General features: G+C 41.2%; 4 protein-coding genes across 4 annotated transcripts; all 4 read left to right on the plus strand.

The window, feature by feature from the left end:
* Positions 1 to 14,445: 14,445 nt before the first annotated feature.
* LOC138895885 (uncharacterized) lies at positions 14,446 to 15,006 on the plus strand. The gene is made up of 2 exons (XM_070180633.1): positions 14,446 to 14,633; positions 14,703 to 15,006. The coding sequence occupies exons 1-2, from the start codon at positions 14,446 to 14,448 to the stop codon at positions 15,004 to 15,006; spliced, it is 492 nt and encodes a 163-aa protein (XP_070036734.1).
* Positions 15,007 to 15,099: 93 nt separating this feature from the next.
* On the plus strand, positions 15,100 to 19,024 carry LOC138895886 (uncharacterized). The gene is made up of 5 exons (XM_070180634.1): positions 15,100 to 15,679; positions 16,776 to 16,898; positions 17,589 to 17,658; positions 18,592 to 18,783; positions 18,961 to 19,024. Exons 1-5 carry the CDS (start codon positions 15,100 to 15,102, stop codon positions 19,022 to 19,024), a joined length of 1,029 nt encoding a protein of 342 aa, XP_070036735.1.
* A 21,051-nt stretch (positions 19,025 to 40,075) lies between these two features.
* On the plus strand, positions 40,076 to 41,012 carry LOC138895887 (uncharacterized). The gene is made up of 2 exons (XM_070180637.1): positions 40,076 to 40,429; positions 40,854 to 41,012. Exons 1-2 carry the CDS (start codon positions 40,076 to 40,078, stop codon positions 41,010 to 41,012), a joined length of 513 nt encoding a protein of 170 aa, XP_070036738.1.
* A 15-nt stretch (positions 41,013 to 41,027) lies between these two features.
* Positions 41,028 to 49,086, plus strand: LOC138895888 (uncharacterized). Its single transcript, XM_070180638.1, has 2 exons — positions 41,028 to 41,288; positions 48,079 to 49,086. The coding sequence occupies exons 1-2, from the start codon at positions 41,028 to 41,030 to the stop codon at positions 49,084 to 49,086; spliced, it is 1,269 nt and encodes a 422-aa protein (XP_070036739.1).
* Positions 49,087 to 72,089: the final 23,003 nt, after the last annotated feature.

The following is a 72,089-nucleotide window of genomic DNA, read 5'->3' on the forward strand; positions in this document are numbered from 1 at the left end:
CTTACTACCTTGAACTATGAAGTAGTAAAGGTTGAAAGATAAATCTCAAAGCACAAGTAACAAAGGTTCAAAAGAACTCTCAAAGTATGATATACTTAATCAATAATGAAGTTTCTCAATGAATGAGAAGAACTCCTTATTTATAGGAGTACTAAGGCATAAAAAGTCATTACAATTAGGTAGGGGGCTGCTAAGGGGTAACAAAGTCATCAAAATTAGGTAGGGTGGTTGCTAAGAAATAAGAAAAATCACAAAATTAGGTAGGGGGCGGCCAAATCCCTTTGGGGCATATTTCGGCCTTAAAACTACTAGTTTGGGCCATTGGTTTGGACTCCAATTGGGCTCCATTTCAAACACCCCCATTTGGACCTCTTTTAAGCTCATTTTGGGCTCTTCTGGGTGCCCTTTTCCTTGATTTTAAGGGCCGAGTTCGGGACTCAATCTTCCTCCTCTTGGACTTCAATTTGGGCCACCAAATAATTGTAAAACTTGTATAATTTATCTCCTTTGGTCTTGAGCTCGTCCTCCACAATTAAAAGCTTCTTTATTTGCACTTGAAGTCTAATGGCCTTATTTTGCAACTCTTTAGCTTGACATATTGTTAAAGGCCATCTTTGAGATTCCAAAGCTTCATCCTTGTCCTTGAATAGAGTTGAGCTTCCTAGGATGCTATCAGAGAGTGACATTTTTGAACGTGCATGTGACTTTTTTATGTGTGTCATGCATTTTTATATGGTTTGTTGCATTGTATCTAGCATGCTAATCTATGCCTCTGTTATTATTTGATGATTTGGTTGTCAAGATGGATTTACCCGAGTGAAGTTGATATATCATATTTTTGTTGAGTTGTTGGTAGCGTATCAGATTGACATGATAAGGAAGTTGTCATCATGCATTGATATATTATATTCTTGAAAGGTTCTCTTGATCTGCACAGTTTCTGCAAAGTGAGTATCTTTTGACATAAAAGCCTCGTCACTACTTCACTGAGGTTAGTCAAGATACTTACTGAGTACACGGGGTCGGTTCTACTCATAGTATACTTCTGCACCTTGCGTGCAGATTTCTTGGAGTTGAGTTGTTATGGATGACGAAGGCAGGCATTGAAGTGGTAGCTGCATCCCAGCTTCGAGCTACCATTTGTTCATAGTAGATTAGGACCTCATTTCTATTTATGAGCTTTGTATATCTAAGTCATAGTTGCTCATAACTTGTACTACCAGTTCTTAGGATAGTTGTATTAAATTCTTTTGCAGTTTTATTAATAATATTAATGATTTCTCATTATAGTAGTGACTTATACTGTTGGGCTAACCTCGCGGGTTGCGTCTGGTGCCATCACGAATTAGTGAGATTTTGCATCGTGACGCTTAGTCCAGAAGGTATAACAACACATGACTAGGTAATCCGATAGTAGACTCCCCCACTTGGCTTTAAGCCACCATCCCATAATCCAAGAACCTATAATGACTGCATCTCTTTAACTGATATAGTCCCACATTGTTACTCAGTAGAATTCCTCATAAGCTCATGTCACACTCGACGTCGTGACAGTCGTACCACCTTACTCAAACGATCCAAACCCATGTCATAGCACATGCATTCCAATGGATAGAAGGTAAAACTCTTCATAGGAACCTCAAAAGAAATAATGCAACCCCCAACCTTCTCAAAGGAGATAGCCCACATGCGTGACCTCATATTAATATCTTTCTATGACCTTGTCATGGATACAACCACTAAGTAATCAATCAATCTCTTGAGTCCATACTTGTGCACAGGCTGTAAGAATCTATTTCATTTCTTCAATGGAAGGATACTAGAAGCCGTCTTCCAAAGTAAACCACTCGATCTATGATGCTCATGCCCGATCTGCTAACAATCATACCCCGTGAAATATGCCTAATAATGTATTTCTTCATCCTCCGCCACCCATAATGCTGCCTCGAACCAAGATACATTTATGTATCATCCATTTGAACCAAATACCACAAACTATGAACCTCCTCACGGACCATCTCCATCAAACCATCAACACTAGAAACACAAATCTGACCCTGAAGTCACAACACAACATCCACACTAAGGACCACCTCCTTTGCACAACCTTTCAACACCGTGTCCCTGAGGAGAAGCAAAAGGAAAACATCATACTGACGATCCTTAATGCACTGAAACAAGGACAACTGCACATCCATACATGAAAGAACCCCACTATGCTCAGAGATGTCCGATCTCACCAATCCATAAACCAAGGCCAGGACATTCGTAGCCATAAATGCCTCTCCTCTACTAGAACAAATACCAAACACCAAATCGTGAACCAGATAATTCTCCTCCTAGGGCTTCAACTAGCGCAACACATAGGCAACCCCTCTACTATGTTGTACCAACACCGCGTCGAGACCTACGTGTAAATCATCATAACACAGTGAATAAGGCCTTGACCTATGGGAAACAACAACACTGAGGCTGCTACAAATGGAAAACCTCTCCACAAGGGGATGATAGTAGTATGCCCTCAAACACGGTAAATATCATCCCACACCACTTCCATAACACTACCACTACTGCCCTCAAACATGGTAAATGTCATCCCACACCACTTCCATAACATCACCACTGCTCGCTGGCGTGCAACTGATATCGAGTACTCCACCTCACATACGAGTGAATAGGAAAGAACTTACAATATAGGCTTCACACGGAATAAAGTCAAATGAAAAGGAACAAAGAAAGGGGAGTTTCCTAAGCCCTATAGACTCTTGAAGATAAATACAGATGTCTCTGTACCGATCCACAAGACACTACTAGGCATGCTCGTGACTAGTGAGACCTATATGAACCTGGCTCTGATACCAAGCTATCATGACCCAATTCCCACCATAGGCCGTGATGGCGCCCAATGTTGCCGTTAGGCAAGCTAACAATAAATTAACACGCAGATCGATAGTTCATAACACATTTTAAAATAAGTGATATAATAAATAATCAGAGTCATTCCATTTTCATAGTAAAATACTAACATCATCTACAAGATTTGTGTCACACCCCAAACTTGGGAAGCGCGACCGGGGCTCAACCGAGTGAACCCGGTCAAGCAAGCTTGTTCGATACTTTCTACCCAACTCACCCATGATCAAGAGAAAACATAGTTTTGTTAATTAGACAGTGGGAAGATCATGTATACTATACTAAATCATTTCATTAGTTACATCAATTTTAAGTGTCAAAATACACACATTCTTATGGTTTGAGTTGACCAAGTGATCAAAACACAACATAACTTGTTCGACTTATCTAGCACCTATGTACAACCCATATTGTGTCTACGGAGCCTCTAAAAGATACAAAAGAGTTTTATGATAGTGCCGGCAATAAGGCTCTGGATATACCTCAAAAGGAGATAATAATATGAACAAAAGATACAATACATGACCCCGGGATGAAGTGGGGCACACCAAGTTTGCTGGGAAGAGGATGTACCACTATCGCTGATCAACACTGCCTGCTATGGAACTACGTGCATCTATTTAAAGATGTAGCGCCCCCGGCAAAAGGGATGTTAGTACTGTTGAATAGTACTAATATGTAAAACTAAACACCATCTCAATAGAATGAATAATAATACAAGGGGGAACATTCAAGAATTCAATAAGAGCTTCAAATAATACAAAAACATCAAGTTAAGGATCACATAAGTTTTCAAGTCAATTTCAATGTTATTAGGTTAGGTGATCTTTAGTGCCGATACACCATAATTCACAATACCACCGTATTCATACACGGGGTCCGATCACAACCCGGTCAGCTAGGTCGTCTCATTTGAGACATCAACCATAACCATAATTTCATTATAATTTCCATCACAGTCACCACCATGAGTGCGGCATGGCGTCCGATCATGGCCCGATCGGCTAGGCCGTCTCACCCGAGACATTACCTTTTTCCGTCAATCATCTCACATCATACTTCTTTTATATCCTTTCAATTCATTGGCACTAGTGGCCACAATTATAAAGTCATTCTTGGCACTTGGCCGTATTTCATAATTCCAGTTCCCCTTTCCACATTCAAACATCATTATCATTATCAACAATAATAAGGCTTCCCATTCAAGACATTAAATTTACATATGAGTAATTTGGGAATCTTAGGCACATAGAGGCTTTTCATACAATTTGGCATAACAACCTTTATTTCGATCTTGACTTGAAGTCTTAACATATTTAACACATATTCTATATTTTGAACACATCCTCAATGATAAGGTGATATGATGAAGCACTTACAATACATATTGAGCATATATCCTTCAACACAAGCACATTCGGAATAGCCAATTCTATTATGATCAATTTGGGACTTACACCAATTACATGAACACCGTGGGATTCGATTCTAAGAAGAAGGGGGTTTAGCCAACATACCTCAATGGAGCTTCTTTAAACTCTAAAATATTCCGAAATTCTTAGCAACTTCAATATATTTTACAAATATAATAAATTGAACCAAAATTAGGAAGATGATCATGGTTCTAGCTCATTTGAGCATTTTATCAAACAGTAGGTGTGCATTAAGGTTTCAAAGTCATTTTATGGAGGATTCCATCATCCCACAACCCATTCTTTACCATTTTTAGCTCAACAATCTTCCTACACCCCTTTATAGCACATGCATGCAAAATAAACAACTCTCATACCCAAGAATTGTCTTGCTAATTACCCAATTCTAGGCAAAATTCAAAATGCAGGATTAGGGTGTAGAATCATACCTCTAGGATGAAGACCTTGTGAGTTTTCCTTGTTAATCTTCTAAGATTTGAGTGAAGATTGATAAAAATTGGCCTAGGGATTCCTCTCTCTCTAAAACACTCTCTCATCTCTCTAAAACATCAGAATTTTTGCTCAAAAATAGTCCTTTGCATGTATTTAATGAAGTAGGGTCGGGTTATAAAAACCAAAAACAGTAAGCTCCAGAAAAGGTATGCGATCGCATATGCAACCGCATAATAGATTTGCGGTCCGCCGCACAATTTGGTGCCCAAAACTGGGGGAAAATCTGCCTGGGTCTCCGGTAGTTATGCAGCCCGCAAACCTGTTCTGCGGACGTATTATGCACCGCAGAACTGGTCTGCGGTCGCATAATGAACCACAAACTTTTGCCCAAACTGCCTCGCCCCTACTTCATTCTGCGACTATTATGCGGTCCGCAGAGTGATTCTACGGCCTCATAGTGGGCTGCAGAAATGCATTTTTCTGCCCAAATATTTCCTTCACTTTCCAGTGAATTGTTCAACCCAAAAGGTCCGAGCCGCTGCTATAATCCCTCAAACACGTAAGTACAGTTCGGCACCACGAAACATTATTTTTCCTTTGCGAAATTTTACGGGGCCTTACATTCTCCTCCACTTAGGATCATTCATCCTCGAATGAGGGTCAAAATCTTTTATTAGCATCAAATGTGGCCTAACTATTAATTCACACACACCGGTAGTTTCAAAATTTGGCTAACTCCCTAAATTTCAAAATTTTTTACCAGAGTCTCTCTTGTAACTGGGCCTATCCACCTGTCAGAGAATCCCAGAAACACATCCTAACAACATATACATAATCCAACGACATAACATAACACAAAACAACACCAACTGTGGCCTTACAAGCAATATATTACCAGAAAGGATCACCCTTAACGTCAATTTGTATAAATGATACATAATTCATAGAAGGTAACCCTTAGAATTTTCATAGAACACAACTTTATAAATACATGAATATTCAAACAAACAAGGATACATTTTCTTCATTTCTTCCTCGGCCTCCCAAGTAGCCTCTTCAACCTGCTGGTTTCGCTATAACACTTTCACGGAGGCATTTTCTTTATTTCTAAACTTTCGGACTTGCCGATCAATCATAGAAACTGGAATCTCTTCGTAAGTCAATTTCTCATTAACCTCAATAGTCTCAACTTGATCAATGAGTGTCGGGTCTCCAACTACATTCTGCAACATAGACACGTGAAACACTGGTTGCACTAATGACATCTCAGGTGGTAGCTTAAGCTTGTACACCACCTCACTAATCCTCTGAATGATTTTGTACGGTCCGACATACTTCGGACTCAATTTCCCTTTCTTACCAAATCGTATTACACCTTTCATGGGGGAAACCTTCAAGAATACCCAATCATCTTCTTTGAACTCTAAATCCCTACGACGAACATCCGAATAGGACTTCTGAAGACTCTGAGCAGTCTTCAACCGCTCCTTGATGATTTTAACTTTTTCCATAGCCTGATGTACGAGGTCTGGACCTATCAACTCTGCTTCCCCAATCTCGAATCACCCAATGGGAGATCTACATCTCCTTCCATATAAAGCCTCGAACGGTGCCATCTAAATGCTAGCATGATAACTATTGTTGTAGGCAAACTCTATGAGTGGCAAATGATCATCCCAGCCACCTTTAAATTCTAGGACACAAGCGCGCAATATATCCTCGAGCGTCTGAATAGTATGCTCTGCCTGCCCGCCCGTCTGCGGGTGAAAGGTTGTACTGAGATTCACCTAAGTACCCAAACCTTGCTGAAATTTCTTCCAAACATTAGCCGTGAACTGAGCCCCTCGATCGGAAATGATAGAAATTGGAGTGCCATGCAGCCTGACTATTTCCTTGATATACAACTGAGCATACTGTTCCGTTGTGTCGATAGATTTAACTGGCAAGAAGTGTGCTGATTTCGTGAGCCGATCCACAATCACCCAAATTGAGTCAAACTTGTGGGAGTGCGTGGTAATCCTACCACAAAATCCATATTAATCATTTCCCACTTCCACGTTGGAATTTCTATGTTTTGTGCCAACCCACCAGGCCGTTGGTGTTCGACCTTCACTTGCTGACAATTCGGATATCTTGCCACAAAGTCCACCACATTCCTTTTCATGTCATTCCACCAATAGACATCCTTGAGATCATTATACATCTTTGTTGAACCTGGGTACACGGAATACCTAAAAGTGTGAGCCTCGGTTATGATTCTTTCCCGGAGACCATCTAAATTTGGAACACATAGCCGTCCTTGGTACCTTAGTGTACCATCATCCATGCCAATAGTAAAAGCCATACGTTTATGTTTATGAATCCCCTCCTTCAGTTGTACCAACAATGGATCGTCGTATTGCTTCTCTTTTACTTCCACAGCAAGCAATGATTCAGCCCTATTTTGCACAATTACCACTCCTTCATTAGAGTCCGCAAGATGAACTCCCAAACTAGCTAACTGGTGAACCTCCCTGGCCAACGGCCTTTGACATGCCTCCAAGTGAGCCAAACTACCCATAGATTTCTGGCTAAGAGCATCCTCCACAACATTGGCTTTCCCCGGGTGATATAGAATATCGATGTCGTAATCCTTGAGTAACTCAAGCCATCTTCTCTGCCTCAGATTCAGCTCCTTTTATTTGAAAATATATTGAAGACTCTTGTGGTCCATGAATACATCCACATTGACCACATACAAATAATGACGCCAAATATTCAATGCAAAAACCACCGTCGTAAGTTCTAAGTCATGCGTTAGATAGTTCTTTTCATGATTCTTGAGTTGCCTAGAAGCATAAGCTATAACCTTGCCGTGTTGCATTAACACACACCCAAGTCCGATTCTCGAAGCAACACAATATATTACAAACCCATATGTACCGTCTGGTAGAGTCAACACTGGTGCCGTAGTCAATCATAATTTCAACTCCTGGAAGCTCCTTTCACAAGCATCTGACCATTGGAACTTAATTGCCTTCTGCGTCAATTTAGTCAACGGAGAGGCAAGAGTAGAAAACCCCTACCACAAAATTTCTGTAATACCCAGCTATGCCTAAGAAACTGCGAAACTCTATTGGAGTTGTAGGCCTCGACCAATTTTTCACAGCTGCAATTTTCTGAGGATCAACCTTAATTCCTTCACTAGAGATGACATGACCCAAGAATGTGACAAACTCGAGCCAAAATTCACATTTTGAAAATTTCGCGTATAATTGGTGTTGATGAAGAGTCTGCAAAACTGCCCTGAGGTGATCGGCATGGTCCTCTCGACCTCATGAATACACAAGAATATCGTCAATGAATACTATCACAAAGGAATCGAGAAAAGGCTTGAAAACTCAATTCATAAGATCTATGAAAGACGTCGGGGCATTTGTTAGCCCAAAAGACATTACCGGAAATTCAAAGTGCCCATATTGGGTCCTGAAAGCTGTTTTCGGAATATCCCGCTCCCTGATCTTCAATTGGTGGTACCCGGACCGTAAGTCAATTTTGGAGAAGTACCTAGCGCCATGTAACTGATCAAACAAATCATCTATTCTTGGTAATGGGTATTTGTTTTTGATTGAGACTTTGTTGAGCTGCCGGTAGTCAATACACATCCTCAGTGATCCATTTTTCTTCCTCACAGAGAGAACTGGTGCGCCCCATGGTGACACACTCGGTCGGATGAAACCCTTCTCTAACAAATCCTTCAATTAGTCCTTTAGCTCCTTCAAGTCTGTTGGTGCCATCCCGTAGGGCGGAATAGATATAGGCTGCATGTCTAGTATCACATCAACCCCAAAATCAATCTCCCTGTCTGGCGGAATCCTAGGGATCTCATCAGGAAAGATCTCTGGAAATTCATTCACAACTGGCACAGACTCGAGTGTAGGTGCCTCAGCATCGGTGTCTGTAACCCAGACCAAATGATAGATACACACCTTATTAATCATCTTCGTGACCTTAAGGTAAGAAATAAACCTACCTTTTGGCATCACATTATCCCCCTTCCACGCAACAACTGGCTCATTTTGAAATTCAAACCTCACAGTTCTAGTTCGGTAATCGAGTTTGGCAAAACATGAATAAAGCCAATCCATTCCCATAATTACATCAAAATCGACCATCCCCAATTCAGTGAGATCGGCCACGGTGTCCTAACCACGTACCGTGATAACACAACCCCTATAAACCCGTGCGGCTATAATAGATTCGCCAACCGGAGTATATACAGAGAACGGCTCAGGAAGTTATTCCGGTTCTATCCCAAATTCCATAGCAACATAAGGGGTAATGTGTGACATTGGGTTTTAATTCCAGTAGATTTTAATTCCAGTTGTGGTAGTATTTTAATTCCAGTAGATTCTCATGCACGTGTGACATCAGGTTTTGGAGATTTAGACCATTGTTCATGGTTGTATTTTTGTTATGACATTCGGTTATATGTGTTGATCATGTTCAAACTGTAAGGCCTCGTAAAATTTTGCAAAGAAAAAATAAGGTTTCGTGGTGCCGAACTACGCTTAAGGAAAAATAAGGTTTTGCCGCGAAGATTTTATACAATCCTCAAACACGTAAGCCTACTCCGGCACCACGAAACCTTGAATTCATTTGTGAAATTTTACAGGTGTTACAGTCGACCACATCTATAAGTTGGAGGCTACTTGGACATTTAGGAATAATACCCTTCTTTGATATTCTAGATCATGCGATGAAACTGATTGTGAAACTGTTCCTCCTCTAACTCGTGCATTCCTTTAACTTTCAGTACATGGCACCTAAGAAGAGAGCAAGAACTGGCCAAGGAGTCAATGCCGCCTCAGGAGTGGCAGTTGACCCTTTATTTGATGATGCGGGTGAATACCCGAGGGGCGAGGATAATCCCCCGACTGCTACATTGCCTGATTCCACTACACCTGACCAGGCCACACCAGTTCCTGCACCTACTGAGGGTGCAACGGTTCCTCTAACTGATATTTCGGTTCAACCTCCAACCCCAGATTTCGGTTCTGGTATTTCTGTCGGGAATCTTAGGGGAGCCATTCAGATGCTGACACAAATAGTGGCTTCTCAAGCCTAGAGATCAAATGTTGCACCCACTTCTTTAGAGCCAACAAGGGGATTCTATTGGTTCTAGGGTGAACAGGTTTCTTCAATTGGATCCTCTGGTGTTCACAGGTGCTAATCTCGAAGAGGAGCCACATGACTTCATAATGAGATGCATAAGAAGTTCTCGGTTATGCACGCTACTGAGACAGAGGGAGTGGAGTTGGCCGCCTACCGCCTGAAAGGGTGGCCTATTCTTGGTTTGAGCTATGGGAGGACTCTTGGGAGGAGGGGAGCCCTCCAACGAGGTGGAGTGAGTTTGCTGACACTTTCATGGACCAATCTTGCTTGCCGAGACTAGGGCAGCCCGTGCCGCAGAGTTTGAGAACTTTAAACAAGGTAGTAAGAGTGTGTGGGAGTAAATCATGGAGTTCGCACGCCTGTCAAAATATGCTATTCACATGTTGCCGACTATGGAGGCTAGAATGCACCATTTCGTGCAGGGCTTTAGCCCCTTGGTTATCAATGAGACCGCTACAGCTGCCTTGAATTCTGATATGAACTATGGGAAGATGGTAGCATTTGCTCAAGCTACAGAGAACCGTAAGTTGAATAACTTAATGGAGCGAGAGGGTAGCAGCAAGGCCCGGTTCGCGGGCAACTTTGGGGTGTCATGTAGTGGGGGAAGATCAGCTTTTAAGGGAGGGTTATCAGGGCCATCCCAGTCTTTTGCTCAGTCTTCAGCCAGTGCACCGCCAGTAGGGCCCAGTCAACAGCAGGGGAGTCATTTCAGGCCCAATCAGGGCAGCAGGGGACCCCACCGGCACGGCCGATAAGGAGGGAGATTCCAGCAGCAGCGGAGCCCTACATGCCCCAGGTGTGGGAATATGCACATGGGGAATAACCGGAATTTGGGATAGAATCGATGCAGAACTATGTGATACTCTATGTGATACCAATGATAAATGGGTTCACGAGTTTTATGGAAATCCTAAGCGTAAAAACGTTCATAATCCAGAACTCACCATAAGGGGCAAGGCAATGAGATTTGGACCTGAGCAGATCAATGATGTTTATGAGCTTCCGAACCATCCACTTGAGCCGATGCGATAACAATATACATGGTCCAACGGTGTTTATCTAGTTTCTAAGCGTTATCCCATAGACAAGCGGGTGAAGTGGTCCAACAAGAGGGAGGGCTTAAAATCCATTGATTTCATAGATGTGGCTTTGTATCATCTATAGCAGAGTCTCACCTTGTGGCAACGTCTCAGATATAAGTCAGGGCTCTGATGATCGCATGAATGCTTGATGGCATTCCTATGAATGTGAGTTATTATATCATTCAGAAGCTCAAAGAGTGCTTGCTACAAGACAATCCAGGATTGATGTTCCCTTCATTGATTATAGAGTTGTGCCAGAAAAATACATAGTTGATAAAGTTTATCCAAAAGGCATATTGATTTTATGACATTTCGAGAAATCTTATTAACGCACTTCTTATGCATTTCATGCATTTATACATGTACATTGACCCATGACCAGATGGCGTTATATACGCGTACATATATATATATATATATATATATATATATATATATATATATATATATATATATATATGGGATATGGGAAAAGGTTACGGCGTTATATACGCACCACCACCTCATCAGCTGGTATATGTTGATAATTTGCCCACAGTGGCCGAGATGATATGATGAGATACCCTCATAGGCTTGATGATGTTATGTATGCATACACCTATACATGGTATGACATTTATATGCATATGCATGACATTACAAATATGAAATGATTCACAGAGCTATTCTAACTTACATGTTGAGTCTTTAACTCTATGTTTCTCTCATGACTTTTATTTACTGATTTTCATTCCTTACTTACTCGGTACATTATTTGTACTGATGTCCCATTTTCCTGGGGACACAGTGTTTCATGCCCGTAGGTCCCGATAGATAGATTGAGAGTCCTGCAAGTATGCTATCAGCTCATCGGAAGGTGTTGGTGCGCTCCATTTGCCCCGGAGTTGCTTATTTGGTTAGTATGATTTGGATATGTATTGATTTGTATGGCGGGGCCCTGTCCCGACCTTTATGGTATTTATCTACTCTTAGAGGCTTGTATACATAGGTCATGTACATGAAAGATTGTATGGCCTTGTCGGCCTATGTTCAGTATACGAGTGATCACTTTGGTCTTATAGGCCCGTATGTCACATGTATAAGTTTGTATTACATGCTGAGTTATCCAATGCCGAGTATTTCCTCATGTTTTATTCTACTAATCTCACGACAGCCTCTCAGGCTCATTTTCCTATGATAGTATGATATGAAAGAAACGTTACGTTGGTACTCAGTTGAGTAAGGTACAGGGGTGCCCATCGCGGCCCATCAGTTTAGGTCGTGACAGAAGACATACCTGGAGGCCCAAAAAGGGTGTGGAGAAATGCCACATGTGCTGCTGATTTATGGAGTTTGGAAGGATAAAAGGGTGTGTAGAAATGCCACATGTGGTAGGGTAGTAGGTAGGTCGCTCGTCGTTGCAGTTTCAGGCTAATTGATAACTTGTTGATTGGGTATGTTATGGTATAATTGGGGTTTTTGTTGTAATGAAGGTTCCGACTTGTAATTAGGTTGGTTCTGAGTTGCTGATTATATTGTTTTTGTATCTCGCTTATAGTAGGCTTGAGGGAGCAGTAAAATCAGGGGAAATGCTGCCCGTTTTATTTTAGAATCGAGATATCGTTTGAGATACGTAATATACTAGCACCATCTAAGTCGTACATGTATTTCTTTGTTATAGGGTTGGTGCGCTAGTTATCATAAGCTTGTTGTTGAGTTGCATTGACGACTTGAGGTATGTTAAGGCTATCCCTTCTTTCCTTTTGGCATGATCCATATAATACAACCAAACGAGTAAGGACTCAACTTTCATAAATGATTCTATTCTTAGAAGTATTAGGGTTGTCTAGGTTCTGGATTCCCCATATGTCTTACTATCATATCGTCTGTTCATGAGTCTCATAACATTCCAAGAGATCTTATTGACTTACTTCATTATGCATTGCATCCATTTATACATGTATATTGACCCATGACCATATGGCGTTATACATGCGTATAGTATATGTATATGGCGTATGGGGAAAGGTTATGGCGTTATATACGCACCACCACCTGATCAGCTGGTATACGTTTATGACTTCGCACACAGAGGCTGAGATGATATGATGGGATGCCCTCGGAGGCTTGATGATGTTATGTACGCATATACATATGCATGATATGACATTTTTACGCATATGCATGACATTATAAATGTTTCATGATTCACAGAGCTATTCAGACTTACAGGTTGAGTCCTTTGCTCCATGTTTTTTCATGTTTGTTATATATTAATTTTTATGCCTTACATACTTGGTACATTATTCGTACTGACGCCTCTATTGCCTGGGGGCCTGCGTTTCATGCCCGCAGGTGCAGGTAGACAAGCTGACGATCCCCCATCTTAGGATCCCTGCTCAGCAAAATTTGGTGTGCTCCATTTGATCTAGAGCTGCTATTGAGTTTTGGTATGATACTTTTATATATATATGGGTATGACGGGGACAAGTCCCGTCCTTTATACATTTATACACTCTGTTAGAGGTCTATAGACAGTCATGTATAGTTAGATAGTATATGGCCTTGTTGGCTTGCCCTACCGTATTTCGTATATATATATATATATATATATATATATATATATATATATATATATATATATATATATATATAATATATATACATGTCTTTTGGGCATGTTTTCCCACGTATGTTGTTCATATGAATCGGTAGTTTATTTCGAGACGTTATGCATGACCTATACTTATTTCATGTTTATATCTTAGATGAATGCTTAGGGGTGTTCGATAGGTAGAACTCGGGCACTTGTCACGGCCCATCGGTTTGGGTTGTGACAAAAGAGGTATCAGAGAAGTTCCATCCTAGGGTTGTCTACAGACCGTGTCTAGTAGAGTCTTGTTTATGAGTGTGTTGTGCACCACACGTATAAACAGGAGGCTGCAGGACATATAGGATATTATCCTCCCTTCTTATCTTAGATCGTGCGATATGAGGATTCATTTTCCTAATGATATGTTATGTTTTTAGCGATGCCCAAGAAGGCTACAGCCGCCCAGAAGGGCAAGTCTGTGGCTGATGAGACTACAAGTCGAGCGCCACAAGTTACCAGGGCTCAGGGAGAGTCGCATAGTGAGACTCCATCTCAGACTTCACATACCCTGCCCTCTCCAGAGGAGATTCGAGGGGCACCAGCTCCAGAACCCGCTCCAGTACCCCTAGCTCCTCAGCAAGATGCACCGGGTCAGGAGATGAGAGATGTTATTCAGCTATTGACTTGATTAGTGACCGCACAGGCTCGGCGCTAGGAGGTAGGTATTGGTCATACAAATAGGGCCATTAGTGTGCGGGTTCATGATTTCATTAATTTGGACCCTCCGATATTCACCGGAGTAGATCCAAACGAGGACCCTAAGGTATTTATCGATTGGATATAGAGGACTTTGAGGGTAATGAAGGCCACTGCGACTGAGTCAGTTGAGCTAGCTTCCTATAGACTTCGGGATGTTGCAATTAATTGGTGCGAGTCTTGGGAGTTGTCCAAAGGTGAGGATGCCCTTCTAGCAGTACGACAGGAGTTTACAGAGGCTTTTCTTCATCATTATTTGCCACCAGAGCTTAGACGGGCCAGAGTTGATAGGTTCTTGACCATTCGGCAGGATAATATGAGTGTTCGGGAGTACACCCTTTAGTTTGATTCTTTGGCTAGGTATGCTCCCACTATTGTAGCTAAGATGGACGATCGGGTTCACCGGTTCATGATGGGGTTGGAGTTGCACCTGCTTAATGACTATATGTCGCTCTCACTTCATCCAAGCATTGATATTTCCCATATACAGGCATACACTCAGGGTGTAAAGGAGCGTAAGCAGAAGCAGAGGGCCGATCATAAACATGATAGGGGCCAGAGTAAGAGAGCGAGATATTCCGGTCCTTCTGGTGAGTTTCGAAGTGGTCAGAGACAGCAGTACCCAAGGTATCCAGCCCAACCATCGGCTAGTGCACCCCCTTAGTTTGCCGGTAGGAGATTTGATCGTTCCACCTATCCAGGGCCCTGTCAGAGTTCCAAGGCCTCTAGTTCTTAGTATAGGGGTGAATCAAGTCAGATGAGGCCACCCTTGCCACGATGTGCTCAGTGTGGTAAGCAGCATGCCAGGCGGTGCCTTGTGGGGTTTGGTGTTTGTTATACTTGTGGTTATCCAGGCCACGTTATGAGAGATTATCCGGGCCACGTTATGAGAGGTATAGTTCAGCCAGCGAAATCTGTAGCTGGTTCGTCATCATCAGTTCACCCCCCTGAGCAAGGTTCACAGGCACCATCCGATCGTGGTAGAGGCAGAAGTGGAGAATCTAGCTCGAGCGGTCCTCAAAACTGCATTTATGCATTAGCGGGTCAACAGGATCAGGAGACGTCACCTGATATTGTTACATTTAGATTACAAATCTCCTTATATGATGTATATTCATTGATTGATCCAGGTTCCACCTTATCGTATGTCACTCCGTTGGTTGCTAGCAAGTTTGGGATAGAACTTGAGTTGATTAAACCCTTTAAGGTGTCTACACCTGTTGGGGATCCAGTGATAGCTAGACGGGTATATAGAGATTGTATAGTAGTAGTTCTTAGTCGTTCTACAGTAGAAGACCTGATTGAGCCAAATATGGTAGAATTTGATGTTATAATAAGTATGGATTGGTTGGCATCTTGTTATGCTAACGTTGATTGTAGATCAAAGATGGTTAAGATCCAGTTTCCAGGGGAGCCAGTTCTAGAGTGGAAAGGTAATACTGCTTTGCCGAGAGGTAGGTTTATTTCCTATCTCAAGGCAAGGAAGATGATCAGAAAGGGCTATATTTATCACTTAGTTCGGATACAGGATGTGAAAGCAGAGTCACCGACCCTTCAATTTATCCCGATGCTTAATGAGTTTCCCGATGTTTTCCCGATGAGCTTCTAGGCCTTCCGCTAGAGCGGGAGATTAAGTTTGCTATTGACACATTACCAGATACTCAGCCGATATATATTCCTCCTTATTGAATTGCACCTGCAGAGCTGAGAGAGCTGAAAGAACAACTGAGGGATATGCTTGAAAAAGGATTTATCAGACCCAGTACATCTCCATGGGAGCACCTGTGTCATTTGTGAGAAAGAAAGATGGTTCCTTGCGGATGTGTATTGATTACAGATAGTTGAATAAGGCGATGATCAAGAATAAGTACCTGCTACCGAGGATTGATGATTTATTTGATCAGTTGCCGGGTGCGAGGTGTTTCTCGAAGATAGACTTGAGGTCGGGGTACCATCAAGTAAGGGTTAGAGAGAAGCATATTCCGAAGACATTATTCAGGACCAGATACAGGCACTTTGAGTTTCGTGTTATGTCGTTCGGTTTGACCAATGCCCCACCGGTATTCATGGACTTGATGAACCGTGTATTCAGACCCTTTCTAGATCTGTTCGTGATTGTATTTATATATGATATTTTGGTTTATTCTCGTTCAGAGGGTGAGCATGCAGATCATTTGCGTACGGTGCTCAGAGTTCTACAAGAAAGGAGGTTGTACGCAAAATTCTCTAAATGTGAATTCTGGTTGAATTCTGTAGCTTTACTTGGACATATTATTTCAGATGAGGGTATCCGTGTTGACATATAGAAGATTGAGGCAGTGAAGACTTAGCCTAGACCCACGACACCAACAGAGGTTCGTAGCTTCTTGGGTTTGGCAGGTTATTACAGGAGATTTGTAGAGGGCTTTTCTTCTCTTTCAGCACCATTGACAGAGTTGACTCAGAAGGCAACTAAGTTTCAGTGGAATGATGCTTGTGAGCGGAGTTTCCAGGCATTGAAGTATAGAGTGACTTCAGCACCGGTTCTGACACTCCCAGAGGGGACCGATGGTTATGGTATATATTGTGATGCTTCGGGCATTGGATTGGGTTGTGTAGTGATGCAACATGGTAAGGTTGTAGCTTATGCTTCTAGATAGCTAAGAAAGCACGAGAAGAATTACCCGACCCACGATTTACAGTTAGCCGCAGTGATTCATGCACTAAAGATGTGGAGGCACTATTTGTATGGTATTCATGTTGATATCTATACAGATCATAAGAGCCTTCAGTATGTCTTCAAGCAAAAGGAATTGAATTTACATCAGAGGCAATGGTTGGATCTACTGAAAGACTATGATGTTTTTATTTTATACCATCCAGGGAAGGCGAATGTAGTAGCTGACGCTCTCAGCTGTAGATCTATGGGTAGCCTAACATATTTACAGCTAGAGAAGAGTGAGATAGCCCATGAGATTCATCGGCTAGCTAATCTTGGAGTTCGATTACTAGATTCAGGTGATACCGGAGTTACTATTTAGGACACGACAACATCCTCTTTAGTAACTGAAGTGAAGGAACGCCAGTATGAGGATCCTGTGCTAGCTCATTATAGAGATACAACCCCTCAAAAATAGAAGACACCATTTGTGATTACAGGAGATGGAGTACTCAGATATCGAGGTCGATTATGTGTTCCTAATATGGTAGGGCTGCTCCAGCAGTTTATGGGAGAAACGCATTATTCTCATTAATCTGTTCATCCAGGAGCGACAAAAATGTATCATGATATCAGGGAAATATACTGGTGGGACGAAATGAAGAAGGATATAGCAGAGTTTGTTGCTCAGTGCTCTAATTGTCAGCAGGTTAAGATTGAGCATCAGAAACCCGATGGATTATTGCAGGCTATAGAGATTCCGACTTGGAAATGGGAAGTAAGTAATATGGATTTCATCATGGGCTTACCTCGTACCTAGCGTAAGTTTGATTCTATATGGGTTATTATTGATAGACTTACAAAATCAGCCCATTTTTTGCCTGTCAGGACTACGTATTCAGCAGAGGATTATGCAAGGCTTTACATTAAGGAGATTATACGACTTCATAGTGTCCCTATATCTATTATCTCAAATAGAGGTGCTCAGTTAACAGCTAATTTTTGGAGGTCCTTCCAAAAAGGAATGGGGACTCAAGTAAGTCTTAGTATATCATTTCATCCCCAGACAGAGGGTCAGGCTGAGCGTACTATTCAGACACTAGAGGATATGCTACGGGCTTGTGTGATAGACTTCAGGGGTAGGTGGGATGATCATCTTCCACTTATTGAGTTTGCGTATAATAATAGCTATCATTCCAGCATTCAGATGGCTCCATACAAAGCTCTTTAAGGACGGAAGTGTAGGTCACCTATCAGATGGTTCGAGGTTGGGGAAACTACGTTAGTAGGACCAGAGTTTGTACAACAGGTAGTTGAGAAGATTAAGCTTATACGGGAAAGGCTATTAGCAGCTCAGAGTCGTCAGAAGCCCTATATAGATAATCGACGATAAGACTTGGAGTTTCAGGTAGATGATTGGGTATTCCTAAAGGTATCACCGATGAAAGGCGTTATAAGATTTGGTAAGAAAGGAAAGCTTAGCCCTCGATACATTGGACCTTATAAGATCATACACAGAGTAGGCGAGGTAGCATATGAGTTAGACTTGCCTTCCAACTTGGAGTCAGTACATCTAGTCTTTCATGTGTCTATGCTCCGTAATTGTATCAGAGATCCTTCTAGAGTCATTCCAATCGACGATGTTCAGATCATAGAGCAACTATCATATGAGGAAGCTCCCATTGCTATAATAGATAGACAGGTTCGGAGATTGAGAACTAAAGACGTATCTTCGGTTAAAGTACTTTGGAGGAAAAATAATGAGGAGATGACTTGGGAAGCTGAAGAAGACATGAAGTCTAGGTATCCTCACTTGTTTCCTCTTCCGGAGGAGGATCGGACTGAGACATCACAGCCTTAGGTACATATATGGTACTTGATTCTTATGTTAGTTATTGTCATTGGTCGTGTGAGGCCATTGGTGTTATTGATGATTGTGGCCCTGTGTGGATTTTTATTGTTGGGTTTTCTGTCTGACAGGTTGGTAGTGGTACCATTACAGAGGAGACTCTGCCAAAATTTCTATAAATCTCTGGGAGTTTAATATTCGAGAACGAATGTTTCAAAGGGGGAAAAATGTTACACCCTGTGCATCCCAACGTGACGTATAATGAATATGAGACTTGTTAATCATGATTTAAATGAGTTTAAAGTAATAATATGACTATATATAAACTTTGGGAAAAATCGGATTTAAGTTGCGAAACAACCGATTAAGGATTTGCCTTGTAACAGAGTTTTTGGAGAAATATATTTCATGTACTATATGAGGTCTTTTTGGGACATATTATATACCAAATTGAAGGTCTTGGAATGTAGTTTCCAGCGCACTTAACCATTCATTCATACGACATCCAGATAAAATGATATAATCCTCGGAAGATGGGCCAATGCGAGGGTCCCAAGCGAGCACCTCTTAGACTTTTCAAAAGTTGATATATAGGTCTTAACTCATCTCTCTCTTCATGTTTACATAGAACCCGACCAGAGAACACCATAAAACCTATCCTTGGGCTCTCTAATAGGGTTTCAAATAATACTAACATTCTGGGTACGAAATCGACAAGCGATAACATCAGAACGATCCCTACGACGTAAGTATCATTATACCGCCTCTCTTTTTTCTTTGTAGTTCGAGTCTTGTAAGGTACTTCATAGTTAAGAAACATCTAATTTCTGTATTTAAGTGTTTAAATATCAAGGAAGGTTGATAAATTGGTTTCCTAATAGTTAGAACTCACGGGACGGTGATCGGAAGCCGTGAGTTTGATGTTTTTCCACTTTTAGTGGACTGTTTTGTAGTCCACTCGTGTTGGCCTATTATACTACTGATTTATGGAGTTTGGAAGGATAAAAGGGCATGGAGAAACTCCATATGTGGTAGGGTAGTAGGTTGGTCACTCGTCGTTGCAGTTTCAGGCTAATTGATAACTTGTTGATTGGGTGTGTTATGGTATAATTGGGGTTTTTGTTGTATTGAAGGTTCCGAATTGTAATTAGTTTGGTTTTGAGTTGCTGATTATATTGTTTTTGTATCTCGCCTATAGTAGGCTTGAGGGAGCAGTAAAATTAGGCGAAATGCTGCTCGTTTTATTTTAGAATTGAGATATCGTTTGAGATATGTAATATACTAGCACCATCTAAGTCGTACATGTATTTCTTTGTTATAGGATTGGTGCACTAGTTATCATAAGCCATTTGTTAAGTTGCATTGATGACTTGAGGTATGTTAAGGCTATCCCTTCTTTCCTTTTGGAATGATCCATATAATACAACGAAACGAGTAAGCACACAACTTTCATAAATGATTCTATTCTTAGAAGTACTAGGGTTGCCTAGTTCTGGATTCCCCATATGTCCTACTATCATATCGTCTGTTCATGGGTCTCATGATATTATGAGAGATCTTATTGACTTACTTCATTATGCATTGCATCCATTTATATATGTATATTGACCTATGATAAGATTGTGTTATATACGCGTATAGTACATGTATATGGGGTATGGGGAAAGGTTATTATGTTATATATACACCACGACCTGATCAGCTGGTATACGTTTATGACTTCACCCAGAGAGACTGAGATGATATGATGGGATGCCCTCAGAGGCTTGATGATGTTATGTGCGCATGTATGCATGATATGACATTTTTACGCATATGCACGACATTATAAATGTTTCATGATTCACAGAGCTATTCAGACTTACAGGTTGAGTCCCTTACTCCATGTTTCTTTAATGTCTGTTATATATTAATTTTTATGCCTTACATACTCGATACATTATTCGTACTGATGCCCCTATTGCCTGAGGGCCTGGGTTTCAAGCCCGCATATGCAGGTAGACAGGGTGACGGTCCCTCATCTTAGGATCCCAGCTCAGCGAGAGTTGGTGTGCTCCATTTGATCCGGAGCTGCTATTGAGTTTTGGTACGATACTTTTTTATATATATGGGTATGACGGGGCCCAGTCCCATCCTTTATACAGTTGTACATTCTGTTAGAGATCTGAAGATAGTCATGTATAGTTGGATAGTATGTGGCCTTATCTGCTCGCCCTACCGTATTCCAGATATATATATATATATATATACATATATATGTCATTTGGGCATGTTTTCCCACGTATGTTGTTCATACAAATCGGTAGTTTATTTCTAGATGTTATGCATGACCTACAGTTATTTCATGTTTATATGTTAGACGAATGCTTAGGGGTGTTCGATAGGTAGAACTCGGGCACTCGTCACGGCCCATCGATTTGGGCCATGACAAGTTGGCATGATATTGCTCTAATTATTCTTATTAAGAAGTGAAATTGATCGGTCTTGACTAGTTCATGTGCCATGTATGTTAGTTTTTGTTAAACATTCTTGTGGTTACTTTTATCATCTAGAACTTGCCCGGTTGGTCTTTCAATGCTAATCATCGTTATGTTTGGTTGCAGGGATGACCTCAGGCATTCTTTTTTATCTTTGAAAAAGCCTCTTTAGCCCTTCGAGCCTACTATTGCATACATATTATCACTAGTTAACCCCATTTGAGCCTTTAACCTTTTCTTTGGCTACTACATTACAAATGTTTACCCTTTTGTGAAATAATTCCCTCTTTTTGTAATGACCTGGCTGGTTGTTTTGTGTATTGTAGCCATGTTCCACTATGTATTGCCTCTTTTATGTTCATTTTTGATTTTGTGACTTGCCGGTGTGGTTAGTTTGGTTTCGGAGTTATTTTAAAGTGAATTATGACACTTAGTCTCAAGGTTGGAGGCTTAAGTTGGAAGGGTTTATCGGAGTATGACTTTTGTGTAGACGACTCCGGAATGGAGTATTGATGTTTCCGATAGCTTCGTATGGTGATTTTGGACTTAGACGTATGTCTGGATATTGATTTGTAGGTCCGCAGGTTCGTTTGGGGATTTTTGGCCAAAGTTGAAAAGTTGAAGGTTTGACTGGTAGTTGAATTTGATGATATCGGGTTTTGGTTTTAGTTCCGGAAGTTGGAATAGGTCTGTTGTGTCATTTGGTACTAGTGTTCAAAATTAAGGTTAATTCGGAGTTGATTTGGTATGATTCGACATTAGTTTAAGAAGTTGGAAGTTTATTAGTTTCACTAGGCTTGAATTGGGGCGTGATTCATGGTTTTGATGTTGTTTGATATTATTTGAGGCTTTGAGTAAGTTCGTACTGTGTTTTAGGACTTGTTGGTATGTTTAGATGGTGTACCGGGGGCCTCGAGGGTGTTTCGGATGGTTAACAGATCATTTTGGACTTGGTGATTATTGCTGAACATTTATGGTTTTTGGAGTGATCGTATCTGCGGTAAGCTTGGCCACAAATGTGGAGCCGCAGGTGCGGCTGAAGGGTCGCAGAAGAGGAAAAGAAAATTGTTTAGGATGTCCATAGATGCGGAGAGCTGGGCACAGGTGCGCAAGGAGTCTGCATGTGGGGAACTGCGGAAGCGGCTAGGAGCCCGCAGAAGTGGATGAACGGGAGTTTAATGATTTTCGCATGTGCGAAGGAATTTCCAGAGATGAGACGCTGCAGATGCATGTTTTTTTCCGCAAAAGCGGAATGCCGAATTTTGGGAGAGTCGCAAATGTGGCCAACTTTCCGCAGAAGTGGGACAACAGGTGTGGTTAAGTGATCGCAGGTGCGGATTCACTAGCAGGTTCTTATATTCAAAGGGTTTGAATGTTTTCTCATTTTGGGAGATTTGGAACTTGGCTAAGGGCGATTTTTGACAGGATTTCGCTACAATTGAAGAGGTAAGTGAAGTTTAATCACTTTTTGTCACGACCCAAACTGATGGGCCGCGACCGGCACCTGGTACCTTACTCAACTGAGTACCAACGTATCGTATCTTTCTTATTACATCATCATATACACGTGACATACGAGCCTAATAGGCTAACATGATCATTTATAAACATAAAACATAGGCCGGCAAGGCCATATTTTATCCCAAAATGTCAAACTTTGACGAAATTTATTTTCTTCGATTTGCTTACCCTCTCACCTTTACGAATTTACTCATCACTTGTTTGCAATAGCATAATGCTTATAATCTCATAATAGTCCCATTCCCGAACTTACGTTGATTATAAGCATTATGTTATTGCAAACAAGTGATGAGTAAATTCGTAAAGGTGAGAGGGTAAGCAAATCGAAGAAAATGAATTTCGTCGAAGTTTGACATTTTGGGATAAACTTTGGCCTTGCCGGCCTATGTTTTCAGTTTATAAATGATCATGTTGGCCTATTAGGCCCGTATGTCACGTGTATATGATGATGTAATAAGAAAGATACGTTACGTTGGTACTCGGTTGAGTAAGGTACCGGGTATCAGTCGCGGCCGATCAGTTTGGGTCGTAATAAAAGTGGTATCATAGCAGTTCTGTCCTAGGGAGTCTACAAGCCGTGTCTAGTAGAGTCTTGTTTATGGGTGTGTTGTGCACCACACTTATAAATAGGAGGTTACAGGGCATTTAGGATTGTCACTCTTTCTTCTTACTCTAGATCATGTGGTAGAGCCCGGTTGTAAGAACTCAATTTTCCAAACTCTATCTTATTCATAATATGACGATGCCTACATCCAGAAAGACGATTGGTAAGGGATATTGATGTGGAAGAGTTGAGTCAGAGGAACTCGATTTTTACATCATGCTTATGATGGATAAAGATGAGGTATTCAGCAGATCACGTATATACTAAGATGTGTAAGCTTCTTGATAAGGATCCCTAAGGCAAGAATGGCTATCCACTCTTATGGTAAAAAGCAATGAAAGAATCAGAATGTACATGTTTCAACAAGTAAAAGAAGCAAGATAAAAAAGGGTACGAGGTATCCAGTTAATAAAGATTATCATTATTTACCATTCAGGAAGGGAGATATAAGCATTTTGAGTTACTTTCAACAGTGACAGATGTATGTACAATCGGCCACACCGATCTCAGTTATGCCCTATGGGAGCTAACAGACATAGTTTAATAGAAGGACGAGTTATCAGGATCCGGCTGGGGATAGAGTAACCCAAAATAGTGGATGGATTGGTAGAGTTAGTTGACGTTTCCGAAGGATAGAGCAAACATGGTAATGGATCTCCTTGTGAGACACCACGATTGAGCAATTAGTAGGCGTTGGATTTATGTTACCATTGTGAAATTTTGCAATATTAAGGGAGTACGGTGTAATCCTTCTCAAGATTATTACACAGATTTTTCCCTACTCCAGGTATGTTAAGGCTATCCCTTCTTTCTTTTTGGCATGATCAATACGATACAAACAAAACGAGCAAATGCACAATTTCCATAAATGACTCTATTCATAGAAATATTAGGGGTGTCTATATTCTTGATTCCCCATGGGAATTATTATTATATATTCTGTTCATGGGTCTCAAAAAAATACGTATTTGACAAAATTTATCCGACAGGCATATTGATTTTATGACAATTCAAGAAATCTTATTAACGTGTTTCATATGCATTTCATGAATTTATACATGCACATTGACCCATGACCATATGGCATTATATACACGTATATATATGTATATATATGTATATGGGATATGGAAAAGGTTACGGCGTTATATACGCACCACCACCTGATCAGCTGGTATACGTTGATGATTTTGCCCACAGTGGCCAAGATGATGTGATGGGATGCCCTCAGAGGCCTGATGATGTTATGAAACATGTACCTATGCACGACATGACATTCATATGCATATGCATGACACTATAATTATTTCATGATTTACAGAGTTATCCAAACTTACAGGTTGAGTCATTTACTTTATATTTCTTACATGTCTCTTATCTACTTATTTATATGCCTTACATACTCGGTACATTATTCGTACTGACGTCCCTTTTTCCTGGGGACGCTGCGTTTCATGCTCGCAGGTTCCGATAGACAGGTCGAGAGTCCTCCAAAGAGACCATCAGATCTGCGGAAGATGTTGGTACGCTCCATTTGCTCCTGACTTGCTTGTTTGGTCAGTATGATTTAGACGTGTATTATTTGGTATGGTGAGGCCATGCCCCGACCTTTGTGATAAGTATGTACTCTTAGAGGCTTGTAGACAGATGTCATGTATACGAATGCTTGTATGGCCTTGTCGGTCTATGTTTAGAGTTTATAAGTGATCATGTTGGCCTATTAAGCCCGTATGTCATGTGTATATGATGATGTGATAAGAACGATACGTTACGTTGGTACTCGGTTGAGTAAGGTACCGGGTGCCCGTAGCGGCCCATCGGTTTGGGTCGTGATACTTTTGTTGATAAATATTGATTATCCATTGATTTTTTACACATAGTTTATGTTAATTTGAAGTGAAATTTGAGGATTTTAGACCATGGTATGGGAGAGTTAGATTTGGTGATTTGAGGGTTGATTTGTGGAAGGAACTGAATGAAATTAGTATGTTGTGACTCATAATTGAATGGGTGTTCAGAATTTTTGAATTTTGTCGGGTTCCGGGGTGCTAACCCAGGGTTGATTTCTTGGGTTGACTTTGCATATTTGATTCAAGACTTTAGCTTTATCTTTTGGAATTGTTTCTTATGGCTATTATTGATGGTATTAAGTTATTTTGGCTAGATTCAAGTCAGTCAGAGATTGATACGCACGGGAAGGGCTTGTTAGAGGAGTGATTTGTCTTGCGTGAGGTAAGTATCTTACCTATACTTGGTTGAGGTACTAGTTGCCTGAATTATTTGTGATAGCTACGTGCCATGAGTGGCGCTTATATGAGTTATTTGTACCACATTTGAGATTCCGTTGAGATTATTCTCCTGACTAAACCTGATAAAACTGTTATTTCATGATGAAATTGTATGTTCTAGCTATGATAGCACACATTGTATATGCGTACACTATAGCATGTTATTTATACCAGTTAAGGAGTATGAAACTTGATTATCATTAATCATGTACATGAATTCTCGTATATTTTCTTTCTGTGTGTTATGATCTAGATTGGTAGCTTGTGACCACGCCTGGTAGACTATGATTATTGGAACGTGAGTTATCCGTGCGGTTGATATTATTGGCACGTGAGTTGTCCGTGTAGCACATAAGTTGTCCGTGCGGATCAACATATTGATATTATTAGCATGTGAGTTGTCTGTACAACACGTGAGTTATCCGTGCTGTTGATATTATTATCATGTGAGTTTTTCGTGCAGCACGTGGTTGTCCGTGCAGCGTGTGGATACGGATCATCCCCCTAGGGTCACCCTCTCATATTTCTCTCTTGATGGTGTACACGCGTATTTGAGAAAACTGATAAGTGGTTTGGTACGGATATGGAATTATTGAGGAAAATCTAGCCAGTGTTTGTTTTGGACTTTGCATTTCATCTTTGCTTGCAATTTCCATGGTTAATTACCCGATCTATTTGCATATCACCTTTATATGTTGTACCATTGACTGAACAGAGAACTTGAGTAGTCACACACACATACACACACCCAGAGGGTAGAATATGTGCTTTATGACTTGATCACCTTATAGTTCTGCACTTGTTAAATTGATGAAACTGTACAAGTTATGGCAAGTATCATTTGCAATTGTTGCATCTATTACCTCGCCAAGGTTAGTTATGATACTTGCTGAGTACATTGGGTCGGTTGTACTCATGCTACACTCTGCACTTAATTGTGCATATCTAGGTGTTGGGACCATCATCGATAGCAGAGGAGATGTAGTTTTGAGTGCGGGGACTTGAGTCATATCGAGAGATATTGCCCCAAACTATTGAGTAGGGTTCCACAATAGAGCTCTCAGCCTATGATTTCGGCACCAACAGCTACACCACCCGCCCAGCCAGCTAGTGGTGGGGCACAGTTAGCACGAGGTCGACCTAGAGAGGGAGGTCGTTCAAGTGGTGGTCAGGCCCGTTGCTACACATTTCCAGCCAGGCTAGAGGCGGTTGCTTCTGATGCCATGATCACACGTATTGTTTCAGTGTTGTAGTGTACGAAGGATACTCTGGCAAAAGTTTCCAAAGTCTCTAAGAGTAAACATTCGAGGACGAATGTTTCCAAGGGGGGAATGATGTTACACCCTATATTTTCGTACATAAAAATGCATCGTAAGCAAACTAATGTAGGACCAAAAATGAGATAATATTTAAAAGTATATAAATTAATTTAATCATGTTACCTCTGAGGTTACAAATATTGAAGATCATGAACAACAAGTACAAAGAGGGTTGGACGGTTCAGAAGCTAAAGCAATTGAAGAAAATAATGTTTCGTCGAAAGTCGACAAGTTGGGAATGTTATAACATATACCTTTGGGGTGAGACTAGGGTGCTTAACATGATAAGGAGATTATGTTATGATTTATATTAGTCGTATGACATCCGTGTGTTATGTTTTGAAGTCAAGAGAGTTGTGGAACAAAAGTCGATGAAAGTCATCACAAGTTACATTCATAAGTTTTACTGAAACTTTGGGTCAAATGTAACTGCGATTTTCTCCCAATATACTTAGAGTTATGGGGTGTTCCACCCATCACATTAAAGATCTATGAGTCTATTTTCCAACGCATTAAACCGTTTGTCAATACGACATTGGAGTAGAAAGATATGGGCATTTGTGCGATACTGCGCAAGCTGCTAGGTGACAAGTAGGTGTGTCACCTACTTGCTTAAATGAGAGCCCAAAAAAATAGGGCATTTCGGGTCGTCCAAAGAGGCCTTTTAAGGGCCTATTTTCTTCATATATTAGACTTAAAATAGAGTATAATAACCAGACATAAGCTCTGCAAAGAATCCTCCCAAATATTTCCCACAAACCCTAATTGATTTTCTCTCCCTTTCAAGTTCCAATTGGAGGTAAAACCTAGAGTTTGAAGAACCAAGATAAGAGCTGATTTATCCAACAAATAAGGTGAGTTTACTTCTCTCTTTCATCCAATTTTTCTTCTGTAAATTCATGGTAAGTCGTTCTATACTTGTAAGAACTCACGGGACGGTGATCGGAAGCCGTGAGTTCGAGTTATTCACTTGTAGCGGACTGTTTTGTGGACTGTTTTGTGTTGCTGTTGGGCTGCGTGTTTTACTACTATTTTGTGGAGTTTTGGAGGAGGAAGGGGGTTTATAAACACCATATAAATGTAGGGTGGTTGGCTGGTCGTTCGTCATAACATTTTCGGGTCGTTTGACACTACTACGGTGGTCGTTTTGTGTACGAAGAGATTGGGGTGTGTTGGGCTATTTTGTAGTATTTGATGGTGTATATAGGGCTGAAAAATGATGTATATATGTTGTTATTGTTCTGTTCTTGTATTGTTGGTGTTATCTTGAATTTGGAGGAAGTAAGGATTATAGGGGAGATGCTGCCCGTTTTAATACAAAATAGGTTTGTCGTTCGTTGTGCGATAGTTGTACCTTTCGTAACTTAACGATAGTATTATTATCATTCTTGTAGATTAAGGTGCGAAGAGGTGAGTTCAACTTGGTGATTGGAAAGATTGTGATAAGGTATGTTAAGGCTAAGCCTTCCTTCATTTTGGCATGATCTCGTAGCTACATGTGTTAGTAATGAGACAAAAAGAGAAGTTCATATTCATGAATTTATTCACACTATTCTAGTCTCATAAGTTACAATATTATTCCTTATCGAGACTCTATATTCAATTTTAGTATTGTCTTCTTCCAGTCAAGAGAGCAGCAAGCCTATATATACAGTATTACAGTATTTTCATTACCATCGAGCTATAATCGATGGGCAGGCCCCTATTGGGCAACCTCTGATCAGATGGAAAGTTATATACCGAGCCTACTGTGGCCGAGCGCCTATGAGCGAGCCCAGCATGGTCGAGATACATAGCCTAGTATGGCTGAGCGCCTATGAGCGAGCCTACTATGGCAGAGCAGTTATATATACCGAGCCTTATAAGGCCGTACAATTATTTTACTTACTATATTGAAGGAGTTGAGTCAGTATCAGCAGGTAAGTATATCTCCAGATCATCTTTGACTGCCAGTTACTTCCAGTTATTATATTATCAGTTCAGTTTCGATTTTCAGTTATGTTATTGCCTTATATACTCGGTACATTATTTCGTACTGACGTCCCTTTTCCGGGGACGCTGCATTTCATGCATGCAGGTTCAGATAGACAGACGAGTAGATCTCCTTAGTAGGTGTTTCCCGAGTTCAGCCTGATCGGTAAGCTCCACGTCTTTCGGAGTTGCCAGGTCTAGAGTGTTGTGTACATCTTATGTATATCTGTATATATGTTATGGGTAGGTCGGGGCCCTGTTCCGATCATAGTACATCTATCAGTAGAGGCTTGTAGACATATCCTGTTGGTTAGTGCAGTATGTTGGGTTTGTAGGCCTGGTATGTATAATTTGGTGGTTTGTCAGCTGTAGTAGCTATGACGGCCTTTTCAGCCTAGCTTTATATTGATGTTTAGTTAGCGCTAGTTTCCATTCAGTTTTATATTTTGCTTCGCAAATTGTCTTGCAAGGTGGCCCCATGGCCAAAGTATGACATTATGTGTTCAGAGTCCCTTAGTCGCAATTTGGTACGCCAGGTTAGGTGAGGCACCGGGTGCTTGTCTCGCTCCTAGGTTCGGGGCGTGACAAACTTGGTATCAGAGCAGTTCTATCCTAGGGAGTCTACAAGCCGTGTCTAGTAGAGTCTTGTTTATAGATGTGTTGTGCACCACATTATATAAGCAGGGCACTACAGGGCATTTAGGAGTTGGTTACCCTTCTTTGAAATCTAAATCGTGCTACAGAACTGAGTTATAGGAAATTTGAATTAAACTTATGTGTTGGTGTTTGCATGCACAGATGACGGTGACTAGGAAGACTACGGCTAGCCAGAGGAGAGATACAGCAGTAGGTGAGGGGACCAGCAGGGTACCCCCAGTAGATGGGGCCCAGTCTGAGGCTCAAGGTGAGACCCCTACTCAGCCATTACCGGCTCCTCCACCAACTACGGAGATTCCTAGGGAAACCGCACATCCAGTTCCCCCTCCACTTCCATCAGATCAGGACTTAAGGAGTGCGGTGCATTTGTTGACACAGTTGGTAGCTACCCAGCAACAGGCTAGGGCATCAGCTAGTGCAGGAACTTCTGAGGGGTCTGGGAGTTCAAGGGTCCGAGAGTTTATTGCTTTGAGTCCCCCAGAGTTCACGGGGACAGATCAGAGGGAGGACCCGCAGGATTTCATAGATCAGCTTCACAGGATCTTTCGTGTTATGCATGCCACAGAGAAAGAGGCAGTTGAGCTAGCAGCTTTTCGACTCCGAGATATAGCCATCCTTTGGTATGAGGGATGGGAGAGGTCCAGGGGACGTGATGCACCTCCAGCTATTTGGGAGAATTTTTCAGATGCCTTCCTTGACCAGTACTTACCACGGGAGATCCGACAGGCTCGAGTCGATCAGTTTCTAGCCCTCAAGCAGGGTAATATGAGTGTTCGAGAGTATAGTCTCCGTTTTGACTTATTGGCCAGATATGCACCATCCATAGTTGCTACTATACGGGACATGATTCATAGGTTTATAGCAGGGTTAGCCCCAGAGTTAACCGAGGCATGTGCCACCGCTGCATTGCAGGATAGTATGGATATCTCCCGGATTCAGGCATTCACCCAGAATATAGAAAGGGGTAGGCGTCGGCAGCAGGGTACAGAGAGGGCTGAGCAAGGGCAACGTAAGAGGATGAGATTTCCCAGGTCTCAGGAGAAATATCAGGGTAGTTATAGGACCCAGTACTTCGGACGGCCACCTAGGCCTCTGCCACCTCAGTTACAGGGTTACAGGTATGACCGCTATACTCAGTCAGGCCCAGGTGAGAGCTCATGGGCATTGGGTTTGCAGCGACAGCGAGGATCTGCGCAGACATAGTCATTTCCTCCACGGTGTGACATCTGTGGTAGAGGACACTTGGGCCAATGCCGAGCAGGTTCTGATGCTTGTTATACATGTGGGCGTCCAGGGCATATGATGCGGGATTGCCCAAATAGAGATTCGGGGGGAATGGCACAACCAGCGAGTTCAGCAACAGGATCATCTATGTCCGTGCATCCTTCAGGGCGCGAGTCTCAGTCTTCGGCTGGTAGAGGTCGGGGCAGAGGTAGAGGTTCCAGTTCAAGTGGTAATCAGAACCGTATCTATGCTTTAGCGGGTCGACAGGACCAGGAGTCTTCACCAGACGTTGTGACAGGTATATTAACCATTTTCTCTCACGATGCTTATGCTTTGATAGACCCAGGATCTACTTTATCATATATTACCCCATTTGTCGCGAGGAAGTTTGGTATAGTGCCTGAAATACTAAGTGATCCTTTTGCGGTATCTACACCGATCGGAGAATCGATTATTGCTAGACGGGTTTACCGAGGTTGTACGGTGACAATTTGTAGTCGTCAGACCTCAGCTGACCTAGTTGAGCTAGAGATGATGGATTTTGATGCTATCATGGGCATGGACTGGTTGGCAGCTTGCTATGCCACAGTTGATTGCCGAGCAAAGGCAGCCAGATTTCATTTTTTGGGTGAGCCAGTCCTTGAATGGGTAGGTAATACACCAATACCCAGAGGTAGGTTTATTTCCTATCTGAAGGCGAGGAAAATGATCGCAAAAGGGTGCATTTATCATATTGTGCGAGTTAGAGATGCAGATGCTGAGATACCTACACTTCAGTCTATTCCCGTAGTCAAAGAGTATGCAGATGTGTCTCTAGATGAGCTTCCAGGTATTCCTCCAAAGCGAGAGATTGATTTTAGCATCGATTTGCTTCCAGGAACTCAACCAATATCCGTCCCTCCGTATAGAATGGCACCTGGCGAATTAAAGGAGTTGAAGGAGCAGTTAAAAGATTTGTTGGAGAAAGGTTACATCAGGCCCAGTACCTCACCTTGGGGTGCACCAGTACTGTGCGGAAGAAAGATGGCTCGCTGAGGATGTGTATCGATTATAGGCAGCTGAACAAGGTAACTATTAAGAATAAGTATCCACTTCCAAGGATCGATGACTTGTTTGATCAGTTGCAGGGGCTAGATGCTTTTCAAAGATAGATTTGAGGTTGGGGTACCACCAAGTTAGAGTTCGGGAAAAAGATAATCCGAAGACAGCCTTCAGGACCTGATATGGCCACTTCGAGTTCCTTGTCATGTCCTTCGGGTTGACTAATGCACCCGCTGTATTTATGGACTTGATGAATAGCCTATTCCGACCATTTTTAGATTTGTTCGTGATAGTATTTATTGATGATATTCTGGTTTATTCCCGTTCAGAGGATGAGCATGCGGACCACCTGCGAGCGGTACTCCAAACCCTCCGTGATCGTAAGTCGTATGCTAAGTTTTCTAAATGTGAGTTCTGGTTGAAGTCTGTAGCATTCTTGGGGCATATTGTATCAGATGAAGGGATAAAGGTGGACACTCAGAAGATTGAGGCCGTGAAATCTTGGCCTAGACCTACCACTCCGACAGAGGTTCATAGCTTTCTAGGCTTAGCAGGATACTATCGGAGGTTCGTAGAGGGTTTTTCTTCCCTTTCGGCACCATTGACGAAGTTGACACAGAAAGAAACTAAGTTTCAATGGACAGAGGCTTGCGAGCGGAGTTTCCAAGAGCTTAAGAACAGGTTGACCTCAGCTCCAGTTCTAACACTTCCAGAAGGGTCTAGAGGGTTATGCCGTGTATTGTGATGCATCAGGTGTCGGGTTAGGATGTGTCCTGATGCAACATGGGAAGGTAATTGCATATGCTTCAAGGCAGTTGAGGAAGCACGAGAGGAATTATCCGACCCACGACCTCGAGTTAGCTGCGGTTGTCCATGCACTTAAGATATGGCGGCATTATTTATATGGTGTTCATGTTGATGTATTTACTAATTATAAAAGCCTACAATATATCTTCAAGCAGAAAGAGTTGAATTTGCGACAGAGGCGATGGCTTGAGTTATTGAAAGATTACGATGTTAACATTCTCTACCATCCAGGGAAAGCTAATGTTGTAGCAGATGCCTTAAGTCGCCGATCTATGGGTAGCTTAGCACATGTAGAGCCCAAGAAAAGACAATTAGCTAGAGAGATTCATCAATTGTCTTCGTTGGGGGTTCGGTTAGTAGATTCTGAGGATGGTGGAGTTGTACTCCAAAACACTACAAAATCATCCCTCATAGCGGAAGTCAAGGAAAGGCAGTACGAGGACCCAGAGTTGGTCGAGCTGAGAGAGCGAGTTCCGCAGCAGAAGAAGCCACTGTTAGAGCTAAAGGGAGATGGGGTTCTCAGATATAGGGGTCGTTTGTGTGTTCCAGATGTAGCAGGGCTACGAGACAGGATTATGTCAGAGGCACATTATTCATGGTATTCCATCCATCCTGGGTCGACGAAGATGTATCATGACATTAAGGATGTGTACTGGTGGAATGATATGAAGAAGAACATTGCTGAGTTTGTCGCCCAATGTACTAGTTGCCAGCAAGTGAAGATAGAGCACCAGAAGCCTGGAGGGCTAATGCAGACTATAGAGATCCCGACATGGAAATGGGAGGCGATAAACATGGACTTTATCACGGGTTTACCTCGTTCTAATCGTAAGTTCGATTCCATATAGGTGATAGTCGATAGGCTCACGAAATCAGCTCACTTCCTACCGGTCAGATCTACATATACAGCAGAAGATTATGCAAAGTTATATATTAAGGAGATAGTGCGGCTACACAGAGTACCAGTTTCTATTATATCTGACCGTGGGGCTCAGTTTACAGCACATTTTTGGAGGTCATTTCAGAGAGGTCTAGGGACTCAGGTGAATCTCAGCACAGCTTTTCATCCACAGACTGATGGACAAGCCGAGCGCACAATTCAGACGCTCGAGGATATGTTACGAGTATGTGTGTTGGATTTTAAAAGAAGTTGGGATGAACATCTACCTCTTGTCGAGTTTGCATATAATAACAGTTACCACTCCAGTATTCAGATGGCTCCGTACGAGGCTTTGTATGGGCGTAAGTGCAGATCTCCTATAGGGTGGTTTGATGTTGGGGAATCTGGGTTATATGGGCCAGACCTGGTTCAACAGGCCATAGAGAAAGTAAAGCTTATCCGGGAGCGACTGTTGACAGCTCAGAGTCGTCAGAAGTCATATTCTGACGTGCGGCGACGAGACTTAGAGTTCAGGATTAATGACTGGGTATTCTTAAAGGTATCACCTATGAAGGGCGTGATGAGGTTTGGCAAGAAAGGCAAGCTTAGCCCACGGTATATTGGGCCTTATAGGATCATTCGGAGAGTGGGCCAAGTAGCTTATGAGTTAGAGTTGCCCTCAGAATTGGAGTCTGTCCATCCGGTTTTTCACGTATCTATGCTACGAAAGTGCATTGGCGATCCTACCCGAGTGGTGCCCACGGATGATGTACAGATTACAGAGGACTTGTCATACGAGAAAATTCCAGTTGCCATCCTAGACCGACAAATCCGCAATCTACGAAATAAGGAGGTAGCTTCCGTAAAGGTTTTATGGAGGAGATAGAATGTAGAAGAGATGACGTGGGAATCAGAGGAAGAAATGAAGTCTAAATACCCCCACCTATTTCAAACTGAAGATATGGCTCGAGATGGGATGCTACAACACAGCTCTATTCAGGCTAGCAGGTCAGCAGGTAAGCTTTTATTTTTCACTTTTAGTATTTATGATTTACGGTTGGTAAGGCAAAGTGTTGCTATTTATAAACATTGGCCATGTGTGGCATGCATAGTATGTTTTCTAGCTACGTACAGGTTGGTTTTAACCTAGTGTACGAAGGATACTCTGGCAAAAGTTTCCAAAGTCTCTAAGAGTAAACATTCGAGGACGAATGTTTCCAAGGGGGGAATGATGTTACACCCTATATTTTCGTACATAAAAATGCATCGTAAGCAAACTAATGTAGGACCAAAAATGAGATAATATTTAAAAGTATATAAATTAATTTAATCATGTTACCTCTGAGGTTACAAATATTGAAGATCATGAACAACAAGTACAAAGAGGGTTGGACGGTTCAGAAGCTAAAGCAATTGAAGAAAATAATGTTTCGTCGAAAGTCGACAAGTTGGGAATGTTATAACATATACCTTTGGGGTGAGACTAGGGTGCTTAACATGATAAGGAGATTATGTTATCATTTATATTAGTCGTATGACATCCGTGTGTTGTGTTTTGAAGTCAAGAGAGTTGTGAAACAAAAGTCGATGATAGTCATCACAAGTTACATTCATTTTTACTGAAACTTTGGGTCAAATGTAACTGCGATTTTCTACCAATATACTTAGAGATATGGGGTGTTCCACCCATCACATTAAAGATCTATGAGTCTATTTTCCAACGCATTAAACCGTTTGTCAATACGACATTGGAGTAGAAAGATATGGGCATTTGTGCGATACTGCGCAAGCTGCTAGGTGACAAGTAGGTGTGTCACCTACTTGCTTAAATGAGAGCCCAAAAAAATGGGGCCATTTCGGTTCGTCCAAAGAGGCCTTTTAAGGGCCTATTTTCTTCATATATTAGACTTAAAATAGAGCATAATAACCAGACATAAGCTCTGCAAAGAATCCTCCCAAAAATTTCCCATAAACCCTAATTGATTTTCTCTCCCTTTCAAGTTCCAATTGGAGGTAAAACCTAGAGTTTGAAGAACCAAGATAAGAGCTGAGTTATCCAACAAATAAGGTGAGTTTACTTCTCTCTTTCATCCAATTTTTCTTCTGTAAATTCATGGTAAGTCGTTCTATACTTGTAAGAACTCACGGGACGGTGATCGGAAGCCGTGAGTTCGAGTTATTCACTTGTAGCGGACTGTTTTGTGGACTGTTTTGTGTTGCTGTTGGGCTGCGTGTTTTACTACTATTTTGTGGAGTTTTGGAGGAGGAAGGGGGTTTATAAACACCATATAAATGTAGGGTGGTTGGCTGGTCGTTCGTCATAACATTTTTGGATCGTTTGACACTACTACGGTGGTCGTTTTGTGTACGAAGAGATTGGGGTGTGTTGGGCTGTTTTGTAGTATTTGATGGTGTATATAGGGCTGAAAAATGATGTATATATGTTGTTATTATTCTGTTCTTGTATTGTTGGTGTTATCTTGAATTTGGAGGAAGTAAGGATTATAGGGGAGATGCTGCCCGTTTTAATACAAAATAGGTTTGTCGTTCATTGTGCGATAGTTGTACCTTTCGTAACTTAACGATAGTATTATTATCATTCTTGTAGATTAAGGTGCGAAGAGGTGAGTTCAACTTGGTGATTGGAAAGATTGTGATAAGGTATGTTAAGGCTAAGCCTTCCTTCATTTTGGCATGATCTCGTAGCTACATGTGTTAGTAATGAGACAAAAAGAGAAGTTCATATTCATGAATTTATTCACACTATTCTAGTCTCATAAGTTACAATATTATTCCTTATCGAGACTCTATATTCAATTTTAGTATTGTCTTCTTCCAGTCAAGAGAGCAGCAAGCCTATATATACAGTATTACAGTATTTTCATTACCATCGAGCTATAATCGATGGGCAGGCCCCTATTGGGCAACCTCTGATCAGATGGAAAGTTATATACCGAGCCTACTGTGGCCGAGCGCCTATGAGCGAGCCCAGCATGGTCGAGATACATAGCCTAGTATGGCTGAATGCCTATGAGCGAGCCTACTATGGCAGAGCAGTTATATATACCGAGCCTTATAAGGCCGTACAATTATTTTACTTACTATATTGAAGGAGTTGAGTCAGTATCAGCAGGTAAGTATATCTCCAGATCATCTTTGACTGCCAGTTACTTCCAGTTATTATATTATCAGTTCAGTTTCGATTTTCAGTTATGTTATTGCCTTACATACTCGGTACATTATTTCGTACTGACGTCCCTTTTCCGGGGACGCTGCATTTCATGCATGCAGGTTCAGATAGACAGACGAGTAGATCTCCTCAGTAGGTGTTTCCCGAGTTCAGCCTGATCGGTAAGCTCCACGCCTTTCGGAGTTGCCAGGTCTAGAGTGTTGTGTACATCTTATGTATATCTGTATATATGTTATGGGTAGGTCGGGGCCCTGTTCCGATCATAGTACATCTATCAGTAGAGGCTTGTAGACATATCCTGTTGGTTAGTGCAGTATGTTGGGTTTGTAGGCCTGGTATGTATAATTTGGTGGTTTGTCAGCTGTAGTAGCTATGACGGCCTTTTCAGCCTAGCTTTATATTGATGTTTAGTTAGCGCTAGTTTCCATTCAGTTTTATATTTTGCTTCGCAAATTGTCTTGCAAGGTGGCCCCATGGCCAAAGTATGACATTATGTGTTCAGAGTCCCTTAGTCGCAATTTGGTACGCCAGGTTAGGTAAGGCACCGGGTGTTTGTCTCGCTCCTAGGTTCGGGGCGTGACAACGAAGACGAGGTCGAAGTAATTTGACAAAGGAAGAAAATGAGGTCGATCTGACTCAATAGAGGGACGAGGATGAGCACTCCTTTTAAAAGGACAGTAACGGTTAGTTTTAGAGATAAGATATTATAGAGAATATTCTAGGGGATATTCCTCCCATCCGTACTATTAGGATTTTGGTGGCCCGTGTGCCTTTATAAATAGAAAGATATGTAGTTATATGGGGGATTGGACACTAATTGTAAAAAAACAATATATTGACTTTCTCTGAAGATTCTTGCTTTATTACATACATAAAAAATATACCTTTTCTCCAAATCTGTGTCTAACTTCTCTCCCACGATCCAAGGAGAATCCGAATATTCAAAGGCTCATTAATCATTTATCATTGTCAGGAAGAATATCACGGAATCTCACCCCTTTTCGGTTACCTCTCTTGCATTTATTTATATAAATGCCAATATATATCATTTATGACTATTTAATGCTATTGTCTTTGTTCTTGGGCCATTGAATATTGTCTACTATTACATGTTTATTTTTAAGAAAACTGAACTTGTGACATTTTTCCATGAAATTCGTTAAATGATCTTTTGGATATTAATATTGGCTAAGATTAAATCTATTCTATTAAAAAATCTAATTGTTCAAACCTAGATCTAGAATTTTGGTCAAACAAGTGCGCCACATGTATTCTTCGGTATTAATTGACCCTGGTTCCACTTATTCATATGTGTCATCATACTTTGCTTGTTACTTACACATGCCAAATTCTTTAGTTATGCCTGTTCATGTATCTATACCGTTGGGTAATTCTTTTATTGTGGACCGTGTCTATCTGTCGTGTGTGGTCACTATTGGGGGATTAGAGTCAAGAGTTGATCTTTTACTACTTAGCATGGTTGATTTTGATGTGATTTTAGGCATGGATTTGTTTTCACTATGTCACGCTATTCTGGATTGTCACGCTAAGACCGTGACATTGGCGATGTCGGGGTTGCCTAGGGTTGAGTGGAGAGGTTCACTAGATTATGTTCCCAGTAGACTGATTTCATTTTTGATGGCTCAACGGATGGTTGAGAAGGGATGTTTTGCATATTTGGCCTTCGTAAGGGATAATGCTGATGCTCCTACCATGGAGTTAGCTCTGGTAGTGAGAGACTTCCTAGATATATTTCTTGCAGACCTACCGAGTATGCTACTTGATAGGGGCATTGAGTTTGGTATTGACCTGGTGTCGGACACTCAGCCCATCCATATTCAACCGTATCGCATGGCACCGGCGGAATTAAAGAGTTAAAGGAACAACTTTAGGAATTTCTTGATAAGGGCTTCATCAGGCCCATTGCGTCACCTTGGGGTGCGACGGTTCTATTTTTTAAGAAGAATGATGGTACTATGAGGATGTGTATTGACTACTGGTAACTGAACAAAGTTACAATTAAGAACAAGTATCCACTACTGCGCATTAATGACTTATTTGATCAGCTTCAGGGTGCTAGAGTGTTCTCGAAGATTGAATTGAGGTCGGGGTATCATCAGTTGAAGATTCGGGATTCTGATATTGTGAAGACGGCATTAAGGACACACATGGTCACTGCGAGTTTCTTGTGATGCCTTTTGGGCTGACCAATGCCCCAGCAGCCTTTATGCACCTGATGAATAGTGTGATCCAGATGTATCTTGATTCTTTTGTCATAGTATTCATTAATGATATATTGGTGTACTCACGCAGCCAGGAGGATCATGAGCAGCATTCGAGGATTGTACTCCAGACCTTGAGGGAGAAGAAGCTATATGCTAAATTCTCCAAGTGTCAGTTTTGGCTTGATTCAGTGGCATTCTTGGGCCCTGCGGTGTCTAGTGAGGGGATCAAGGTAAATCCGAAGAAGATTGAGGCAGTTCAAAGTTGGCCCAGACCGTCTTCAACTAATGAGATTCGGAGCTTTCTCGATTTGGCAAGGTATTATCACCATTTTGTGGAGGGTTTGTCATCCATTGCTGCACCTTTGACTAGATTGACCCACAAGGGTGCCCCATTTCAGGTGATCTGATGAGTTTGAGGAGAGATTTCAGAAGCTCAAGACTGCATTGACTATAGCCCTAGTGTTGGTGTTACCTACAAGTTCGGGATCTTACATCATGTATTGTGATGCGTTGCGTATTGGGCTTGGCGTGGTGTTGATGTAGAATGGTAGGGTGATTTCCGACGCGTATCGGCAGTTGAAGGTTCATGAGAAGAATTACCATATGCATGACTTAGATTTGGCAGCTATTGTTCATGCATTGAAGATTTGGAGGCACAATTCGTAGAGTGTTCATTGTGAGATCTATATCGACCATCGGAGTCTCCAACACCTATTCAAGTAGAATGATCTTAATTTGCAGCAACGAAGATGGTTATAGTTGATAAGAGACTATGATATCACCATATTATATCATCTGGGGTAGGCCAATATGGTGGCCGATGCATTGAGTAGGAAGGCAGAGAGTATGGGCAGTTTGGCATATTTACCGATAGTAGAGAGGCCACTAGCCATGGATGTTCAGGCCTTGGCCAATCAATTTGTGAAATTGGATGTTTCGGAGCCTTGGCAATATTCTTGCTAGGGTTATTCCATAGTCATCGTTGTTGGAGCGTATCAAGGCTCACCAGTTTGATGATCCTCACTTGTTGGTGTTGAAGGACATGGTGCCGCGGGTTGGTGCTAAGGAGGTTGTGATTGGTGATGACCGTGTTATGCAATTTCAAGGCTGGATTTGTGTTCCAAATGTTGATGGGTTGATAGATTTGATTTTTGAGGAGGCTCATAGCTCGCGATATTCCATTCACCCAGGTGTCACGAAGATGTACCGTGACCTGAAACAACACTATTGGTGGCGGAGAATAAAGAGAGATATCATTACTTATGTATCTCGGTGTTTGAATTGTCAACAGGTGAAGTATGAGCATCAGAAACCGAAAGAGTTGATTCAGAGATTGGAGATACCGGGAGCGCATCACTATGGATTTTGTGGTAGGATTGCCACGGACCTTGAGGAAGTATGACGAATTCTAGATTATTGTGAATCGGTTGACTAAGTCTGCACACTTCATTTCATTGGTCACTTCCTATTCTACAGAGCAGTTGGCTCATATTTACATCCAAGAGATTATCCGCTTGATGGCGTGCCCATTTTCATCATTTCTGACCGAGGCACGCAATTCACATCGCAATTTTGGAGAGCAGTGCAATGAGAGTTGGGCACTTGGGTTGAGTTGAGTACCGAATTCCATCCTCAGATGGACGGACATTCCGAGCGCACTATTCAGTTCTTGGAGGATATGTTACGAGCATGTGTTAGGGATTTTGGAGGTTTGTGGGATCTTTTTCTCCCATTAGCAGAGTTCGCCTACAACAACAACTTCAAGTTGAGTATCGAGATAGCTCTTTATGAAGTGTCATTCTCCGGTTTGTTGGTTTGAGCCTGGGAAAGCTAGGTTGTTGGGCGCTGATTTAGTTCGTGATGCCTTGGAAAAGGTGAAGGTGATCCAGGAGCAGCTTCATACAGCACAGACCAGAAAGAAGAGTTATGCTGATAGGAAGGTTCGTAATGTTGCATACATGGTGGGTGAGAAGGTTTAGCTCAGAGTTTTGCCCATGAAGGATGTGATGAGTTTCGGGAAGAAGGGCAAGTTGAGCCCTCAGTATGTTGGTCTTTTTGAGGTGCTTGAGAGAGTGGGAAAGGTGGCTTACAGACTTGCATTACTACCTAGTCTATCAGGTGTTCATGCAATGTTTCATGTTTCTATGCTCCAGAAGTATTATGGTGATCCATCATATATTTTGGACTTCATCACGGTACAACTGAATGGGGATTTGACTTATGATATGGAGTCAGTGGCCATTTTGGACCGACAGGTTCGAAAGTTGAGGTCGAAGAATATAGCATTGTTGAAAGTTCATTGGAGAGGTCAGCCGGTCGAGGAGGCTACTTGGGAGGAAGAGCGGGAGATGCAGAGCAGATATCCACACCTATTTGAGACTCCGGGTATGATTCTAGACTCGTTCGAGAATGAATATTTGTTTAAGAGGGGGAGAATATAACGACCCAACCGGTCATTTTATGCATTATAGCCCCGTTCCCCTATCTATTGCCTCTTCTATGTTCATTTGTGGTTTTGTTACTTGCCAGGGCGGTTGGTTTGGTTTCGGAGTTATTTCGGAGTAAATTGGGACACTTAGTCTAAAGGTTGGAGGCTTAAGTTAGAAGGGTTGATTGGAGTTTGACTTTTATATAGACGACTCCGCAATGGAATTTTGATGTTTCTGATAGCTTTGTATGGTGATTTTGTACTTATGAGTATGTCCAGATATTGATTTGGAGGTCCGTAGGTTGGTTTGGGGCTTTTTGGCGAAAGTTGGACCGGATGTTTGTCACGCACCGAACACGGGAGCGCGACCGACGCTCAACCGAGTGAACCCAGTCAAGCAAGCCTGTTAGATACTTTCTACCCAAACTCACTTATGAATAAAGATAATACATATTTTCGTCAATTAGACAATAAAGAGATCATGTCTACAATACCAATTCATTACCATTAGTTACTTCATTTTAAAGTCCTCAAAATATTACATTGCACATCCATAGTTTAGAAGTTGAACATTGATACATTTACAATATCATTAGTTTGACCTTCCCAATACCAACATACAACCCTCACCATGTCTATGGAGCCTCTAACGGGTACAAAAGAGTACAAGGATAATGCCGGCAACAAGGCCCCGACTATACCTCAAACATAATACATGAGAAAATAAAAGATACATGACCCCGGTATGAAATGGGGCTCACCAAGAAGCTGAGAGGAGGGTATACTGCTTTCACTGATCGATGCCGCCTGCTATGGAACCACCTGCATCCATTAAAAGATGCAGCGCCCCCGGCAAAAGGGATGTGAGTACATGTGGAATAGTACTCGTATGAAAGGCAGATAGAACAACATATGAAAATGCAGTAACCCAAATAAGAGGAATTTAAAGTGCACCAATAGACTATGAAACGTCCCATAAAATAAAATATCAAGCCTTATTATACTTGCATCATTCTAAACTTCTTTTAGGATCAACTGAGCCATATGAACCATGCGTGGAATACATAGTATAATGTAATTGAAACAACATGTACAAACAAGGCCAATGAAAGTGGCACCTATTGTCTGCATTAATAACGTGTCTCACTAGACCGCCCATATCCCTCTCTTATTTTACGCCCATACATTTCATAGACCATCCTTACTGTTCACATATCATATTATACACCTATGCATTTCATAGACCGTCTATGGTGTTTATTCATACCGTACACCTATACATTTCATACACAATACACCTATGCATTCATAGACCATCCATAAGATTCCATATACAATGCACTTATGCGTTTCATAGATCGTCAATAGGATTTCATATCACAAAATACCTATGCGTTTCATAGACCGTCCATAGGATTTCATATCACAATATACCTATGCGTTTCATAGACCGTCCATTGGATTCATAACACAATATACCTATGCGTTTCATAGAATGTACAAGCGGTTCATAACACAATATACCTATGCGTTTCATAGACCGTCCATAGGGTTCCATGTACAATGCACCTATGTGTTTCATAGACCTTCCACAGGATTTCATATCATAATATACCTATGCGTTTCATAGACTGTCCATAGGATTCATAATGCAATATACCTATGCGTTTCATATATCGTCCATAGGGTTTCCATAACACATCACTATGCACATAACCATATATAAACTCAAGCGACATGACTAACGCTACGTTTAATGTCATAAGTTCCCGAATCATTGGAACACTTCATGTTCATGCTCATCATGGAGAAACATAGTTCTTCACGTTAACACATGCATGGCAAATCACTAAGTAGATTTCAATGGTACATGGACCCAATTTATTTTCTTATGGTTCATCATCATTAAGCATATGACGTCTCTTTTACACCTCATTATATACCTCTTTGTCATCTTGGGTCACTAGCTAAGTCCATGATTCTCGTTTTGGCAATGGCCATAGTTCACGTTCATACTACCACTTACTTGTACTAGTCACGGTTGATCATAGGACATTAATGACATTATTATATAAAGGACTTTTAGCTCAATTCATAGTATATTACGCATCTTTTCATTTCAATGGCACTAGTGGCTACAAATGTAATATCATTCTTGGCACGTCGGCCGTATTTCATATTTCATGTTCACCCCTTTCACTTTCACACTTCATCATGGATTATCAACAAAAAAAACATCTCTAAATCATGACTTTTAGTTCACATATGAGAAAATAAGAAATCTTAGGCACATTGAGCTTTCTTCAACAATTTGGAATGATAGCTAGCAATTGAGACATAATTTAATTCATAATATTTCGACACATGGTCACATTAAATACAATCTCGAAAGATAAGACAATAGGATAAGAGCATTCGGAACACATTTTGAACATATGTCTTTCGACACAGAGTTTGTTCGGAATAGTCAAGCTTATAAAGAACAACTCGGAACATGAGATATAAGAGCTTGAGCCAGTCATAATTACAACTTACGAGGACATCATGGATTCGATTCTACAAGAAGAGTTTAGCCAACATACCTTGCTTTGAGCCTTTTAATTTACTACAACGTTCCGGAAATCTTAGCCACTTCGATCTATTTAGATATATAGCAAAATTAAACATAAATTAGGAAGGAGTTCATAGTTCCAGCTCACTTGAGCATTTTATCAATCACTAGGTGTGCAAATTACACTACAAGGTTCATCCACAAGATTTCCTTCACACCACAACTAATTCAACACCAAAACCAAGATTGTTCAACAACTTCCCCACCATCCCTACTAGCTCATGCATGTGATAAATAAAAATTCCCATACCTAAAAATCATACTCCCAAATTACCCATCTCATACCCAACTCGAAATTGAAGACTAGGGTTTGAATCTCACCTCTTAGATGAAGATCTTGTGATTGGCTTCCTTGATTCTTGAAGATTGGGACAAGAATGGATGATTAGAATATTAGGTTCCTCTTTCTCTCTCTAAAATACTCTTACCTCTATGTAAAATCACCAGATGGATGCCCCAAAATAAGCCCCAAAGGTTATTTATCAAAATGGGCTCGGGTATAAAAATCAGAAAAATGATGCTCCGAACACAAATATGCGGTCGCATAGTAACCGCAGAATGGATATGCAGTCCGCAAATCGGCCGCACATTTGGTGCCCCTGAACTGGAACATAAGGGTTGGGTCTGGGGCAGTTTTGCGGCCCACAGACCTGTTCTGCGGTCACATAATGCACCGCAAACCTGTTCAACGGTCGCATAATGGATCGCAGACTTTTCTCCAAACTTGCCCAATTACTGCTTCACTCTGCGGCCATTCTGCGGCCCGCAGAGTGATTCTGCGACCGCATAGTGGCCCGCAGAAATGTCTTTTATTGCCAAAACTTGTTCCTTTACTCCCAGCGTATTGTTCAACCCAAAAGGTCCGAGCACCTCGAAACCTCAATGTAAACCCACCACGACACCTCGAAACCTTAAATTCCTTTACAAAATTTATGGGGCCTTACAGATTTTTGATAGGGTTTTGCTACAATTGAAGAGGTAAGTGAACTTTAATCACTTTTGTTGAAAAATATTGATTACCCATTGATTTGTTTACACCTAGTTTATATGAATTTGAAGTGAAATTTGGGTATTTTAGACCATGGCATTGGAGAGTGAGATTTGGTGATTTGAGGGTCGATTTTTGGATAGAATTGGACGAAATTAGTATGGTTGGACTCGTAATTGAATGAGAGTTAAGAATTTGTGAATTTTGTCGTGTTCCGGGGTGCGGGCCAGAGGTTGACTTTGCATATTTGATTCAAGACTTTACCTTTATCTTTTGGAATTATTTCCTATGGCTATTATTGATAGTATTAAGTTATTTATGCTAGATTCGAGCCGTCCGGAGATGATAAGCGCGGGAAAGGCTTGTTAAAGGAGTGATTTGGCTTGCTTGAGGTAAGAATCTTACCTAAACTTTGTTGAGGTACTAGTTGCTTGAATTATTTATGATAGCTACGTGCTATGAGTGGCGCATATGTGTGGGACTGAGCCTATATGCCTGCACCAGGGTACTATTTTCATGCTCCGGTTAGTGCTCAGGATATGACATGCCTTGAATTGATTGCTAGGCTTCAAGATGCTATGTTTCGCCTATTTGTACCCCTTTGTGAGTTATTTGTACCATATTTGAGATTTTGTTGAGGTTATTCTCCCGACTGAACCTGATAAACTACTATTACATGATGAAATTGTTTGTTCTAGTTAGTTATGATACTTGTTGAGTACATTGGGTAAGTTGTACTCGTGCTAAACTCTACACTTAATTGTACAGATCCAGGTGTTGGGACCATTCATGTAAGGCCCCGTAAAATTTTACAAAAGAAAGTAATGTTTCATGGTGCCGAACTGGTTTTACGGGTTGCTCGGACTTTTTGGGTTGAACAATACACCGAAAAGTAAAGGAAAATTTTTGGCGGAAAAACATGTTTCTGCGATCCATTATGCGAGCGTAGAATCACTCTGCGGGCCGCAGAAGTGAGGCAGAAGTGGATCAGCTAGAATGCAATTATGCGGTCGACTATGCGACCGCATAACTGTTCTGCGATTCATTATGCGATCGCAGAACAGTTATGCGGACCGCATAGTGACCGCGGACACAGGCAGATTTTTGGTCGTTTTGGTAAGCAATTATGCGACCAATATGCGGTCCGCATATTGATAATGCAATCACATATGCGATCGCAGAACCTGTTCCAGAGCATCATTTTTGGTTTTTAAAACCCAACCCTATTTCATTAAACACACTATTTAGGCCATTTTGAGCTATAATCTGACATTTTAGAGTGAGAGGGAGTACCCTAGAGTGAGAAGGTGTTCTTCAATAATTGTTCTTCAATTCTTGCTTATGTTTTGGAAGATTAAGAAGGGAAACTCACTAAGTCTTCATCCTAGAGGTAAGATTCTACACCCTAACCCCTAATTTCGAAATTTTCTGAAAATGGGTAATTAGCAAGATAATTTTTGGGCATGAGAGTTGTTTATTTTACATGCATATGATATCAAGGGGTGTAGGAAGATTGTTGAACTAGGCATGGTAAAGATTGGGTTGTGTGATGATGGAATTCTCCATAAAAGGACCTTGAAACCTTATGGATACCTAATGTTTGATAAAATGCTCAAATGAGATATAACCATGATCATCTTCCTAATTTTGGTTCAACTTATTATATTTCTAAAATAGATTGAAGTTGCTAAGAATTCCGGAACATTTAGAGTGTAAGGAAGCTCAAGTGATGTATGTTGGCTAAAGCCTTCTTTAAGAATTGGAATTCCTATTATCCTTGTAGGTTCCAAGATGTTGATCACAAATCAAGTATTTCGATAAGTTTTGTGATGAAGATATATGTTCAATTCATGTTTCAAATGCTCTTATCATATTTCATTATAAATTGAGGATGTGTCCCGTACTATGGGTTGTGTATCCACATATTATAATTTCAAGTCGTGATTTATGTGAAAGTTATTATGCCAAGTTGTGTAGAGATTGTGATTGTGATACACCTCCACCCGCATATATTAGGGTGAGGCGGCATAACCGCTTTGTGTGGGGAGTATGGTATTTTGGGACTGCACCTCCACCGCTTTGTGTTGGTATTGGTATTGCTGATGCATTTCCACCCGCATGCATTGGAGTGAGGTGGCATAGTTGCTTCGTGTTGGTATTGGTATCGTTGATGCATTTTCACCTGCATACATTGGGGTGAGGCAGCATAGTCGCTTCGTGTTGGTATTGGTATCGTTGATGCATTTCCACCTGCATACATTGGGGTGAGGTGGCATAGGCGCTTTGTCTAGGTTCTTGGTATTTTGGTTATACATCCACCCGCATACATTGGGGTGAGGCGGCAGGTGGTTCCACAGTAGGAGGTATTGATTAGTGATAGCGGTATACCTTCTTCCCATTTGACTTGATGAGCCCCACTTCATCCCGGGGTCATGTATCTTTTGTTCTTTGTGTATTCTATTTGAGGTATAGCCGGCGCCTTGTTGCCGGCATTATCATTGTACTCTTCTTTATCTATAGACGCTCCGTAGACACAGTGTGGGTTGTGTATTGGTGCTGGGAAAGACAAACTATGTTATGTTGTGGTTGTATTACTTGTCCCATTTGAGACTTTAAAAATGATGAAAACCATTGGTAGTGAATTGGTATTGTAGACATGATCACGTTTTTATCTAAATTAAGGAAACTATGTATTTTCTTCATTCGTGGATGAGTTTGGGTAGAAGGAAATCTAACAGGCTTGCTCGGTCGGATTCACTCGGTTGAGCGCTAGTCGCGCTCCTCGGTTTTGGGGCGTGATAAACTTGGTGTCAGAGCCTATGGTTTTAAAGTGTCCTAGGATGTCTCGGAGCTGTGTCTAGTAGAGTCCTTATTATCGGTGTGTTGTCGACCATATCTATAATTAGGATGTTACATGGGCATTTAAGAATAATACCGTTCTTTCATGTTATTGATCGTGTGATAAAGCTGGTTGTTAGATTGTTCCTCCTTTAAGTCATGAGTTGCTCTAATTTTCAGTGCATGGCACCTAAGAAGAAGGCAAGAGCTGGCCAAAGAGCCAATGTCACCCCAGGAGTGACAGTTGATCCTATAATTGATGATGCGGGTGACCACCCGAGGAGTGAAAATATTCCTCAAGTTACTACACTACCTGATTCTACCACAGCTGATCAGACCGCACTTGTCCCTACACCTATTGAAGGTGCAACAGTTCCTCCAACTGATATTCCAGTTCCACCTCCAGCTTCCGATTTGGGTGTGTCTGATATTGAACTTAGGGGAGCCATACAGATGTTGACAAAGATAGTGGCTTCTCAGGCCCAAAGATCGAGTGTTGGGCCTACTTCTTCCTGTCATCCAGGGGAACCTGCTAGTTCTAGGGTGAACAAGTTTCTTCAGTCAGATCCTCTAGTGTTTACGGGTACTGATCCCGAGGAGGACCCCCTGGACTTCATTGATGAGATGCACAAAACTCTCCGGGTTATGCATACTACAGAGACGGAGGGAGTAGAGTGGGCCTCTTACCGCCTGAAAGGGGTGGCCTATTCTTGGTTTGAGTTGTGGGAGGAATCTCGTGAGGAGGGAAGCCCTCCGGCAAGGTGGGGTGAATTCACAGATGCCTTTATGGATCATTTCTTTCCTTCCGAAACTAAGGCAGCTCGTGCCTCTGAATTTGAAAGCCTGAAGCAGGGTAGTATGAATGTGTGGGATTACCATATGGAGTTTGCGCGCCTGTCCAAGTATGCTATTCACATGTTGCCCACTATGGAGGCTAGAGTGCGTCAGTTTGTTCAGGGCCTTAGCCCCTTGGTTATTAATGAGGCCTCTACAGCTGCCTTAAATTTCAATATGAACTATGGTAAGATGGTGGCATTTGCCCAAGTCAAAGAGACCCGCAAATTGAAGAATAGAATAGAGCGTCAGAGTAGTAGCAAAGCCCGGTCCGTGGGCAAATTTGGTTGTTCTTCCGGTGGTAGTATTGGTAGGTCGGCATTCAGGGGATGGCCATCAGGACCATCCCAATGATTTTCCCAGTCTTTGATGGGTGCACAGTCATCTGGACCCATTCAAGACAACCGGGGACCCCACCAGCAGGGTCGTCCCGATAGAAGGTTTCAGCAGCGGAGGCTTCCATGCTCTAAGTGTGGGAGGATGCACTTTGGGTATTGCTTCATGGACCTACCAGTATGCTATGGGTTTGGTGTGAGGGGCCATATTCAGAGAGATTGCCGCTCGTCCCGTCGAATTATGGGCAGAGGTGAGGCACAGTTAGCTAATTCTGCAGCTACTACATCCACAGCACATCCAGCTCGAGGCACCCCAGCACCCGCAGGGTGTGGTGCAGCTAGGGGTGGTGCACAAAATTCGGGAGGACCCAGCAGATTTTATGCTATGCGAAGACGTCAGGAATCAGAGACTTCTCCAGATGTTGTCACAGGTATATTATCTGTCCAATCCCATCATGTATATGCTCTTATTGATCCTGATTCCACTTTGTCATATGTCACTCCTTATGTTGCTATGGAATTTGGGATAGAACCAGAACAACTTCATGAGTCGTTCTTTGTATCTACTCCGGTTGGTGAGTCTATTTTGGCCGCACGGGTTTATAGGGATTGTGTTGTCACGTTGCGTGGTCGGGACACCATGGCCGATCTTATTGAATTGAGAATGGTCGATTTTGATGTGATAATGGGGATGGATTGGCTTTATTCATGTTTTGCCAAGCTTGATTGCCGAACCAGAACTGTTAGGTTTGAATTTCCAAATGAGCCAGATATTGAGTGGAAGGGTGATGATGTAGTGCTGAATGGTAGGTTTATTTCTTACCTTAAGGCCACGAAAATGAACAACAAGGGGTGTATTTACCATTTTGTCCGAGTTATGGACACTGATGTTGAGGCACCTACGCTTGAGTCCGTACCTGTTATGAATGAATTTCCAGGAGTCTTTCCGGATGAACTCCCTTGGATTCCCCCAAACAGGGAGATTGATTTTGGGATTGATGTGATGACAAACACGCATTCTATATCTATTCCACCCTACTGAATGACACTGGCAGAATTGAAGGAGCTAAAGGAATAATTGAGAGATTTGTTAGAAAAGGGTTTTATCCAGCGAAGTGTGTCGCCTTGGGGCGCACCGGTCCTATTTGTAAGAAAGAAAGATGGGTCACTGAGAATGTGTATTGACTATCGGCAGCTTAATAAGGTCACAATCAAGAATAAGTACCCACTGCCAAGGATAGATGACTTGTTTGATCAATTGCAATGTGCCAGGTACTTCTCCAAGATTTATTTAAGATCCGGGTATCATCAATTGAAGATCAGGGAGCGGGATATTCTGAAAACAACTTTTAGAACCCGATATGGGCACTTTGAATTTTTGGTGATGTCTTTTGGGCTAACAAATGCCCCAACAGCTTTCATGGATCTTATGAACCGAATTTTCAAGTCGTTCCTCGATTCTTTTGTGATAGTGTTCATTGATGATATTCTTGTATATTCACGAAGTCGAGAAGAACATACTGATCATCTCAGGGTTGTTCTGCAAACCCTACGTCAGCACCAGTTATATGCAAAGTTTTCAAAGTGTAAATTTTGGCTTGAATCGGTCATATTCTTGGGTCATGTTGTCTCTAGTGAGGGGATTAAGGTTGATCCTTAGAAAATTTCAGCTGTGAAGAATTGGCCGAGGCCTATAACTCCAACAGAGATTCGCAGTTTCTTAGGCTTAGATGGATATTATAGAAAGTTTGTGGAGGGGTTTTCTACTCTTGCCTTGCCATTGACCAAATTGACGCAGAAGACAATTAGGTTCCAATGGTCAGATGATTGTGAAAAGAGTTTCTTAGGAATTGAAAGCAAGATTGACTACGGCACCGAGGTTGACTCTACCAGAGGGTATAGATGGATTTGTGTTATATTGTGATGCTTCAAGAATTGGGCTTGGGTGTGTATTAATGCAACATGGGAAGGTGATATCTTATGATTCTAGGCAACTAAATAATCATGAAAAGAACTATCCAACACATGATTTAGAACTTGCGGCAGTGGTATCTGCATTGAAAATTTGCTGCCATTATTTATATGGGGTCCATGTTAATATATTCACGGACCATAAGAGCCTTCAATATATTTTCAATCAGAAGGAATTGAATTTGAGGCAGAGAAGATGGCTTGAGTTACTCAAGGACTATGACATTGATATTCTATATCATCCCGGAAAGGCCAATGTTGTGGCAGATGCTCTTAGCCGAAAATCTATGGGAGTTTGGCTCACTTGGAGGCATATCAAAGGCCATTGGCCAAAGACATTCACCGATTGACTAGTTTGGGGGTTCGTCTCGCGGACTCTAGTGAAGGAGGGGTAATTGTGAAAAATAGGGCAGAATCATCGCTTGTTGTGAAAGTCAAAGAGAAACAATATAACGATCCATTGTTGGTGCAATTGAAAGAGAAGATTCATAAACATAAGGCCATAGACTTTTCTCTTGGCATGGATGATGGTAAACTAAGATACCAAGGGAGATTATGTGTTCCAAACATGGATGGTCTCCGTGAAAGAACTATGACTGAAGATCACACTTATAGGTATTCCGTGCACCCAGGTTCTACGAAAATGTATCACGATCTTAAGAAAGTCTACTGCTAGAATGATATGAAGAAGAATGTAGCGGAGTTTGTGGTGAAGTGTCCAAATTGTCAAAAATTGAAGGACGAACACCAACGGCCCGGCGGGTTAGCACAGAACATAGAAATTCCAATGTGGAAGTGGGAAATGATTAATATGGACTTTGTGATAGGATTACCTCGCACTCCTCATAAGTTTGACCCAATTTAGGTGATTATGGATCGACTCACGAAATCAGCACACTTCTTGCCGGTTAAGGCTACCGATACAGCAGAATAATATGCTCAGTTGTATATCAAAGAAATAGTCAGGTTGCATGGCACCCCAGTTTCCATCATTTCTGATCGGGGAGCACAATTCACTACTAATTTTTGGAAAAGATTTCGGTAAGGTTTGGGTACTCAGGTGAATCTTAGTACAACCTTTCACTCATAGACTGATGGGCAGGCAGAGTAGACTATTTAGATGCTTGAGGATATGTTGTGCACTTATGTTCTAGACTTCAAAGTAGCTTGGATGATCATTTACCACTCATAGAATTTGCATACAACAATAGCTATCATGCTAGCATTCAAATGGAATCGTTTGAGGCTTTATATGGTAGGAGATGTAGATCTCCCATTGTGTGGTTTGAAATTGGGGAGGCAGAGTTGATAGGGCCAGACCTCGTGCATCAGGCCATGGAAAAAGTTAAAATCATTAAGGAGCGGTTGAAGACTACTCAGAGATGTCATAAATCCTATTCGGATATTCGTCGTGGGGATTTGGAGTTCAAATAAGATGATTGCGTATTCTTGAAAGTTTCCCCCATGAAAGGGGTAATGCGATTTGGTAAGAAAGGGAAATTGGGTACGAGGTATGTCGGACCGTACAAAATCATTCAGAGGATCAGTGAGGTGGCGTACAAGGTTGAGCTACCACCTGAGATGTCATTAGTACACCCAGTATTTCATGTGTCTATATTGAAGAAAGTAGTTGGAGACCCGACAGTCATTGTTCCGGTTGAGACTATTGAGGTAAATGAAGAATTGACTTATGAAGAAATTCCAGTTTCTATTATTGATCGGCAAGTCCGAAAGTTGAGAAACAAGGAAATTGCATCCGTGAAAGTGTTATGGCGAAACCAACAGGTTGAAGAGGCTACTAGGGAGGCCGAGGAAGAAATAAAGAAAAAGTATCCTTATTTGTTTGAATAGCCAAGTATTTATAAAGTTGTGATCTATGAAAATTCTAAGAGTTGCTTTCTATGAATTATGTATCATTTGTACAATTGGCGTTAAGGATATTCCTTTCTGGTAATATATTGCTTGTGAGGCCACAGTTGATGTTGTTTTGTGTTATGCTACATCGTTGGATTCTATATATGTTGTTAGGATGTGTTTTTGGGGATCTCTGACAGGTGGATAGGCCTAGTTACAAAGAAAACTCTGGCGAAATTTTTGAAAATTTAGGGAGTTAGTCAAATTTGGGGCTTCTAGTGTGGTATGAAAACTGAGTTGCATAAGATGCTAATAAAAGATTTTTACCCTCATTCGAGGACGAATGATCCTAAGTGGGGGAGAATATAAGGCCCCGTAAAATTTTGCAAAAGAAAATAATGTTTCGTGGTACCGAATTGGTTTTACGGGTTGCTCGGACTTTTTGGGTTGAACAATGCACCAGAAAGTAAGGGAAAGGTTTTGGCGGAAAAATGCGTTTCTGCGGTCCATTATGCGACCGCAGAATCACTCTGCGGGCCGCATAATAGCCGCAGAAGTGATGCAGAAGAGGATCAGCTGGGATGCAATTATGCGGTCGACTATGCGATCGCATAACTGTTCTACGGTTCATTATGCGACCACAAAACAGTTATGCGGACCGCATAGTGACAGCAGACACAGGTAGATTTTTGGTCGTTTTGGTCACCAATTATGCGATCGATATGCTGTCCGCATATTGATCGCATAACATGTTCCGAAGCTTCATTTTTGGGTTTTTAAAACCCGACCTTATTTCGTTAAATACAATCTTTGGGCCATTTTTGAGCTATAATCTGACATTTTACAGTGAGAGGGAGTGCCCTAGAGTGAGAAGGTGTTCTTCAATAATTGTTCTTCAATTCACGCTAATGTTTTGGAAGATTAAGAAGGGAAACTCACTAGGTCTTCATCCTAGAGGTAAGATTCTACACCCTAACCCCTAATTTTGAAATTTTCTGAAAATAGGTAATTAGCAAGATAATTTTTGGGCATGAGAGTTGTTTATTTTACATGCATATGATATCAAGGGGTGTAGGAAGATTGTTGAACTAGGCATGGTAATGATTGGGTTGTGTGATGATGGAATTCTCCATAAAAGGACCTTGAAACCTTATGCACACCTAGTGTTTGATAAAATGCTCAAATGAGATAGAACCATGATCATCTTCCTAATTTTGTTTCAACTTGTTATATTTCCAAAATAGATTGAAGTTGCTAAGAATTCCGGAACATTTAGAGTGTAAGGAAGCTCAAGTGAGGTATGTTGGCTAAACCCTTCTTTAAGAATTGGAATTCCTATTATCCTTGTAGGTTCCAAGATGTTGATTACAACTCGAGTATTTTGATAAGTTTTGTGATGAAGATATATGTTCAATTCATGATTCAAATGCTCTTGTCATATTTGTGTCCCAAACTATGGGTTGTGTATCCACATGTTATAATTTCAAGTCGTGATTTATGTGAAAGTTATTATGCCAAGTTGTGTAGAGATTGTGATTGTGATACACCTTCACCCGCATATATTGGGGTGAGGCAGCATAACCGTTTTATGTGGGGAGTATGGTATTGTGGGACTGCACCTCAACCTGCATACATTGGGGTGAAGCGGTACGACCGCTTTGTGTTTGGTATTGGTATCGTTGATGCATTTTCACCCGCATACATTGGGGTGAGACAGCATAGCCGCTTTGTGTTGGTATTGGTATTGTTGATGCATTTCCACCCGCATACACTGGAGTGAGGCGGCATAGCTGCTTCTTGTTGGTATTGGTATCGTTGATGTATTTTCACCCGCATACATTGGGGTGAGGCGGCATAGCCGCTTCATGTTGGTATTGGTATCGTTGATGCATTTCCACCAGCATACATTGGGGTGAGGCGGCATAGCCACTTTGTGTAGGTTCTTGGTACTGTGGTTATACATCCACCCGCATACATTGGGGTGAGGCGGCAGGGCCGCTTGAGTAGAGTTGTGGTATTGTACTTACACCTCCACCCGCATATATCGAGTGAGGTGGCGAGGCCGCTTTGTGCGAAGATGGTTACAGAGGATCTCATCTTAAATCCTATAAACGTTATTTATAGCTCTTAATAAGCTTACTCCTGTTTAAACGGTTAGCTATATCATTCTATTGTCGCCCTGATTCATCATATTCATATTGTATTTCTAAATTCTTAAATTGGTGTTTGGTTTTCATACTAGTACTATTCGACGGCACTAACATCCATTTTTCCGGGGCACTGCATCTTTAAATGGATGCAGGTAGTTCCACAGCAGGAGGTATTGATCAGTGATAGCAGTACACCTTCTTCCCAGCTGACTTTGTGAGCCCCACTTCATCCCGGGGTCATGTATCTTTTGTTCTTTGTGTATTTTGTTTGAGGTATAGCCGGGGCCTTGTTGCCGGCATTATCATTGTACTTTTCTTTATCTATAAAGGCTCCGTATACATAGTGTGGGTTGTATATTGGTGCTGGGAAAGACAAACTATGTTATATTGTGGTTGTATTACTTGTCCCATTTGAGACTTTAAAAATGATGAAAACCATTGGTAGTGAATTGATATTGTAGACATGATCACGTTTTTGTCTAAATTAAGGAAAATATGTATTATCTTCATTCGTGGATGAGTTTGGGTATAAGGAAATCTAACAGGCTTGCTCGGCCGGGTTCACTCGGTTGAGCACCGGTCGCGCTCCTCGGTTTTGGGCCGTGACAAGTCATCGGTAGCAGAGTTGCTTGTTGAGCTGAGTATCGAGAGATGAGGTAGAGATGCATTCTCGCATGCAGTCTTGGCGTCTCTTTCCTTATGTACTATTGTTTTTAGTTTAGACAGTATTGTTATTTAGCTTTCAAACTTTTATTTTGTTTAAGAGCTCACGACTCTGTATTTACCAGTTTCTTGGGAGAATTATCATGTATTAGTAGTATTTTGCTATATTTAAGTTTCAGACTTATGTTATTTCTATAAATTCCGTTATTTTGGTTCTTTATTTATTTCTGGCTTGCCTAGCAAGTTTGTTAGGTGCCATCATGATGGGTTGAGATTTTAGGTCATGACACTTTTAAACTCGTCCCTCCATGAATATTAAGAATGGGGCTAATAGCCTAAGTTGGGGATGTTGGTGTCAATTGGGAAATGGTAAAGATGCACATTGTGTAGAAGCAAATACCTCAAAGTTGTTTTATGTGAAAACACTCTATCTCCAAAGAAAAGCAAAAAAAAAAATTTATATGAAAAAAGGGAGTCTTGAGAAAGTTAGAGAGGAAGCACAGCTAGAGGGCATTTACGAAATTAAAGGTGGTTCAATATTGACAACTAGAGGTCAATAAGGGCTGTGTGGTTTATAAAGAACCAACCGAATGTTCTTAGATTTGCGGTGAATTAAAATAAGGGCAAGCTTATGGTATGATATTTGTTAACACTTCACATTCTTTGATGAGAGTGAGTGGCTTTGTGCATTTTTCCCTTTTGTTGTTGTTGTAAATATGGTGATTTTGGGAATTTCTTTCTTGTGAGGGCACATTGATTATGATGGATTGGTGACATTAATAAATTCCAAATTGAGTAAAATGAGCATATTTAGTAGACTAGTGATTTTGAGTCACTTCTTGAGGTATGGTTGTTGTCACTTGATTATTTGAAACTCCATTGCATTCTTGAGATTGTTTTTTTCAAATGACGGAGTTATTTGGTTAAAGTTCGCATGCTTGTAGCCTAATTATTAGTACCAACCAAAGCCATAAGTGTTGTGCTAAATTGAAGAATGTGATTTGGGAATGATAGTGATGCTAATTAAGTTTTAAACGGTAGATAGCAAAGACTTTAAGTTGGGGGTGTTGCTGAGTGGTGATTTTACCGCTTATTTTAGTTTATTTTCTTTAGTTTTTGTATCCTTTAATTATAAGATGAGGTATTTATGTTGCGCATTGCTAGTATTTCAGCTACAATGACTCTTTAAGAGAACTGAAATCAAATGAAGTGGAATTAAGCAAAAACGAGTTGAAGAAGTGCAAATGCATTCAATGATCTCGCATTTGTGGAACAATGTCACATCTACGAATGAGATTCTGCATCTGCGGAGCCGCACCTGCGATGATTTTTTCGCAGGTGCGGCCAACGGGCTTCAGAACTGGGCAGATTTTCCATTTCACATTTTCTATATCCCAAACCCACAAATACACGACCAGCTCATTTGGATGGCAGTCTTCGGGCAAAAATACAAGCTTTGGAGCTAGGGTTTCTTGCACACACACTTGGTAGTTGAAGGTATGAAGACTTTGGATGAGATTTTCTTACCCTTTTTACTCCTTTCTCCAATTTCTTGCTTTGTATTGAATATCTAAGTGTGTAGTATCTATTCCATCACTTGAATCTTGTTTATGAGAATATTCATAGTGAAAGTCTGTATTAAGTCTCTTGTTTTGCTTATGTATTGAATGATTTTTTTAATATTGAAGTGAGTTAATTATTTCTTTAATTATTCTTGTTCTTTAATATTCCCAAAGGGATTAGTTAACCCTAGGACTCACCCATTAACTTCGAATTAATCTTCAAAAATTTAACTCGGGTTTTGAAAGATTAATTAATAATAATTTGAGGCGTTAATCCTCACTTTATAGATTCTACCTATGAATAGGAATGAACTACTTGTAGCCATATTCGGGTTCACTTAATCTCTTAATTGTTTTAGGGATAATTCAATTAGAAAGTCTTGTTATTCTTCGAAAGAAGTTACTATAGAATTATTATTCGAGACTATTTAACATAAACTCACTCATATTTGTAAAATCGTGAAATACATTGGATCGTTACTTGAGTGTAATTCCTATTGCATCCATGCCTGTAGCGTTGATCATTTTACTTGCTTTCTAGGTTAGATTAAATTTTTGCATTTAGATAAAATATTTTCTCAAAACCTTTTTACTGTTTGGCTTACCATAATAAGCGATAATTCTCTTACTTACCTAATCGCCTACATATTATTCTCTGTGGGATTCGACCCCGACTCATAATTGGGTAAATTACATTGTATAGGACCGTGTCTGCTTACTCTTTGAGGAGAGGATTTGGACGTCATCAGTACCTGTACCTACGGGCCTATATAACCACCAAATGTACCTGTCTTAGTACCTACACAATTAGTGTAGAAGTGTAAGATAAGTACGTAAATTAATGCGTACTCATTAAGTATCTAGTCTAACCTAGAAGAAGTTGTTGCGAGGGATCGACATCGACATCGACACTTGCTAGTGGTCCAATAATCAACGTACAATAAAAGTAGGTAGGTATGAAGTATAGCAAGTAGAAACGAAATAGATAAATATGTATAACATGATCCTCATCATGAGAATAAATACAAAATCCTCAAACACCAAATACTACCTCGAATGAAATATATGTGACCAACATCAGGTGCATATGTCAAATTCCAATTAGGGTACTCACATATGCACTGACTCCGTATCAAAATATTATGCACGATTCTGCCAAGGCGAACGTGTAAGGCCCCGTAAAATTTTATCTAAAACTCGGAGTTTCGTGGTGCCGAAGTAGGCTTATGTGTTGGCGATTGAACAGTGCGTTGGGGAGTTAAAAATATTTTTTGGAAATGCAGGGCATTTCTGCAGCCCATTTTGCGGTAGCAGAACTGATCTGCGAACCGCAGATCTACCGCAGATAGAGGTAGAAATTTGGTCAAACTTTTTGGACCATTATGCGGTCCATTATGTGGCCACATAACCCATCGCAAATCCAGCACAAAATAATTCCGGAGAGAATTTCTACAGTGCATTATGCGACCGCAGACCGGTTGCAATGTGAGGCAGGGGTGCCCAGTTTCGTAGGGCCATTATGCGGTCTATTTTGCGGACCTGCATCAGGGCTTCATTTTGTTTAATTTTTGAAGCCGACCCCGTTATTATAAAACATCCTTAGGAATCATTTTATAAGGGAAAAACATATATTTCTAGAAAGAAGGAGTGCCATAGAGTGAGAGGGGAAGTTCATAAGATTATCATGCATCAATTCATGCTCAAAGTTGAAGAATTTGCAAGAAGAACTCACTAGGTCTTCATCCTAGAGGTAAGGTTCTACTCCATAGTCCTTAATTTTATATTTTAATTGAAAATAGGTAATAAGCCAAGTAATTCTTGGGTGTGGGAGTTGTTTATTTTATATGCATATACCATCAAGGGTAGTGGGAAGATTGTTGAGCTCTTTTGGGTAAACTTTGGGTAGTGGGGTGAAAGAATCTACCATAGGAGGACCTTGAAATCTTAATACACACCTAGTGTTTGATAAAATGCTCAAGTGAGTTGGAACTATAAACTCCTTCCTATTTTGTGTTCAATTTTGCTATATCTCTAAATAGAACGAAGTGGCTAAGATTTTCGGAACATTGTAGTAATTTAAAAAGCTCGAGGCAAGGTACGTTGGCTAAACTCTTCTCTTAGAATTGAACCCCACAATATCCTTGTAAGTCCCGTGATGCTTATTATAAATTGATTATTTCAAATAAACCTTTTTGTCAAAAAAAATATGCGTTGCATATGTATTTCAAAGATTCTTGTTTTGTTGAGTCACTGTTGAGAATGTGGTTTAAGTATGGGCTGTATGTGATTACGTTAAGATTTAAAAGCATGTTTCTTATGAAAGCTATCATGTCTATTTTGTAAGAAATCACATGTGCCTAAGACCCTAAATTTCTCAAATATGTGTTTAAAGTTTTAATTAGAAAGGCCTTGTTGTTGATTATCCATGATGATATTTGAAAGTGAAAGAAGAGAACATGAAATATGATGTGCGGCTAATGTGCCAGGAATGATATTGTGTTATGGCCAATGGTGCCAATAAAATGAATGACATGTAAAAGAATATGAAATGATGAAATGAGTGGTAAATCATTTTAATAATAAATTCCTTGGGAGTACCATTTAGCCACCGAGGAAGGGTAGGTCGAAACAACCTAACCCCGAAACTATACGTGCCGGTGTAGGAGTAATTGAGGGGTAAATCCCCGTGTTGATGTGATGAGACTGTTTCCCCTTATATGGGATGAGATTGGTGTGTTGAGATGTTTGCCCTTGAATGGGATGAGATTATTGCTAGCAAGATGTGATGTGATGTCGACCCACACGACATTGTGGTGAGGCGGCTTAGCCGATCGGGCTGAGATCGGACGCCATGCCGTGCACATGGTGGTATGGTGAGTGTATGTCTAGGGGTGAGACGGCTTAGCCGGTCGGGCTGAGATGGGACTCCGTGCTGAAACACGGTTGTGTATCGGTGCTAAAGATCTCCCAACTTAAATTACTGAAAACGTACTTGAAATTTACCTTTCCCCTAACTTGACACCTTGTTACTGTCTGAGTCTCTTATTGATTTCATGTTTTGTTCTTCATTTACTGTTGCTCGTTCTATTGAGAGGGTGTTTAGTTTTACATACTAGTACTAATCCATATGTACTAATGTCCCTTTGTCGGGGGCGCTGCATCTTTAGTGGATGCAGGTGGTTCCATAGCAGGTGGTATTGATCAGTCATAGCAGGTGGTAATGATCAGTCAAAGCAGCACACCCTCTCCCCAGCTGACTTGGTGAGCCCCACTTCATTTCGGGGTCCCATGTCTCTTATCCTTTGTACATAGCGTTTTGAGGTATTGCTGGGACCTTGTTGCCGGCACTGTCATAGCACTCTTTTGTTCATATTATAAGCTCTGTAGACATAGTGTGGGTTGTATTTATTTTTGGGAAGGTTAAACTAAAAATGTCTTAATCGTATCATCTATTTCACTTTAACTATGATTGTACAATGCACTGTTTTGGAGACTTGTTAATGACGTAACTAATGGAAATAAACTGGTATTATTCACATGACCTCCTACTATCTAATTAATGAAATGTATTCTTCTCTTTATTCATGGGTGAGTTGGGTAGAAGGTATTGTACAGGCTTGCTCGGCGGGGGTATATCGGTTGAGCGCCGATCGCGCTCCTCGAGGTCGGGGCATGACAAACTTTGTATCAGAGCCGTGTCTAGTAGATTCCTTCTTATCGATATGTTGTCGACCACAACTATAATTAGGAGGCTACTTGGGCACTTAGGAATAATACCCTTCTTTGATGTTCTCGATCGTGCGATAAAGCTGATTGTAAGATTGTTCCTCCTTTAACTCGTGAATTGCTCTAACTTTCAGTACATGGCGCCTACGAAGAAGGCAAGAACTGGCCAAGGAGCCAATGTTACCCCAGGAATGGCAATTGATTTGTTACTTGATGATGCGGGTGAGCACCCGAGGGTTGAGAACAATCCCCCGACTACTACAGCGCCTGAATCGACTATTCATGCTCAGACGACACATGTCCCTACATCTACTGAGGGTGCAACGATCCCTCCAACTTATATTCCAGTTCCACCTCCAGCCCCAGCTTCCGATCTCGGAGTATCTGATGGGGATCTTAGTGGAGCCATATATATGTTGGCTCAGATAGTGGCTTCCCAGGCCCAGAGATCAAATGTTGCACCTAGTTCCTCTAGTCAGCCAGGGGATTGCGCTAGTACTAGGGTGAACAGGTTTCTCCAGTTGGATACTCCAGTGTTCATAAGTACTGATCTTGAGGAGGACCCCCAAGACTTCATTGATGAGATCCACAAGACTCTCCGAGTTATGCATGCTACTGAGACGGAGGGAGCAGAGTTGGCCTCCTAGTGCCTGAAAGGGGTGGCCTATTCTTGGTTTGAAATGTGGGAGGACTCCCGTGAGGAGGGAAGCCCTCCGGCGAGGTGGACTGAGTTAGCCATAGCTTTCATTGATCATTTATTGCCTGCCAAGACTAAGGCAGCCCGTGCCGCCAAGTTTAAGAGCTTAAAACAAGGTAGCATGAGTGTGTGGGAGTATCATATGAGATTCACACGCCTGTCCAAATATGCCATCTACATGTTGCCCACTATGGAGGCTAGATTGTGCCGGTTTGTGCAGGGCCTTAACGCCTTGGTTATTAATAAGGCCGCTACAGCCGCCTTGAATTCTGACATGAACTATTGTAAGATGGTGGCATTGAAGAATAGAATGGAGCGTGAGAGAAGCAGCAAGGCCTGGTCCGCGGGCAAATTTGGTGGTTCTTCTAGTAGTGGTGGTGGTAGGTCAGCATTCACAGGACGGTCATCAGGGCCATCCTAGTCTTTTTCTCAGTCTTCAGTCAGTGCACCGCCATCAGGGCCCAGTCAGCAGCAGGGGAGCCATTTTAGGCCCAGCAAGGGAAATATGGGATCTGACCAGCAGGGTCGGTCTGGTGGGAGATTTCAGCAGCAGCGGAGGCTCCCATGCCATAGGTGCGGGAAGATGCACTTTGGGGCCTACTACCTGGACCAGCCCATATGCTACGGGTGTGGAATTAAGGGTCACATTTGGAGGTATTGTCGTTCGTCTCACCAGAGCATTGGCAAGGGTACAACACAGCCAGCCAGTTCTGCAGCTACTACATCCGGAGCACCTCCTCCAGCTCGAGGCACCCCAGCACCCGCAGGGCGTAGTGCATCAAGGGGTGGAGGGCAGAGTTTGGGAGGACCCAACCATTTCTATGCTATGAGGGGTCGCCAGAGTTAAGAGGCTTCTCCAGATGTTGTCACAGGTATATTGACTGTCCAATCTCATGATGTGTATGCTCTTATTGATCCCGGTTCCACTTTGTCCTATGTTACTCCCTATGTTGCTATGGGATTTGGGATAGAACCGGAACAGCTCCATGAGCCGTTCTCTGTATCTACTCCGGTTGGTGAGCCTATTGTGGCCACACGGGTTTATAGGTATTGTGTTGTCACGGTGCGTGGTCGGGACACCATCACCGATCTCATTGAATCGGGGATGATTGATTTTGTGTAATAATAGGAATGGATTTGCTTTATTCATGTTTTGCCAAACTTGATTGTCCTACCAGAACCTTTAGGTTTGATTCCAAATATGTCAATGATTGAATGGAAGGGGGATAACATGGTGCCGAAGGGTAGGTTTATTTCTTACCTTAAGGCCAAGATGATTAACAGAGGGTGTATCTACCATTTGGTCCGTGTAACGGACACCGATTCTGAGGCACCTACGCTAGACTCTGTGCCTGTTGTGAATGAATTTCTGGAGTCTTTCCGAATGAGCTCCCTAGATCCCACTAGACAGGAAATTGATTTTTGGATTGATGTGATTCCAGACAAGCTGCCTATATCTATTCCACCCTACAGAATGGCACCAACAGAATTGAAGGAGCTAAAGGAACAATTGAAGGATTTGTAAGAGAAGGGTTTTATCCGGCCGAGTGTGTCGCCTTAAGGCGCACCGGTCCTCTTTGTAAGAAAGAAAGATGGGTCATTAAGGATGTGTATTGACTATCGGAAGCTCAACAAGGTCACGATCAAGAACAAGTACCCACTGCCAAGGATAGATTATTTGTTTGACCAATTGCAGGGTTCTAAGTATTTCTCCAAGATTGATTTAAGATCCGGGTATCACCAACTGAAGATCAGGGAGCAGGATATTCCGAGCAAGATATGGCCACTTTGAATTTCTGGTTATGGCTTTTAGGCTAACAAATGCCCCAACAACTTTCATGGATCTTATGAATCGAGTCTTCAAGCCTTTTTCTTGACGCATTCATGATAGTGTTTATTGACGATATCCTTGTATATTTGCGAAGTCAAAAGGACCATGTTGGTCATCTCATGGTAGTTCTACAGACTCTATATCAACACCAGTTATATGCGAAGTTTTCAAAATGTGAATTTTGGCTTGAATCTATCACATTCTTGGGTCATGTCGTCTCCAGAGAAGGAATAGAGGTGGATGCTCAGAAGATTGCAGCTGTGATGAATTGGCCTAGACCTACTGCCCCAATAGAGATTCGGAATTTCTTAGGCCTAGCGAAGTATTACAGGAAGTTTGTGAAGGGGGTTCTCTACTCTTGCCTCTTCGTTGACTAAATTGATGCAGAAGACGGTTAAGTTCCAATGGTTAGATACTTGTGAAAGGAGCTTCCAAGAGTTGGAATAAAGATTAACTACGACACCGGTGTTGACCCTACCAGAGGGTACATATGGGTTTGTGGTATATTGTGATGCTTCAAGAATAGGACTTGGGTGTGTATTAATGCAACATGGCAAGATTATAGCTTATGCTTCTAGGCAACTCAAGAATCCTGAAAAGAACTATGCAAGACACGACTTAGAGCTTGCTGCGGTGGTATTTACATTGAAGATTTGGAGTCATTATCTGTATGGGGTCCATGTGGATATATTCACAGACCATAAGAGTCTTCAATATATTTTTAAACATAAGGAATTGAATCTAAGGCAGAGAAGGTGGCTTGAGTTACTCAAGGATTACGACATCGATATCCTATATCATCTGAGGAAGGCTAATGTTGTGGTGGATGCTCTTAGCTGGAAATCTATGGTTAGTTTGGCTCACTTGGAAGCATATCAAAGGATGTTGGCCAAGGAGGTTCATCAGGTGGTCAGTTTGGGAGTTCGTCTTGCGGACTCTAGTGAAGGAGGGGTGATTGTGCAAAATATGGCTAAATCATCGCTTGTGGTGGAAGTCAAGGAGAAGCAATACAATGATCCATTATTGGTATAATTGAAGGAGGGGATTCATAAACATAATACCATGGACTTTTCTCTTGGCATGGATGATGGCACAACGAGGTACCAAGGGCTATTATGTGTTCCAAATATGAATGGTCTCCGGGAATGAATCATGACCGAGGCTCATACTTCTAGGTACTTCGTACACCCCGGCTCTATAAAGATGTATCATGATCTTAGGGAAGTCTACTAGTGGAATGATATGAAGAGGAATGTAGCGGACTTGGTGGCAAGATGTCCAAATTTTCATCAAGTGAAGGCCGAGCACCAAAGGCCCAGTGGGTTGGCACAGAACATAGAAATTCCAATGTGGAAGTGTGAGATGATCAATATGGACTTTGTGGTAGGACTACTCACATGCCTCGGAAGTTCGACTCGATTTGGGTAATTGTGGACCAACTCACGAAATCAGCACACTTCTTACCTGTTAAGGCTACCAACACAGCAGAACACTATGCTCAGTTGTATATCAAGGAAATCATCAGCCTGCATGGCGCTCCACTTTCTATTATCTCAAATCGATGGGCATAGTTCATGGCTAACTTTTGGAGGAAGTTTCAGCAAGGTTTGGGTACTCAAGTGAATCTTAGTGCATCCTTTCACCTGCAGACTGACGGGCAGGCAGAGCGGACTATTCAGATGCTTGAGGATATGTTGCGCTCTTATGTTCTTGACTTCAAAGGTAGCTGGGATGATCATTTTTCGCTCATAGAGTTTGCCTATAACAACAGTTATCATGATAGCATTCAGATAGCACCGTTTGAGGCTTTATATGGTAGGAGATGTAGATCTCCCATTGGGTGGTTCAAGATTGGGGAAGCAGAGTTGATAGGGTCATACCTCGTGCATCAGGCTATAGAGAAGGTTAAGATTATTACAGAACAGTTGAAAACTGCACAGAGAGAAGTCCTATTCGGATATATGTCGTAGGGATTTGGAGTTCAAAGAAGATGATTGGGTATTCTTGAAGGTTCCCCTATGAAGGGTATAATGCGGTTTGGTAAGAAAGGAAAATTGAGTCCGAGGTATGTCGGACAGTATAGAATTATTCAGAGGATTGGCCAGGTGGCTTACATACTAGAACTACCTCCAGAGATGTCTTTGGTGCACCCGGTGTTTCATATATCCATGTTGAAGAAGGTGGTTGGAGATCCGTCGCTTATTGTTCCGGTTGAGACTATTGCAGTTGCCATAAGTGATAAATCCTTTTAATAATAAATCCTTTTAATAGTAAATGCTCTGGGAGAATCGATTAGCCACCGAGGAAGGGTAGGTCGAAATAACCTAATCCCAAAACTACACGTGCCGATGTAGGAATGATTAAGGGGTAAATCCCCATCTTAATGTGGTGAGATTGTTTCTACTTATATGGGATGAGATTGATGTGTTGAGCTGTTTCCCCTTATATGGGATGAGATTATTGGTAGCGATATGTGATGTGATGTCGACCCACACGACATTGTGGCTAGACAGCTTAGCCGATCAGGCTGAGATCGGACGCCATGCCACTAACATGGTTGTATTATGAGTGGATGTCTCGGGGTGAGACGTCTTAGCCAGTCACGCTGAGATCATACTCCGTGCTAAAACACGGTGGTGTAATGGTGCTAAAGATCTCCCAACTTAAAAAGATTAGAATTTACTTGAAATTTGCCTTTCCCCTAACTTGATACCTTGCTACTATTTGATTCTCTTATTGATTTCTTGTTTCCTTCTCTGTTTGTTGTTACTCGTTCTATTGAGAGGGTGTTTAGTTTTACACACTAGTACTATTTATCACGACCCAAACCGATGGGCCGCGACGGGCACCGGGTACCTTACTCAACCGAGTACCAATGTAACGTATATTTCGTATCATACTATCATAGATAAATGAGCCGGAGAGGAGGTCGTGAGATAAGTAGAATAAAGATGAGAGAATACTCGACATAGAACGACCCAACCTGATATAGAAACTTATATACGTGACATACAGGCCTATAAGGCCAACATGATCATTTGTAAACTCAAAACATAGTCCGACAAAGCCATACAAGTATGCATATACATGACATCTGTCTACAAGCTTTTAAGAGTACATAAGTATCATAAAGGTAAGGACTGGGCCCCACCATACGAATCAATACATGTCCTAATTATACTGACCCAATAAGCAACTCTGGAGCAAATGGAGCGCACCAACACCTTCCGCTGAGCTGATAGTGTACTTGGAGGACTCTCAACCTGTCTATCGGGATCTGCAGGCATGAAACGCAGCGTCCCCAGACAAAAGGACTTCAGTACAAATAATGTACCGAGTATGTAAGGAATGAAAATCAGTAAGCAATAGGCATGAGAGAAACATGGAGTAAAAAACTCAACATGTAAGTCTGAATAATTTTATGAATCATTATTATTTATAATGCCATGCATATGCATATTAATGTCATACCATGCATAGGTATATTCGTACATAACATCATCAAGCCTCTGAGGGCATCCCATCATATCATCTCGGCCACTGTGGGCAAAATCATCAACGTATACCAGTTGATCAGGTGGTGGTGCGTATATAACGCCGTAACCTTTTCCCATATCCCATATACACATTATATATATATGCGTATATAACGCCATCTGGTAATGGGTCAATGTAAAAGAATGCAATGCATGAGAATTACGTAAATAACATTTCTCGGAATGTCATAAAACCATTATGCCTTTGATTAATATCATAAAGTAAACTTTATCCACTTACGTATTTTCTGAGACCCATAAACAGACGATAGAATAATAAGATATATGGGGAATCAAGAACATAGGAACCTCTAGTATTTCTATGAATAAAGTCATTTATGGAAATTGTGCATTTGCTCATTTCGTTTGTATCGTATGGATCATGCAAAAAAGAAAAAAAGGATAGCCATAACATACTTGAGCCGATTCTCTTGACAATCCTTCTAACACGTGCCAATTTCGACGAAATACGTAACAGCGAGATCGAAATAGGGAGCAATCTGTATGATATTCTTGAGGAAGCTTGCACCGTACTCCCATAGAATCGCAAATCACACATTGCTATAATATTAAGAAATCTCGTTTGAATGAAAGGTTGAAGCAACTCACGTTGCTAATGCCATTTTCATCTTTGCTGAAGCCCTTTTCTTTAACTTAGATGTAATACATATCCATTTGTGAATTAGAGAAGGGATTTTAAGTCTTGGTGGTGTGGGCCCCACCTTTCAAGACTTGGTGTCACATAACCCTCTTAAATGTGCCACATTTCAATCTATTTTAAGAGTCACTAAATGGGAAAGGGGATGCTGCCATATTTGGGGGGGGGGGTTAAGTTTATCCAAAGTCTTTAATTAACTTCCCACCAATTCCATAATTAACTAGTTAATCTCCCATTAACCAATAATTAACCAATTACCCACATAATTAAGAATTATCTTAAATTACTTAAAATACTACTCACTTTTAACACACTTTATGTACTCTATTATCGTGGCCATGGGGTACCTTGTATGGCAATAGTCCATAAATACCGGGTATTATAGCTTGGACCGTATTTTATCCCAACTTGACAATCTTCAACAAAACTCATTTTCATTGATTCGTTTACCCTTTAACCTTCACAGCACTTACTTATCATCTGTTATAAATGACACAAATGCTTTTAACCTCAAAAATAATCTCATTCTCGATCTTACGTCGATTAACTTACGACAAAACTTTAACGTATGAAAATGCAGGATGTAACATCTCATTTCCGAGCTTATATCAATTTACTTATGGCGTACTTCCACGTACGAAAACATAGAGTATAACATCATTCCCCCCTTTGGAACATTCGTCCATGAATGTTGACTGATGCACTTATCGTTGTCATAACTTATAGTTCTTGCGAATACTTTAATACTCACCTTGCCATCTAGGCAATTGTTCTATGAATAAATCCAAAGGCCAGGGCATTCCCCCCCTTTAGGCCTCTTTTTTCACACCATGACTCATGGTCGGAATTCTTCCAATCTCGTAACTGTTGCTACCTTCTATTATGCAGTCTGTACAAATTTGTCCCTGTAAGTACGCCTATGCGACTCTTCTCTCCTTTTTCCTTCCAGGTTTTAGCCATTACTGATGTTCTTCGCTCGGTACTTTGTCGAACTTACGAATATTGCTATATCTTATTTCATAGATCCGGTTATCTATTCGCATGATTTTACTGCATCTAGGTAGGACATACTATACCATAACTCTTACTTCGATTTATCGTTACTCAGGTATGCTACCAAACTTTAGGTTATTCTCGTTGCTTCTCCTATATGTATAAATCTAAGTCCTTTAATGCTTCTTCATTACTGTTCATCTTAAGACTGATGGCCTAATCTCATCTCATACCTTGTAACGTTTATCAATCTATTGTTGATTCACCTTAATGTCGATCCATAAGCTACCACTAATAACTTGACCTCTTATGTAACACTGCCGCTAGGGCTCACATCTCATCGGGGAACATCTGAAATGATTAGACTGATCCACCTGGGGCGATACCATGCTTTCATAACCGTATTTTATAGCACCCCAATGTGATTCACCTTACGTGGATATTTTAATCCTGAACAATTCATGAAATCCCTTTTTTTTTCAAATCATTACTTAAGCGAAGGCCCAAACGTCATCCTTTATCTATCATAATTACACCCTTATTCTACTACCAGGGCAACATTCCATCTCTTCTAGATATTATTAGTCTTAGACTCCTTTGAGTTCATTCAGGCTATACTGAGCTTTCTATAACTTAGAGAAACCATTAGCTCTCTTGTTTTCATGGGCTTAATCCCGAGGACTTATCCATTCTCGTCACTTTCTCACTCGCATTTCCTTATCCTTACTAATGTCTTCCTAAAACCTTGTCGCTCAACCATACTTTAGCTTACAATCTACACATATCTATTTATACTACTTGCAACCTTCCTTCAACTTGCTTGCACCATAAATTTCCTTATGTCATTCTGGAACATCAAGCGAGACATCACATCGTCTCAAACTCTTCTTTGCTCTTTTAACTAGACCTTTCTATACCTAGAAACCATAGGCTGGAAGATATGCCACCAATGACAATGCTATCCTTCCTGGATACTGAATTCCAACGCTTCTAGCCTTCTATCTGAAGTATGAATTATTCACAACCTTCTGCTCCTGAGTATCTCGTACGTTGTTCACCTTTACCTTACTTACCTTAAAAATCTCGCATCGTATCTTCTATATCTTTCATAACCTCCCTTCCACATAGGTATAATTCACATCCAAGAATTGAAGCTCTATTATAATACTTGCACCTCTGGTGGATACACAATCCGGTAGGAGCTCCATACTGACTTCTTATGAGGCTGGTACTCTTCTTACTGGCTTTCTCGTAGAGCCGTTATAGAATATGGTTGTTTTACTATCTCTCTTGTACCTCTGATATTAAGAGTGATTCTGCAATGTTCTCAACCACGATTTCTATATTTTTCTAGGTCCAATTTTCAAACTCTTGATTTACTTGGTTGATGTAACTCTTTAGTTCCCTCTTCCTTCTGATCAGTCTTTATATAGGCTTACGCTATCTTCCGATCTACGGCTCCTGGTATTAATCATTACTTGAGCCTTTCATGGGCACTATGTAATATCTATGATACAATCTTCTAACAATTCAATCATTTGTTTATGACTTGGACTCAATTCCTTCTTTTAACTTATACCGGAATCATTGATCGAATAATTCCTTCCGTTCCTTCTAAGCTTTCTTTAAACGTCAGCTATTACTTTTCCTGGTCTTTCTGCCCTCTTATTGTGTGCATACTTATCTTATCTTAGTTCCCACATATGCTGAAATCTTCGTGCAACTCATATGATCTCGAATATTACTTTTGATTTTACTTCCGTTCATTAGCCACGGTAGGTGCCACTTTCTTATGGAGTGCATACAATGTTGTAGTGAGACTGCTTTTACATGACCATTTCTCCTTCAAGTTACTATGTTTAGGTTGAGGCCTTCTTCCTTATTTTCTCAGCTAGTCTTTCATTATAGTACTTAGGGAGGACCCTCTGACTCTTGTAAAGTTGTGAGCTTATCATATTGTATAGTCAATGGAATTTTTGATGTCCCTCCTCGCCTATAAGTATATGTAGTTATTTACCTCCATGCCCTTGTGCCTGTAGGGTTGCTTCTGAATTGATGTTTTGACTGTCTTCCTAGTGGCACTCTCTTTTATTTCTGTAACCCTCATACGGTACCTTTAACTACCCCAAGTCCTATCCGAATATTTCTCAAGGGTCACAATGTCATATCTGTGAGACTGAATTCCCCATGTTGGGGTTCACTATGTTTATCTTGCACGATCTGTTGATTTGTCTGTATCCTCTTGTATAGCCATAACGAGGCTCTTCCTAAATCAACTACTAACTACTCGTTGGTCCATTCTCATATCTATATTCAGCGTAATCTCTCTTGGGTTATTTTCTTTGTCTTAACTTACCTCTCGCACTAGCTCCTTATTTCTCAAGTGTTCATTCACATTTATTTATCAATAACATCCTGGGGGAAACCCTTACTGCCTTTCCCCTGTGTTGTACTTGCAGAATGTTCTAGAATCGTAGCATATCTGTAGAATTTGAATAAGTACAATCTTATCCCTTTCTCATTCTTATCGCATTCTTCCTTTATCATTCCATAGTTATTAGAACAACTTAATTCTGACTTAATGTCACATCACTCCACATTCCCCCTTTTAGGGGAGTACTAAGATTTAGTGCTACGACGATCTACCTATAGATGTTTTACCTCTTTATCTTTGGCGTCTTTTCACATCATCAATGACCCTTACTCATGAGGGTGACACTTAGTGTAACTGGCACATAAACTCCCTCAAGCTATACTTTGCTCACATTGCTTGCTTTAGGGAAGCATTTTCCTGAATGACCATTCTCTGAATTTCTCATGAATCTTCTTCTGTTGTTCATTCTAATATCGCCGGAACGCAATATGAAATTCTCATGATGCCGACCATTATCAAATCATTCAGTCCCTAATTCATGTTTAATTTATCTTGTTCATCAATCCATACTGATTTCTATTACTCTGGGTCTAACTTTTCCTTCTGGTAATCATGTTAGAGTCACAAACTTATTTCTTGAAATGAGGATGTGACTTTATGACCTATACTCTTTTGTTGCCTCAAGGCATGTCACCTCTCGTATTTTCCTTCCCTTGTCTATAGACTCTGTAATACTGTCTTTTTTTTATCTACCGTTGTCATCCATGCACCACATTTTACTCATAATGCTTCATTAGCTCTCTTCTTATTTCCCTGCTAACATTTCTGTCTATCACTTTATTTTGGAAACTTCAACAAGATATTCTTTTCCTTTTAGCTCCCCTTTGCTCCATCCACTGGCTCTTCGGGTTGCCTAACGTTCTCTCTCTACTAGGGATGGGAGCCACACTAAGATAATATTTATCCCTTCCAGGCATCCAGTGCCTATCTTTGTAATACTCATATCT

This window comes from Nicotiana tomentosiformis, chromosome 7 (assembly GCF_000390325.3).
Source record: "Nicotiana tomentosiformis chromosome 7, ASM39032v3, whole genome shotgun sequence".
NCBI classification, from domain to species: domain Eukaryota; kingdom Viridiplantae; phylum Streptophyta; class Magnoliopsida; order Solanales; family Solanaceae; genus Nicotiana; species Nicotiana tomentosiformis.

Bases quoted from the DNA above. Each gene is read 5' to 3' on its own strand.
- LOC138895885 (XM_070180633.1), top strand. From the start codon at position 14,446: ATGAAGGCCACTGCGACTGAGTCAGTTGAGCTAGCTTCCTATAGACTT. The intron at 14,634-14,702 runs GTTCTTGACCAT...TTCTTTGGCTAG, and splicing joins AGACGGGCCAGAGTTGATAG to GTATGCTCCCACTATTGTAG.
- LOC138895886 (XM_070180634.1), top strand. From the start codon at position 15,100: ATGAGGCCACCCTTGCCACGATGTGCTCAGTGTGGTAAGCAGCATGCC. The intron at 17,659-18,591 runs GTTTGTTGCTCA...TAATTGTATCAG, and splicing joins ATGAAGAAGGATATAGCAGA to AGATCCTTCTAGAGTCATTC. The intron at 18,784-18,960 runs GTATCCTCACTT...TCTGTCTGACAG, and splicing joins GAAGAAGACATGAAGTCTAG to GTTGGTAGTGGTACCATTAC.
- LOC138895887 (XM_070180637.1), top strand. From the start codon at position 40,076: ATGGTGCCGCGGGTTGGTGCTAAGGAGGTTGTGATTGGTGATGACCGT. The intron at 40,430-40,853 runs GTATGACGAATT...TGTTGGTTTGAG, and splicing joins TTGCCACGGACCTTGAGGAA to CCTGGGAAAGCTAGGTTGTT.
- LOC138895888 (XM_070180638.1), top strand. From the start codon at position 41,028: ATGAAGGATGTGATGAGTTTCGGGAAGAAGGGCAAGTTGAGCCCTCAG. The intron at 41,289-48,078 runs GTTCGAAAGTTG...TCTAATTTTCAG, and splicing joins TGGCCATTTTGGACCGACAG to TGCATGGCACCTAAGAAGAA.